We start from the raw sequence: 72,089 nt of genomic DNA, 5'->3' as shown, positions 1-72,089 counted from the left end.
GAGAGAGCGACCCTGAGTGAAGGAGGGGAAATCTCTCCTGAGGCTTTTAAGGAGGCACTTAGAAATGAGGAACACGCCACTTTCTTCTTACAGGAATCATCAACGGCAGGCAGCTGAAAGAGAGGGTGCACTGGCAGCCAGCTGAAAGAGAGGGTGCACTGGCAGCCAGCTGAAAGAGAGGGTGCACTGGCAGCCAGCTGAAAGAGAGGCTGCGACTGGCTTCCTTCTGGCCTTTTCCAGGAAGCATTACCCCAGCTCTTCCTCACATCAGCCAGCAGTCACTGCTGGGAGGGCCATCAGCCACGGAGGCCTGTGAGTGTGCCTGAGGTACAGGTCAGGTGACACCACAGGCCAGGACACAGTGGCAGCATCGCCAGGGGCACAGGCAACTGCATAGGGGCAGATCCCCTAGTGCAGTGGTTCTCAACCTTCCTAATGCCGTGACCCATTAATACAGCTCCTCATGTTGTGGTGACCCCCAACCATAAAATTATTTTCGTTGCTACTTCATAACTGTAATTTTGCTACTGTTGTGAATCGTCATGTAAATATCTTGTATGCAGGATGTATTTTCACTGTTACAAATTTAACATAATTAAAGCATAGTGATTAATCACAAAAACAATATGTAATTATATATGTGTTTTCCAATGGTCTTAGGCGACCCCTGTGAAAGGGTTGTTCGACCCCCAAAGGGGTCGCGACCCACAGGTTGAGAACCGCTGCCCTAGTGGAAAGCAAGAGGAAACAGTTTATAAAGAACAGGGTGGAACTGGTCCTTGGAACAGGAGGTTCCCTTGGCTAATGTCCATTGCGGGGAAGTGGAGGGCCATTATCAAATGCCTGTACCTGTCAGGCAGTACGTTCATCCTCGTCTTATTTCATCTCCCCACACCCAGTAAGAAGGGCCTTCTCTCTATTTTACAGGTGAGAAACCCGAGTCAGGGCTGTTGGCCTAAGGTACATGCTGCTCGAATTGGCACCTCGGTCTGTCTGGATGGATACATGGAGGCTTACTGTTTACATTGCCCCTTCCGTAAAGGATTTGCTGCCCCGCTGCTGAGAGTGTTGGTTCTAGTTGCCCCAGCAGTTCCCTCCTGCAGGGACCCATCGCTTTTGAGACACACTCGTGCTTTTCTCAGGGGTGGAGTCCAGGTACCTACCCCTTTTCTCCCAGCATGGAACTCCTCTAACAAGCAAGTTTGCCCCAGAGTGCTCCACTGGACTGGCGGAGGCCTTGTCAGGTCGGCGTGGCAGGCTGAGACCTCCTCCAGGCCAGTGCCACTCCCTCCCTTTCCTTTCACAGGTTTCCCTCCCCTTTTGTGCTCTGACCTCCATCTCCACCTCCATCTCCACATCTGGTTCCCAGAGAAGCCATCGGGGCTCCCAGCAGTCTCACTCCAAAACTCCTGCTCCTTCTGACACGTTATCCTCACTCTCATTCAACATTTCTGCAGCTCAGAGAATGGCTTCTCATTGGTAGCCGTGGCTTCTCTCCTTCCAGAGGAAAGCTACTACAGGTTTAAGGTTGGAGCACTCCCAAACAACTAATTATCCTTAACTACAGGCACTCAATCTCAAAGGCAGCGGCTAACATTCAACCACACGTTGAAGTCTAAAATCCAAGTACAGTCACCCTCACTTTCTCCTTTTCTCCACATCAATTTCAGCCCTTAAATTGCCATAATACGGATTTCAGATACTGAGTTTTATTATATATTGTGCCTAATGGAAATGCTTTATGATTCCTGCATTTAATTTAAAAAGCAGACGAGCACAAGCAATAAAAGAAATATATAATATATATTTCAATATATAAATCAAAATAAGAAATACGTAATATACAAATTGTACTTCATCAAAATTAAAAACTTTAAAACTGAGAGAATACTTCTGAATTCTTTCTGTGAGGCCAGCATTACCCTAATACCAAAACTAGACAAAGACATTGCAGAAAATAACTACAGAACAATAGCTCTATGAACACAGATGTAAAAATCCTCGATATAATATTAGCAAATTGAATCCAACAATATGTAAAAAGAATCATACACCATGAGGATTCATCCCAAGTGTGCAAAGTCAGTTCAACATTTGAACATCAATGTAATCCATCACATCGATGGCTAAAAGAAAAAAAAACAAACATGATCATATCAACAGATGCAGCAATCATTAAGGAAATACAAATCTGCCCTAACCGGTTTGGCTCAGTGGATAGAGCGTCGGCCTTGCGGACTGAAGGGTCCCAGGTTCGATCCCGGTCAAGGGCATGTACCTTGGTTGCAGGCACATCCCCAATAGGGGGTGTGCAGGAGGCAGCTGATCAATGTTTCTCTCTCATCAATGTTTCTAACTCTTTATCCCTCTCCCTTCCTCTTTGTAAAAAATCAATAAAATCTATTTTAAAATAAATAAAATAAAAAGAAAATACAAATCAAAACCATAATGACGTGCTACTTCACACACACTAGGGTGGCTAATTAAAAAAAAAAAAAAGGACAATAGCCAAGTGTTGGAGAGGATGTGGAGAAATTGAAACTTCATGCATTACCACAACAGTATAAAATAGTACAGCCACTTCAGAAAAGAGGTTGGCAAAATTAACATATGACCCAGCACTTCTACTCCTAGGCACATATCCAAGAGAATTGAAAACATATGTCCATACAAACACTCATACACAGATGTTCATAACAGCATTCTTCAAAATAGCCAAAAAGTGGAAATGATCCAAATGTCCACCAATTTATGAATGGATAAACCAGACGTAGTATATCCATACAATGGAATGGAATAGCATTCAGCCATAAAAAGGATTGAAATACTGACATATGCTACCAAATAGATAAACCTTGAAAACATTGTGCTAAGTGAAGTTGTCACATACAGAAGACCATATGTTGTATAATTTTGTTTATATTAAATGTCCATAGAAGGCAAATCCATAGAGACAGCAAGTACAGTAGTGATTGCCAAGGGATGGGAGGGAGGAGAAATGGGGTGTGACTGCATCATGGGCACAGGGTTTCTTTTTGAGATGATGAAAACATTCCAGAATTAGTGGTGATTGTTGCATAACTTTGTGATATATTTAAAAACCACTGAAATGTGTACTTTTAAAAGTAAGTTTTATGGTATGTAAATTATATCTCAATGGAAAAAAATAAAATTGCAAAACTTCTAGAAAAAAGTTTTGTGGACTTTGTTAGGCAAAGATTTCTTATGTAAGACATCAAAAGCACAGCCCATAAAAGACAAAAATTGATAAACTGGAGTTCATCAAAATTAAAATTTTGTTCTATGAGAACACTGCTAAAAGAATGAAATAATAAGCCATACACTTGGAGAAATTCTTGTAAAACACATATATGATGAAGCATTTGTGTCCAGAATATAAAACAAACTCTAAAAACTCAACAATAAGAAAGCAAACAACCAATGTTTTAAATGGGCTAAAGATTTTAACAGATACTTCAAAAGATAATAGACAAATAAAAAATAAGTACATGAAGAAATGCTCAACATAATTAGTCATTAGGGAAATGCAAATTTAAACTCATAATGAGGTACCTTTATATATCTATTGGAATAGCTAAAATTAAAAAAGATGGCCATGCAAGTGTTGGCAAGGATATGGAACAACTAAAACTTTCATGGTTCAACCATTTTGGAAAACTGGCAGGTTTTTTTTAAGTTAAACATATTCCTACCGTACTCCAAGATATTCACCCAAAAGAAAAGATAGCATGAGTCCATAAAAGACTTGTATAAAAATGTTCACAGCAACTTTATTTGTAATAGCCAAAAAATGAAAACAGTCCACATGGCTGTTATCAGCAGAATGGAGGAACAAAATTGGTATATCCATTCAATGAGTATTACTCAGCAATAATAAGGAATGAACTATTGATACACACATCAAAATGGGTGAACCTCAAAATAAAGATGCTAAGTGAAAGCCAGACAAAAAAGGTGTACATATAGTATAATTCCATTTATATACAATTTTAGAAAATGCAAACTAACCTACAGCAACAGAAAGGAGATCAGTGGTTGCCTGGGGCAAGGACAGGAGGAGATAAGGGAGGAGAAGAGGGAGAACAAAGGGGACACAAGGAAACTTCTTTGAGGGGGATGGATAGGTTCACTATCTTGACTGTGGCCATGGTTTCATGGGTATATTGAAAACTTACAAAATTATAAACTTTAAATATGTGCAGTTTATTGCAAGTCAATTAAACTTCAATAAAGCTGGAGAGAGAAAGAACACTTATGAGTGAAGATAGAACTTAGTATTACAATACCTTACAGAGTAGAACAAGTCCCACTTTGATTCCACCCCAAGATTTTTAGTGTTTTGGGATGAAATGATCCCAGAAGGCCCAGGAGGCTGACCCTTCCTCAGATCCTCGGCTCAAACTTGCCCTTTATTTGAACACCCTTCCCTCACCTTTGCACCTGGTGAATGCCATCGCATCCTCCTAGCTCAGCTCAGATCTAACCTATTCCTTTCGCTCTCCTTGTCTTCTCCAGGCAGAGTTAGTGGCTCAGCCTGAGCTTGCCCAGCACCTGGGACTCCAGTAGCTAACCCCTTGGCATTCTAGGGTGTCAGATTTGTGGTTTCAACGGTTCCCGAACGATCCTAAAGGTCCACAACTTGCACTGCCTTGTCATTTTCCTGAGGCGCAGATTTGATTCTAGCCGGCTGTGAAGTCTTACAGAGGAAGAGTGAGATCATGAGGGAGTCAAGCCCCCACCCTCCTCCAGGCCTTCATAGCACAACCCAGCCTGCCGGCCTCTACTTGATATAAAAACTGTCTTTTCCCTTTACGAAGAACAGACTGCCCAAATGGAAGCTATCAGCCTGTGATGGAAACGGTGAGTGAGTGAAACAGTCCAAGAAAGGGACGGTTCTTAGCCAGAAAATAGCTTTGTAAATTACTTTAATCTTTTATTAAGAATCTGGAAGTATCACTTAAAAGCCTTAGTTGTGCTTTATAGCACTTTATGGGAATAAGTTATATACTCTGGTGGCATTAACAGGGTTGCCAATTTGAAAAGGCTTTGGGCCTTGCCCCTCAATAATGTCAAAAACTCCCAGTAGCTCTAGTGAGTACCCATCTTGCTGCATTATAATTATGTGTGTAGCTGTCTCTCCTCCAGTCTGAGAAGTGCAGTTGTCTAGACTCCGGAGCTAGATTGTCTGGGTGCAAATCTCAACTCACTTCATAGCTGTGTGACCCTGAACAGGTTACTTACTCTCTGCGTGCCTCGACTGCCTCATCTTTAAAATGGCAAGTAAGCCCTGCCGGTGTGGCTCAGTGGTTGAGTGTTGACCTATGAACCAGGAGGTCACAGTTTGATTCCTGGTCAGGGCACATGCCTACGTTGTGGGCTGAATCCCCAGTAGGGGGAGTGCAGGAGGCAGCCGATCAATGATTCTCTCTCATCATTGATGTTTTTCTATCTCTCCCTTCCTCTCTGAAATCAATAAAAAGATATTTTTAAAAATAATAATAAATAAAAATAAAATGGCAAGTAAAATAGTACCTGCCTAATAGCGTTAATTTAAGCGATTAAATATGGCAATACATAAAAAGCACTTAAATCAGTGTCTAACCCATCAAAGGTGCTTGATAAATGTTAGTAATTAGTTTGAGAGATTTCTCTAGGGCAGAGTTCATGTATTAGGGACTTGATTAAAAATTTCCAGTTCTCCAGGGCTCACATGGTTCTTGGCCCATGGTATGTACTCAGCAAGAGTTCAAAGAATGAGTGAATAAGTTGGTGAGTAATGAGTTATGACTCTGCCACTTTGCTCCTAACATTAAAACTGCTTTATTTCCAGTAGCACGAGGGCATTTGGGCTTGGCTGATCTGGTATTCAGATACCACTAATGTGGCCAACGTCCCCACCACTATGACATCCACCACCGCAATCAATTTTACAACAATTGAGAATCACGCTGCCGTGGCTGGAAGGGAGCAGGAGACGCAGAGGCGATGATGGAGGGTCATAGCCTGGTCTGTGTTCCCCATCTGGCCATCACGGTGGAGACACGAAGGCTAGAATCAGAATTATCCAAGAGAGATGGAGAGCTGCCTTGGGATTCAGCTAGCACCCTTGACCCTTACAGTTATTCTCAACATAGCACCTATTAAAACCTGAAGTGAATCATGTCACTCCTCTGTATATAACCCTCCAATGGCATCTCATCTTACTTGGAACAAAACCCCAAATTCTCACAGTGCTTGCTCCACCCTGTGCTGCCTCTCCCATCTTACCTCCCACCTAGCTCCTCTCTGCACACCACTCCAGCCTTCTCGCTGGATACTGAGTCTTGCAGTTCCTCAAGCACACCCAAGAGGCCCCTGCTTGGAGTCTTTGCACTCGCTGTTCCCTCTGCCTGGTATGCTTTTCCCCAGCAATTCATGGTTCACTCTGTCACTTTACTGAGGTCTCTACTCAAATGCCACCTTATCAGCGAGGTCTTCTCCATCCACCTAATTAAAATTCCATGAAAGCAGAGACTTTGTCTGTCTTATGCATTGCTCCATCCCCAACACCTCGCCCAGTGCCTGGCACACGTTACTCAGGAATTAATTATTGACTGAGCAGATGAGTGAAACCCCAAGAATCCACCTGCTTTCTGCTTCTGTTTCCCTCCCAGGGCTGGGTCCTCTCCAGGTAGAGACTTCTTCCCAGTAGTCAATTGTCTGTGTCCAAACATGGCTCCCACAGAAGAAGGTGGATACAACTCTATCATTGGAGCTGCTATATGAACTCTGTTGGGGGAACTCAGGGGTCTCTGGCTTGACAAAATGAACTTGCATTTGCCAGTGTTTTCAAGAAAAGGTATAAGGTGTTTAGGAGACAGTGTACTGATTACTGTCACACCTTAAACAACTGAAGTAACAGAGGGGGCACGTGGAATGAAAAGAAAGGAAAACCCTACTGACAACATTCTCCCTGAGGGAGGGCTAAGAAGGGACATTTTAACAAGTTCCTTGAGTGATTCTTAAGCAACCAGTGTAAGACGGGTCCTTAGAAAGGCTCTGGAGATTGAATAAAGTATGAGGCCACACATTACAGTGGGAAAGGCATGGGCTATTACAGCCCAATGGGCCTGGGTTCAAATCCTGCCGTCACTACTTGTTATCTGTGTTACCTTCTATTACTTGACCTCTCCGACTCTAAGGTTCCAGCTCTACTGAGAGTAGGTAATTACATCTATCCCACTGGGCTATTGTGATGAGTAAATTAAGTGACACTTGTAATACCTGGAACATAGAAGATACTTAGTAGATGGCAATTTGCTGCTATTATTTTTATGGCCCTGTTTTCTAAGTGCTTACAACCTCCCTACAATGTTCTATGACAAACTGGTATTCTCACCTTTCTGCTCTGTGACCTCACAGAGGTGAAGACAGTCAAAGGGCCAGTCTGCAAATAGGAAAATCTTCAGCCCATTCCTCCCCAGAGCTCCTCTTCCCTCCTCTAGTATAGCTCAAGGAATACATTTTTGCACTTAACTACGCATTAATCATTAATAATAAGTCCTTGCATTTTTGGCATCTTTACTCTACCAAGGCTTTCACATATATTTCAGGACAAAGCTTGAGAAGGGAGAGGTCAAGCAGGAACCATCATCACTCAGAGAGGTCTGGCAGTGTGACCTGTGCGCGGCTAGAATGTGGGTGCACTGGCACTTAGCACCCACAAACCCTGGGCACTCTCCACCGGGCCACTTTCCCCATCATCCAGACCTCAGGACTCAGAGCTTGAGGGCAAAGAGGAAAAGGAGACTGGGAGGATCCATCTCCTCTTGCTTCCTGCCCCTCCTACGAGGCAACAGGGCTCTGGAGTGAAGATTGGGAAGTGAGAGGGCAGTGGGTCCCTAAGCTTGGCTGTGCTACTCCAAGGACCAGCTCATCCCTCAAAGAGCCCTTCCCATCCAAGCCGGAGGGTGGCAGCTGCACAGCGTCTCTGCCTCCCGTTGGACTCCGGATGCCAGCCTTCTGCAACTCCACATCGCCCCCTGCTGGAGGCCGCCTTGTGCAGAGCCTGACTATCCACAGCCCGCACAGGACTACTACTTTGTGAGTCCCCCACACCCCACTCTGGGGCTGCTTTGGGGGTCACAGCACAAGCTGGAATAGAGAGCAACACCCTTCTTTCTTTCTTTCTTTCTTTCTTTCTTTCTTTCTTCAACTTATTATAAATCTTAATCTATATCATATTGGATGATTTTTTTGCTCCCTCTGAACTTCAGTTTCTCCAAGTTGTAACCGGAAGATTCATGCCTGGCTTTCCCTGCCTGCCTCTGGTGAAATGGATGGAATAACAAGACACCCACTCTGCCACATGGAAAGAACGGGGGCTTTGCAGAGGAAACTGCTATAAATTCCAGAACCAGGGGATAAAAGCAGCAGCATTCCCAGTAAACAAACGGAGAAACTAAGTCCCAGAGAATCAAAGTAAGCAGCTGCAGGGAACAGACTTTATTTACTCATTTATGCTCTCAGTTCAGATATTTTGGTTAAGCACCTACTATGTGCCTGGTACTGTAGCACGTGTATGAAACTCAGTCCCTTTGCTAGACCACTTGTCATCTTTCTCCCCTCAACCTCCTCCTCACTGTTTTCCTCCTGAATATTTCCCCCGTGCGCTTACTAACCCTCATTACACTGAAAACAAATTCTACATCCACAACACGCTCTGGGAACTTTCACTCCATCCTCCTCCTCACTGTCACTAAAACCTGGCCTGACCCCAAGGACACTGGCTCCCTTGCGGCCCTCTGCATGGAGGAGGTTCCCCTCTCACGAGTTCATTTTCCAGCCAGTCAAGGTGCACCTGGGGGTCAGCAGTCTCCCAGCTTTTCACACTATGACTGTCCCACCCTCATTTAAAGCCCTCCTCACACTGCATGGCTCATTGCCCTGTACCTCTTGTTGCTGTCATTGACTTTGGCCCGTACCAGCCAACAATTTGTCCCCACTGACTGCTACACATTAACTTCCTCCATTGTCCTGATACAAATTGCTGAGGCCAAGCCATCTGACACTCCAACCTCTCCTTGTCAGGATTCCTTCAAGTCACCTTCACTCTACTTTCAGCTGCCCTGTGCAAGGCCACAACTGGCCCATTACCTGCATGGCTCCACCTCCCAAAAATTAAACTTCAACATCCCACCTGGACCACAAGTTTCCCAACTTTATCCTGTTCCTCCCACTTCACACTCCATGACCTGAGCTCCACCATTTAACCCTTTAATTGTCTCACAGTTTATTTTCCTTTCCCCCTCAAGTCCAGACCTCAGTCCTTTGAAACCTTAGCTAGATCTCTGGTCAGTAACTTGAATGATTTTGCACCAGCTCCACAATACCCTTTTCCTTTCACTCACAAGTCCTGAAAACCCTGACCCAGACTCGGTTCTCCAACTGCCTGCCCTGCTCTTAAGCCTGCACCTCTGAGTCCTGGTAAAGAGAACTGTCTACTCTGGCGCAAATTGGTATTTACCACAGTTCACCAAGGGCGAGTACACATCCGCCTCCCTCTCCCCAAGCCCTTAGCAGGTAGCCTCCTCCTACTTCAGGAGGAAATCAAAGCCAAGAACTCACTCAGCTTCTCATCATCCTTCTCTCATGACTATATCCAGATTCCACCGCATCGCTTTCCTCACGGTCTCCAGGCTCAAGGGATGTTCTCTCCCTGTGGGAGGACCAGCCTGTCCACCTGGGCCAAGATTCTTGTCTTCAAGGTCCTCCCGCGTCTCTGAAATTCCTATTCCCTTCTTTCATCAGTATATCAGTCAGAATCAATTTGGGGACAGAAAACACGCCCTAATTTGAATGTAAATAAACAATTATTTACAAAACAGGGAATTACTTTCTAAGGGGAAAGAAAGAACTCAATGAAATACACAAATGCCCCATATGAGGAGGAAAGAAATGGGGAAGAGACCCCACTCCCTAAGCCAATATCTAACCCGTGTTGGAAAGGGTGAAGCCTCTAGATAATGGAGAGGCTGACTGAGGTGCTGTGCTAAGCCACCCTCTGGGGTCCCTGGGAAAGCCAACTGCATGGGGGGTCTGTGCTGAGCCCACCACACACTGCCCAGACAGCCATCTGGGGTGTCTAGGGGCATCTCAGAGGAGGTCCTGCCCAGCAAAGTTTGCTGGGTAAACACCTGTAAGGATGGTCCACTGGGAAGCCACACTTTGGTATCCTGGGAGAAGGTGCCCACAGGGAGGGTCCTTGTGCTGCTGGCCAATGTATGTGGCTATTGCCACACGGTGGCTGGGGTGGCTGGCCACCGCGTGCTGCTGGTACTCGGCTTTGAGGGCTGGCCAGGAAGAGTGCGTGGGAACCAGGGGGTGGAAAGCTCTTTTCCTCCCAGTGTCCCCTTAGCACCCTCTACTGACAAAGCTTAACGTTGTTCCAGCTGGCAAAAGAAATGTTTACAGTCCCGCTCCATTACCACCAAGCACGCAACAAAGGGTATTTTTGGAGAAGAGAGGCAATAAATTGATAACTAGCTTAATTGGTACCTTCAACTTCCCTTTTTTTTAAACCAACTCCTTTTGCCCAGCAGATGAATGCAAGTATTACACACACACACACACACTTCCAAGCCCTATCTATGCTCCCCACTAGTTATAGCAATACCTTTATCATTTCCTTTTTATCCAAGCCTCAAACAATGTGGGCCTCACTTACTGTTTCCTCTCTTCCATTTCCCATGACCCCTTTTTTTCTACTTTAACTTGGCTCCAACTACTGCTAGCCACAGATATTTCTATAACCAAGCTCATCAATGAAATACAAAGGATAATTTTTATCTTTATCCTTTTTGTATCTGACATCGAAGCACTTTATACTGATAACAATTACTCTCTCTTTCCTTGGGTTCTGTTACATTCCTTTTAGTAGACTGTATTATTTGCTCAAAATTTTCTCCTCTTCCAGACCTGCCATGGTCCACTCTGAGCTGAGTATTTGTCCCTGTCCCCACTTACTTTGGGCGTGGCTATGGGACTTGCATTGATCAATGACATGTGAATTGAATTGAATTGACAATGTGGTCAGTTCCAAAAAGAGACTTTCACCCTAGCTGGTTTGGCTCAGGGGCTAGAGCAGGGGTGGGCAAACTTTTTGACTCGAGGGCCACAATGGGTTCTTAAACTGGACCGGAGGGCCGGAACAAAAGCATGGAGTGTTTGTGTGAACTAATATAAATTCAAAGTAAACATCATTACATAAAAGGGTACGGTCTTTTTTTTTTTTTTTAGTTTTATTCATTTCAAACGGGCCGGATCCGGCCCGCGGGCCGTAGTTTGCCCACGGCTGGTAGAGTGTCGGCCAGCAGACTGAAGGGTCCCCGGTTCGATTCTGGTCAAGGTCACATACCAGGGTTGAGGGCTCCATCCCCAGTAGGGGGCATGCAGGAGGCAGCCAATCAATGATTCTCTCTCATATTGATGTTTCTATCTCTCTCTCCCCCTCTTCCTTCTTCTCTGAAATCAATAAGAATATATATAAGAATATATATATGTGTATATATATATATATATATATGTATATATTTAATGTTTTTAAACAAAAAGAGACTTTTCTACTGGCCCTCTGGCACTCCTGCACTCTAGCCCTCAGTCATACGAAGCAAGTTCCCAAGGCAGCCTCTTGTCCATCAGCCAAGTCCCAGAATGAGAAACTCAGGGAGCCAACCTGAGCACGGTTCATAGCCTGGAACTGAGCTATGCCACTGAGCGTGTTAGAGAAAACATGGCTGATGCAAAAGGGCTCAAATCCAACTTCCAGGGATAAATATGAAAATGTCTGAGATGAGTAACAGAATATTAGACACTGAAAAACAAAAGATTAGTGAGCCTCAAGACATAACAATAGAAACTATACAAAATGAAACACAAAAAGAAAATGACCATGCCAAAACCGGTTTGGCTCAGTGGATAGAGCGTCGGCCTGCGAACTGAAAGGTCCCAGGTTCTATTCCGGTCAAGGGCATGTACCTTGGTTGCGGGCACATCCCCTGTAGGGAGTGTGCAGGAGGCAGCTGATTGATGTTTCTCTCTCATCGATGTCTCTAACTCTCTATCTCTCTCCCTTCCTGTCTGTAAAAAATCAATAAAATTTTAAAAAAAGAAAAGAAAATGACCAGAGCATTAGTGAGCTGTGAGACAACTAGGACTCTAAAGGAGAAAGGAGTGAGAGAGCTACAAAAATATTTGAAGAAATAATGACCAAAATTTTTCCAAATTTTAGAAAAATTGTAAGTCCACAGAACAAACCCTAAACACAAGAAATAAGAAAAATCAAGACACATTGCATCAAACCATAAAGTGCTTAGGAGTATATTTGACAACATTTATGTAAAATTTATACATAGAAAACTATTAGACATTGTTGAGAGGAATTAAAGAATACCTAAATAAATGGATGGGGAGACACAATATTGTTAAGCTGTCAACTCTTCCCAAAATGATTGATAGATTCAACATAATTCCAATAAAAACCCCAGCAGGCTTTATTTTGCAGAAATTGACAAGCTGATTTTAAAATATATGTGGAAGTTCAAAGGACCTAGAATAATCAAACAGTTTGGAAAAAGAATAACAAAGTGGGAGGACTTATATAACTTGAAGATTTATTATAAGTTTGATAATCAATACAATGTGATATTGCTATAGGATAGGCGCATATACACATGTAACTAAACAGACCAGAAATAGACTCAAAGACTGGCCAATAAGACATGACAACATATTCTATCATTAGTCATCAGATAAATGCAAATTAAATCCACAATTAGGTCCTACCACACATCTACCAGAATGACTAGAAATTAAAAATAGTAAAATGCCAAGTAAGGTGAGACTAGAGCATATGGAAGTCTCCTGTATGACAATGAGAGTATAAAATGGCATAAGCATTTTGGAAAGAAGTTAAGCAATTTCTCATAAACATGCACTTAACATTTGGCCAAGCAATTCCACTGCTAGGTATTTATCAATAAACATGAAAAAAATACATATACAAAAAGACTTGTACACAAGTTTTTATAGCTGCTTCATCCATTTGGTAACCCAAATGTCCATCAACAAATAAGTGGATAAACAACTGTGTTATAGTCATACAGTGAAATTTTACCCCAAAATAAAAAGGAACACGTTCGCCAGGCCAACATGGATCGGTGGTTGAGCGTCAACCTATGAACCAGGAGGTCACGGTATCGATTCCCAGTCAGGGCACGTGCCCAGGTTGCAGGCTTGATCCCCAGTGTGAGGCGTACAGGAGGCAGCCGATCAATGATTCTCTCTCATCATTGATGTTTTTCTAGCCCTCTTTCCCTCTCCCTCTCCCTCTCTGAAATCAATAAAAATATTTTTTAGAAGGAACACGTTACCAACCCATGCAATAACATTGATGAAGCAAGATGCTAGAGTATATACTGTGCGATTCCATTGATATGAAACTCCAGAATAAATGGAACTATTCTATGGTAATAAACATCAGATCAGCAGTTTCCTGGGGCAGGCAGGGCAGGGGAATATATCTCAGGGAAGGACACAATGGAAGTTTCAATATGATGGAAATGTCCCATTCCTTGACTGGAGTGGGGGTTCCATGAATGTATACACTTGTCAGAACTGCACCAGGACTGCCTGCTGGCAGCATCTGATGGTGGCATCTTCCTGGGGATTGTACACTCAAGATGGGCGCACTGGCTGTGTGTAAACTACACCTCAATAGGCTGATTTTTAGAAAGGACCTAGAAAAGCAATCTAACTCAATCTATCCCTGTCTCCTGATTCTCTGCCTACAACTCTGGACAAGCCTTCTCAATCTTCTTTAGAACTCTCCACTCTGTTTGCCCTTTGAAACATGGGCATTACCTGACGGCCCAGCCTCAGTGCTCTTCTCCCTCATACAACCTAGTGATTATGCCACTCATTGCTAATGGTATAACTACCATCTATTTGAAGAGCATTCTCCAGTCTGTACTTCTTGCACAGACATTTCCCCAGAGCTCCAGACAAGTATGTATATTCAAAGGCCTCATGAAAAACCTGTATCTCAAGCTCAGCATGTCTAATACTGAAATCAGTTGCTACATATAACCTCACACCTACCTTTTCTACTGGATCCTTTTTTTTAAATATGTTTTTATTGATTTCAAAGAGAGGAAGGGGGAGAGAGAGAGAGAGAGAAAGAGAAACATCAATGATAAGAGAGAATCATTGATCGGCTGCCTCCTGCACCCCTCTACTGGGGATCAAGCCCACAACCCAAGCATGTACCCTGACCGGGAATTGAACCATGACCTCCTGGTTCATGGGTCAATGCTCAACCACTGAGCCACACTAGCTGGGCTCTATGGTTTTCCTCATATAAATCAATATACTGTGCCTGACCATAGTAAATACTCTACATATATTTGTTGTTGTTGTTGAATAAATGAAAGATGGAATCCCTAACAGCCAAAAGCTTCAATTCTCCATCTCCCTCCTACATCAATTAAGCACATGACTAACATGTTTTGTCTAGCCCTGACAATCCCTCCCTTTTGGGAGGCCAGGAAGATATAACCTCCTTCTAGGCTGGCTGTGTGACCAGGAGCAAATTCTCACCCTCTCAGGGCCTCAGAAACAATGGGAAAAGGCATAGGGTTTGGTATCAGATAGGAGCAGATTCAAGTCCTGCCATATATATATATCCTATATAATAAAAGCCTAGGTGGCGGCACGCCCTCATGCGACGTTGTCACAAAATGGCCGCCACAAGATGGCCGGCAGGGGAGGGCAGTTGTGGGTGATCGGGCCAGCAGGGGAGCAGTTAGGCGTCAATGAGGCTGGCAGGGGCGATCAGGCTGGCAGGCAGAAGCAGTTAGGGGCAATCAGGCAGGCAGGCGAACAGTTAGGAGCCAGTGGTCCCGGATTGTGAGAGGGATATCCCAGATTGGAGAGGGTGCAGGTTGGGTTGAGGGACACCCCCCTGCCCCCCATGCGCCCCCCCCCTGCACGAATTTCATGCACTGGGCCTCTAGTGTGTGTGTGTGTGTGTGTGTGTGTGTGTGTGTGTGTGTGTACATCGTGTGCTTCTTACTCTGTGAACTCCACTTTCCCTATCTGTGAAGTCAAAAGACTAATATCTATATCGGAAGATTGTTCTGGGTATTGAAGGAAATGTGACACTGCCTGGCCCAGGGGAAGTGTCACTGAATGTTAGTTCATCCTCTTGTTCCTCCCACACCCTTCCCTTTCCTCCCTTTCTCCTCCCACCTCTACTCACAGCCCTAAGGAGAGGGAGTGGGAATGAGTTGGTACGCGTGCACCTTCTCAGAGGTCAGTCTTCAGTATTTCCAGATAAGGAAAGATGTCCACCCTCCCCCTGCCCTCAAGGTCCCCGCCAGAGCTGTCTGCGACTGGTATTCCGGCAGATGCAGCCAGCTGCAGAGGTGCTGTTATCTGCCGGGGCATCTGTCTGGGAAACCAGAAAAACTGCTGACAAAGTATATTTTTCCCTCCCCAGGTAAGCAGGAGAAATAATGGAATTCGAACCGGAATGACCATGAGATAAAACTCCTGCCTATGAGGTGTTTATCCCTGACTGTTTTAAGGTAATGAAAAAACACTCCCTGTTGGGGAAGCAAATAGAACCACATGTTTCTGAACCAGTGAAGGAGCAGACAGCAAATGCATGGGAGCAGGATCAGCACAGGCCGCCTAGCTCCCAGCGCCTCCCCACAGGCAAGGCTCCAGGACAACTGGGCCCCCAAGTCACGCCACCCACAGGAAAGCATGCAGCCTCTCACTGTCAAGCCCCCAGACTTCCAGGGGATGCAGGAGGGCTCCCTTTTTTTCCTATAACCACAGTCCACGAATTCAACTTGAATTCCATTTCTTTCATGCTGCCCTTATGACACTGTCTCCCCAGGTCTTCCTTCTCTGTTGTCCCTAAAATTAGGATGGTGGCGTGAACCGAGTGGCAGGAAATGTGGGAGAGGGGGTGCACTGGGGGGGCAGAAGTTCAGGATGCCGTAGAGATGTTCTATCGGAGGACGGAGCTCAGGAGAGAGGCCTGGGCAGGAGACATGGATTTATTTGGAAGTCATCCGAGTAGAGGTGGTAACCGAGCCATCAAATTATGTGGTTCACCCAAGAGTGTGTGTAAAGTGGGAAGAGAAAGGAAGGGCCACAAAGAAGAATGGGAAGGAGAGGCAGGAGACTGACCATGGTGTCCGCACAGCCACCAAGAGGAGGAGGAGGAAGCAGAGAACCGTGGCTAAGGCTGCAGGAGCACAAGTTAGGGCCCAGACTTATCCACATGGCTTTCCAACAAGATGGCCATTGGAAATCTTAGGAGAGCTGTTGCACAGAGCAGGCAGCAGGGAGACTACGAGTGGTCTTGCAGAGCTTGGGGAAGAGTGGGGGAGGAAGGGGGGTCAGCTTCTGGAACAGACCCCCGCTCCCTGCTTTCTTGCTGTGTCTCCCTTCCTACTCCTCCCCACCTGTTCTACCAGTAAATACTACAGGAGAGCAGATGGCAATAGTAGAAATAGTCAAGGAATCTCACCAAGTCCATGCTGCCATTCCCTGTTTTACATTACTAGGCCGGCAGCCATCAGGGCACGACTAGCACCTTCTGTTAGCATCCACGCAGGAGCCCATCTGTCTCAAGGGGATTATCTGTGTTCCCGGGAACCACCCAAATGGGTCACTGGCCCCTTTTGGACATTTCCTTATTTCCAAGATCATTTATTTGAATAACCACCAGGCCCAGGCACTGTTGTAGGCACTGAGGATTAAAAAGTGAGTAACAAGACCTTTAGGTGATTCCAATACACCCTCAAATCTGAGAACCTCTCATCTTTAAAACTGTTTAACACTGCCCATACCATCTCCACACACAACAGTCTTTTCCTTATAGAGCTTTGGGCAACAAAGGACAAAGAACAGCCACCTTAGAGTTTCTGACAATGACCAGCGCAAGGGAAGTCCAAGCCTTGGACTTTCTAGGCCGAGTTGAGGCAAGGTTAGAGAAGCATGTGAGCCGAACCCTCAAGTGTGTAATAAACACCAACGATTTGTTTCCCAAACATCCATCCCCACTTTTTCTGCTAATGAATGAATGAAATTTCATTTGCGGTTATAGCATTTCTCCACACGTAATCCATAGCGCTAGATAGAGCACATGACCGACACCGAGCCAATCAAAGCAACACATCTGGCCACAGCGACTGATTCAGGGGGGAGCACACGGTACAAGCAGAGCCCAGAAGACAGAGGGAGATTTTTCTCGGACTTCGGGGGAAGAGAGAGGTGCTCTTTGCTATTGACTATGACTGGATACAAAGCTGGAGCTACTATGCTCATGGTCAATTGAGGAAGAAAGTGTGTCTGCAAACAGAACCAACACAGAAGTAGAGTTGAGAGACACCGAGAGAGAAACCTGATCCCGGTGACATGTCTAAGAAGCCAGGTCCAGTCCCCTCTGAAGGCAGCCTACTCCTGGACTTTTTCGTGGCAGGAGCCAACAAAAACCCTTTTCACTTTGGCCAGTTTAGATGGAGTTTTCTGTCCCTTATACCTGGAGGAGTCCCAATTATGACATAAGAGAGTGGGTTGAATTATTTTCTTTGGAAAGTATGGACAACAAGTTACATAAGGCTACCTCCCCTCAAGAATGAGCTCCCTGAGGCTGGACGGTGTGTTATTTCTGGTGGTCGCAATGATAGGCACTCAGGGATTGTTTCAGAAATAAAGGGAGGACAGGAGGCAGGCAAGAAAGAAAAGGGGATGAGAAATAAGCAGACTCCTCCCAAGGAAGCGGGGAACCTGAGTCGCCTGGTCCCTCCCGTTCAGGGCAGATTAGACCCTGCAGGAGCCCGGCCGGAGCCCAGCAGGAGTCAAGGAGCAGGAAATGAGGGCACAGAGTTTCCAGCACCAGCCTACTCCAAAGGGACACTTACCAGAAAATTACCCAGGAATGGAGGTGCAGCCACAACCGGGTCATTACTACAAACATTTCCCCTTTGGTGAGCAACACGGGCCCGTCCAGCCAGCTGTGTGGTGCCTCTGCTGAAATAACAGGCCGGGGGGGATGTGTAATTGGCTTTCATCACACTGAAACCGGGCAGCACAGGGAGCCCGAGCTCTGTCTCCAGCTGTAGCACAGAAATTGTTTTCTGCTTAATGCCAGGCCACGTGTGGGAAAGAGAGGGGGGTGGAGAAGACAGAGAGAGAGGACCAGCCTCCGGTCAGCTTCAGCCCTTCTGACGAGGCTGCTGGGCTCAGAGCTTTGCCTGAATAGCCAGCAGGGATAGAAAGGGCATCTGCTTCCAGACTTTGGGGGAAGAAGGCACCTGGGGCAGAAGAGAAAAAGGAAGAGCGATAGAAAGGGGAAGGGTTAGAAGAAAGAGCAAGAGTTCACCTTTAATGAAGTAAGTCAACTTACATATTTAAAAAAACAGTAGCTGACTAATATCTTTTCCCACCTACTTGCCTATATAAACACTTAGAAAAACAACATAACATCAACCAGTTTATTAACTCATCATCTGGTATAGGTTTTTCCATTGTAATTTAATAATTTCAAAGATTAGAATGAAAAGGAACTTGAGACTCATCCAAAGGAACACAGAGTATTATGCCATGGACCTATGACTAATGTGCACTGGGGGGCGGTGGGGGCGGGGGAGTTTAAAATGACTCAAATCCTTGGGAACTTTCTGGGTGATTTGGAAACCACCGTTCATCTCATTACTTCCAGGAATTCTGTCTGGACTAGACTACACCCCACCTACCTTTCCTTTTTGCCCCTCTGTGAGCTTTGTGTTCCCCATCCTGGCCCACCAACTTCAGGGGAGCAAGCAAGTTCCGCACAGGATGAGGGAGACACAACTCAGGGTCCTCAGGGTGGTCTCCCCAAGGCCTCTAACAGCAATACTGTTGTGCACTCCTCAAGTGCTGCCTGGTTATGCATTTCTCCAAGCAGATTGTCCCCAAGATTCCGTGGACTTTGCCCTTGACTTACGCATTGCCATCCCATCTCGGGATCTTATCTTTGGACCTGGAGATCCAAAAAACCTCAGGGCCCTAGTTTGCTGGTCCTGGGGAAGTGCTGCCAGGCAGCCCCAGTCATGGAAAGAACAGTGAGTCACAGAGCCCTGGGTTCAGTCCCACCTCCCGCCCACCAGTGATGGAATGGAAACAGCGTGGGATCAGAGTTGGGAGAACCTAGCTGTCTCAGCTATCCCTTGATTAAACTACCTCAATCTCAGGGAGCTCATCTTGTCGTAGCCATCTTAAAGGTTTGCTGTGAGGATCACAAGAAATGATGTGCTTAGTGTGAAGTAAGCACTAAATAATTCGTTGATATTGCTATTGCTGTTGTTGTTACTGTTAGCTTTGGTAAGGCATTTAACCTCTCTGAACTTGTATGGAAAACTGGAAGTAATAAGGATGGTCACAAGGCTTATATATCTAAAGGACTATAAGGATTATATATGTCAAGATGACAAGGATTACACATGTAATATCCATAAAGCACCTGGCACTGTCCCTGATACATAGCAGGCACTGAATGTTAAATTTCTTTCCCTTTCCTTCCCAGGCGTCCCCACAATCCATGATAAGCATTTCCTGGCTCCCTCATGGCCAAGCTAGGCCCAACATTTAGCTAAAACGCAGAAGTATCTGTCCCTGGAAGTGTTTTTTTTTTTTCAAACGGCTGCTCCTTGGAGCTGGCCGCTTATGCTGTCTGCCCGGACCCATGAAAGAAAACCTGGTAAGAGGTAAGAGGCCTCCATGGAGATGGCTAGGAGGGAAGCTGACAGATGCAGGACTCCTCGATCAGCACTAGGGGGAGCAAGAAGCTTGGGAACACGATGAGGGCCACGCCCAGAAACCTCAACTCCTGGTGCCCTAAAGGCTCAGATTCAGCAGATGGGGCTGGAAGAGAACGCTTAAGGAACGCTCAGAAAGGCCTTTGTGGAAACAAATGATGGGAGGAGAGCCCACCTTCAGCATGGTCCCTGCCAAGAGACCTCTCAGGCTTCTAGACTGTGATCCCCTGCGGGAGGAGCCCAGTGGGAGCTCTAGGAGCTGGAAGTAGGGAAGACAGGCCAGGTCACTTTTCCCAGTCACTCTACGTCTACGTCTAGCTCACCCAGCATCTTATTAAATCTCAGTGAGTCACAGCCACAAGGAGCCTTAAAGAGCCCCGGTTTTCAACCTCATGTTTAGCTGGAGGGCTGGGACCCAAGCAGGAAAGGGAGCCTGAGCAAGATCTCCCAAGTAGTTTATAGTAATCCCTCCCAGAGTTCTCCAAATACTTTCATGTCCATCGTCTCACTTGTATAGTCACAACCACCTGGGGTTGTAAGCAGAGATTATTATTCCATTTCACAAATGAGGAAACTGAAGTTCAGGTAAGTACCCAGACTCTGCTCTTCCCTATTGTTTTCATTTCTACAAACTATTCCCTCCTCTCTTGCTTTCCCTTATTTTAAAGTGGGTCCAATCTACATACTTAACCCCAGGAAGATTGCTACTCAGCTCCAAGTATTCCATAAATCAAAATTTAAATATTTGTTGCAATCCCTATCTTCCTAACCACATCTAGCCTAGTGGAGAGATGATGGAGCACAGTAATTATGAAGGTGCATTTTGGAATCAGATCTGAGTAAATTTTTATTTATTTATTTATTTATTTTAGAGAGATTGGTTGATCTGTTGTTCCAATGCATTCATTGGTTGATTCTTGTATTGCTAAAGGCAAAAATAGAATATTGGGGACCAGCTATAATTGTAAGAAATATTAATCATGCTCTGTGTGGACGAAAGGGGCCACATGCTGACCTGACGAGCTCAGGAGAGGCCTGCATGGCAGTCTTGCAAACTCAGAGACCTAAAGTAACCACAAAGGATGGTCTGAAATTAAACCTTAACTAAAAGCAGTTATGGTGGGCAGTTACGACCTGGGCCAGTATCTTCACTGACAAGGTCAACCTTTACCTTAACTGAGCCTATCTGTCTTTTTGCATCTATGATAACATACCCTTGAAATGTCTGGGTAACTTGTGACTTCCTTTTATCTGGAGCCCCTGGGGCACAACCAGGTGTGCTGGGTCCCAGGACAGATACCACAAATTCCTTCATCATCATGTTAATTGTTCCTGTACCCACCTAAGTATGTGTCCATCATTTTACTTTTTATCCAATCCCAGGGGTTTCCCTGCTTTGCTTTATCCCTCCTCCTTAATCTATCACCAATGAATTTCATGTAACCCACCTATGTTCCTCCTTTGATTGGAATGTATAAATACAGATGTAACCCTGCCATTCTCCAGAGCACTATCTCAATTCGTTGAGGTTCTGCTTCCCAGCATATGTCGACAGTTTGGCTCAAATAAACTCACAAAAATTCTTTACAGGTTTCAATGGTTTTTTTTACGTTAACATCTGTTAACCATGAGTTTGTTTTGATTAAAGAAGGCACATTCTAACCTGGCTGGGAGTTGCACATGGGACCTGAGGGCTCACCTGGAAATGTGGCCCATGGCCCATACTCCCCATCTGGGAGCTGCCTATTATCATTGAAAGATTAACAACCTTGTTGCAGAAACCAGAGCTGCCAGCCCTTTGAAGACCTCCATCCCTTTGCAAATCTCCAGCCTGCATTACCTGTAAACTGCCCATTTGGCATACCCTCTTGCCTACTTCCCCATGTAATCTTTGTCCTTCTACCCAATATTATCGGTGTACCAGTTAATAATGTGGATTTTTTTCAATAGATGGAGTTACACATATGTTGCTATATATGCGATTTGATATGTATGCTACTTTATTGTATTGACAAGCTTCAAAACCTTATATGACAAATTTTCTGAAGGTGTTAACATCATAGATATTTTTACACTTAAAAATGTCGAATTTCGTGCCAAAAAAAGAGCATTTGCAGGAAGTTTTAATTCATTACTTTATTTTGAAGAAAAGTGCTGCTGAATACTTCAGGAAGCTTATGGTGAACATGCTCCATCTCAAGATACTTGTGAACGCTGGTTTAAATGCTTTAAAAGTGATGATTTCGATGGGAAAAAACAAAGAACATCCAGGTCAACCGAAAAAGTTTGAAGACCAACAATTACAAGCATTACTGGATGAAGATTCGTGTCAAACTCAAAAACAACTTGCAGAAAGATTAAATGTCGCTCAGCAAACAATTTCTGATCATTTACAAGCAATGGGAAAGATTTTAAAGGAAGGAAAATGGGTGCCACATCAACTGAACGAAAGACAAATGGAAAACCTAAAAGTCATCAGTAAAATGTTGCTTCAACGGCACGAAAGTCTTTTTTGCATCGAATTGTGACTGGCGATGAAAAGTGGATTTATTTTGAGAATCCCAAACGCACAAAACCATGGGTTGATCCAGGTCAACCATCAACATCGACTGCAAGGCCAAAATCGCTTAGGAAAGAAGACATTGCTCTGCGTTTGGTGGTATCAGGAAGGTGTGGTGTATTATGAGCTTCTAAAACCAGGTGAAACCATTAATACTGATCACTACCGACAAATAATCAATTTGAACCATGCTTTGATCGTAAAACCACCAGAATGGGCCAGAAGACACGGCAAAGTAATTTTGCTTCATGGTAACGCACCATTACACACTTCAAAACCAGTTAAAGACACGTTAAAAGATCTTGCCTAGGAAGTATTAACCCACCTGCCGTATTCACCAGACCTGCTCCTTCAGATTACCGATGGTACACGCACATTCTGAGCAGCACTTGAAAACGTACAAAGAAGTGGAAAATTGGGTCTCTAAATGGTTTGCCTCAAAACAATAAAAGTTCTATTGGGACAAGTATCCACAAATTACCTGAAAGATGGGGAAAATGTGTAGCTAGTGATGGACATTACTTTGAATAAAGCACTTTTGATGTTTCTCTTGAAATTATCGTGTTTTCTTTGACTACAAAATCCGTATTAACCAGTACAACTGGTAAGCAGCTGGCTTATGGTGGAGGCAGAGCAGATTTGTGTGGATGGCCTGCTGCTCCCCCACACTGCTGACAGTATTGGAATAAATGCTCATATATGATTCAACCCCGTCTGCTAATTGGCTCAAGTAGTGACAGGCAGCGCCGACCCATCGATTGCTTACAGTATGTGCCCTGACTGGGGATCAAACCCACAACCTTGGCATATTGGGATGATGCTCCAACCAAATGAGCTACTTGGCCAGGGTTTTAGTAAATGTTGTATGTTCATTGCTTAAGAGGACAATGGACCTCTTTGTGCCTCAATTTCCTTATCTGTGTAATGAGAATACTCACACCTATTTCCTGGGATTCAAGAGTTAAACCAGATGTACCATAAAGCAATTTTACGGTGACTGGCATATAGTAAAGGCTTGCTAAATGGCTTCTAGCATATATAATTATCATGTAATCATAGAACTGAAATTATCTTCTGGGATTGGCTCGTTATTTTCATGCTACTTACCAGTAAACTCAAATGGAGTGAAGTGGGGATGCTACTTTGACAAGGTTTCGTGGGGGTCTGAATGCTTCTCCTCCCAGAACGCAGGTCCACCTGCCATCTCAGAATGTTAACTTGTTTGGAAATAGTAACGAGTCTCAGGTGTAATGAGTTAGGATGAGGCCATACTAGATTAGTGTGAGCTCTAAATCCAATGACTGTTGTCCATGTAAGGAGAGGAGGCCATAAGGAGACATCGAGACCCAGAGGGAAGGAGGCCGCCCGAGGACAGCTAGAAGCCACGGGACGCCACGGGACCACACAGCTAGAAGCCACGGGACGCCACGCGACGCCACGGATCGCCGGGAACCACCGGAGCTGGGAGAGGGACACGGGTGGATCTTCCCGCAGAGCCCCCGGAAGGAACCAAGCTGTCAACACCTTGATTTCAGATTCTAATCTCCAGCCTGAGAGGGAATATCATTTCTGTCGTTCTAAGCCACCCGCTTGTGGTAATTTGCTAGGGCAGCCCTCGGAAACTAACAGAACTCCGGGTATTTTTAATGCTTTTCCAGTCACTCCATCGTTGGTTGCCTCCCCGAGCCAGCAATAAACACTTACGGAACACCTAGGAAGTTGACCTGTCCGGAGAAAAATTGGTACCATCTACATAATCTTCAGCATTCCCTACTAAGTTACTGCCTCACACACAGTAGGCCTTTCATAAATCTTTACTAACAGGTTGACAAAATAACAGACATAAAAATGGTATGCTGTTATACAAATTTAAGGTACTGTGAACCGACTTTTGACTTCTGTGTATGCCTTTGTACTCTAAATGTATTTATACATTTTGTGTACTGAAGAATCACAAAACCCGGAACTATCAGGGCTGCAGCCGGAGGTCCACAGCCTCCTCATGAACGACCTGCAGGGGTTTTGAATTAGGAGGAGAGTGTTGACACCGAGAAGGAATGTACCTGTCAAAAAGGACTCCTTGTGGTCAACGGGGTCCAAATTCATAACAGAGTCCGGCAGCCATTGTTCGCAGACGCTGTCCCGCTGTCCCGCACGAAGCCGCAGGCGGACGCCATGCCTTCCGGCTGCATGCCTTCCAGCTGCATTCCCGCCGTCTGCGCGGCCTCAGGAAGGAGTTCCCGGAATAGCATTTCAACCAATGGGCTGAGACGTCTCCGCCCAGTCAGATGTGCCGCTATGTCCTTATTTGTGTGCTTACCTGCCAATCAGAGAGGCTCCATAACAGCCAATCAAAACGTGCCATCTTGTCGTCAGGTGAAACTTCTTACTCCTTATTTGCATAAAAACGGACCAGTCAGAATCAGGCGGGCACTTTTCAAAAGGCAGCCTCACCTTTGTCTCAGACTGTAAATTGCGTGAGGGCAGGGCTTCGGCTCCCTCGCAGGTTATGACCCGCCCCACCCCCCAGGCTGCTTCTCCCTGAGAGGCTGCATTGCATTCCCCCTGCCTCTGCTGTTTGCAAACTACCTGAATAAAGACTCCCACCCCACCTCACCCACACCCCAAATTGGGGACTCCTGCTGGCATTGGGTTGGTGGCAGAGACCTGTTGTTGAAAAAAGCAATCTGAATACCCTCCGGATTCTGAATCCTACAAGGCAAAGGGGACCTCTTTCTTGCTGGGTCCTCCCACGCTCAGGAATGGTCAGGAGGGAGTCCTGGGAGTCAGGGCAGCTGCCGGTTGCTTTACAGGGAGTAAGCCACAGAGCACTAGGCCTGGGAGTAGGATGGGTGGTGGTGGGTTAATAGCCACAAAGGGAAGGAGGGGCTGATTCACTAGGACAACTGAGAGTGACTCAGAGGCTGTAGAAAATAGCCTGTTCTCCCACATCTACCTCATTGTCAGGCATGAGGCACTTCCTCATTGCACACCCATAGGCAGAGGGAAAGGGAGGAGGAAGAAATGGGATTTTTCTATTTCATGGGCCTATTCCAGTACCTGAACTCTGTGTTTGTAGCCGTTTCAGATATTTTGTTTCAAGTCAGGTCACTATTTATTGAGCACCTACTATGCCAGCCCTTCATCTTGCTTTTCAAATGTCAGTCTCCTGAACACAGGGAATGATGCCTGTCTGTACTTCCTCCTTCATTCCCTGAAAGGCACTTGGGCTGCTGCTGAGCTCCTCACTACAACTGCCCCGCTCAAGCCTGCAATCAATAAGGGGAGGCCGGGATCTTTTTTCCCAGCTCTAATGCCGATTTTACAGTCACGCAGGCCCATTCTCTGGAGCTGTCCTGGTGACAGCCACCGTGAGCGGAACAGAATGTGGCCCAAGTCTGGCGTTGTTGGAAGTTCTTTCTTTCCTACTTACTAGCTCTATTGAAGTATGGTAGCAGTCATCTCAGGTAGAAACTGTAGTTTAACTTTAACCCTGCTGTTTGGCTTCTGTACTTATTTGCTTTGTTTAACAATAGAAAAGTTACTTTGATATTCTGAATTGTATAAATCATCCCATTCGATTAAATGCCTTATGGATTGTAATGTGAATATCCCATGGGTTGTGGTCATACTGGTCTTAGAAAGCACATTTTCCTTTGCCTGGGAAGGACAGCACAGTTATCCCAAGGTCAGAGGGCTCCAGTTAACATATCCTTGTTGACTCAGTGTTCCAGAGACCCAAAACTGTAATTTAGATAACATGCCTAGGTTCCTCATTCCAGACCCAGGGCTCTAGATAATGTTTCTGTCAATTCAGTGACCCTGATACCCAAAACTATAATTAACATGCTGCTTCTGCTTCTGTAAACTGCTTTTTTGCAAACCAGGTTCCTCATTCCAAACCTTGAGATGTAATCAATACCTTTGTGATCTTTGCCTGTATACAGTGGGGCCTTGACTTACGAGTTTAATTTGTTCTGTGATGGAGCTCGTAACTCAAATTACTCGTATGTCAAATCATTAAAGCGAATGAGTGAGACACGTGATGCTGGGCTGATGTTGTGGCGTTCACTGTGACGTTCACTGCGCCAACTAGCAGTGGGGTATCTGAAGCTGGCTCATAACCCAAATTTTAGCTCACAACTCAAAGCAAAAAATCGGCCAAGAGATGGCTCGTATCTCGAAAAACTCGTTAGTCGGGACACTTGTAAGTCAAGGCCCCACTGTAAGTCTGGCTTTGCCACCATCTTATCACTATGAGATTTGGGAGAGCAAAATGGCCCCTCATAGTCCCGGATTGCAATAAATGTGACTCTTTAATTCGACTTCTTGAGGCGTCCTTCTGTGATTCGCGGGGTACATTACAACACTATGACTTTACTTGTTTTCTCTAAATCTCCAACTTCTCATCTGTAAAATGGGCACAAAGATATCTATCTTACAAGTTAGGAAATATGTTATATAGTAGTGAAGATTAAATAAGATGACATTATATAAAAGTACCTGGCACAGTGATAACATAAAAACTGGTTTACTTCCTCCCAACTTCCCCATGATTGAACAAACTGACCACACCCCTCCAGATTGTAAATTGCATAAGGGCAGGGCTTCATCTGCCTGGAGGACTGTCTGCCTAGGTGAGCACTAGGCTCTAATACTGTCCTGCTTAGTAATTAAAATTAGGAATAATGTATTAAAATTAGTACATTATTTATGCATTATATTCAATAGTATTATAAGTATCTAATGGGATGCATTTTAAAATAATGTGGTTAATCATTTAACTCGTTGAATGAATCTGTGAACTGTAAAAGGAATCCAGAAACCTTGACCTCACGTAGGGATGTTTCCTCTCCCCTCTCTGAGCTTTTTGGTCCTGGTAGGACTTGCTGCCACCAGCAAGATCTTCATTTCTGTGTTCACAAGAAGGGACAGACATTCTTTGCATCCTCTATATTGTCCTTTGTTCCAGCTTCACTGTAAACGCCATTGCCCATCGTATAAGGGAGCCAGGGACACACAAAGAGTCCCCGCACTTGGCAACCATAGCGTGAAAAACCTTGACACACAAATCTGTAATTATTCATTCGACTTCTACCTGGAAGGCAAGCTGGCCTGGGTTTATGCTCTCCTGGGTACCACCAGCGTCCTCACGCCAGGGGCTCCAGGGCTAGTATTATCTCTCAAATGTAATGTGAAAAGATAAAGGGGGAAGGTGTCGGGTTTTTTGGGTTTTCTTTTTATCTTTGCTCCCTTGCTTCGAGCACCACACCACAAGCTCGTCCAAGAAAAAAAAAGAGAGCACGAAAGACACGTTACCAGATTTTCAACAACTAATTCTGAAGCAGACACCAAAGCACACTTCCAACGTTAATGGGCCAATCAGGACACCCGCCATTCCTGAGCTTCCAGGACCAGGAGGGTAAAGCACGAAGCACTCGCCCGGGTCCTGCCCAGGAAACCGCACCGAAGGTGGAAAGTTGCAGGCGCCGGGCGGGAGAGGAGCGAGCCAGCCCGGAGCTCGGGCTGGAGCAGGGCAACGCTTCCTGCCGGAAGTGACGCGACCTCAATCCCAGTTCGTCTCTTCCCAAACAAAAGGGATCTTGGGGCCCCAGGAGGAGCCTCAATGACATTGGAGAAGCCCCACCTCCAGCGAGCGCGGATTGGTGCAGGGGCTGGAGAGGCGAGGTGGTGATTGGTCCTGGTGAATGCCAGTTCCCGCCTGGCGGCTGAGGGGCGGGGCCTCAGTGGGCTGTGGATGCGAGCCGGTGGCAGAGGCGGCGGCGGCTGGGAGTGGAGCCGAAGCGCCGGGAAAGAAAAGGTAGGAGCTGCTAGGGCTGGGGCTTGGCGGAGGTCAGGGGGCCGTGTTCCCGAGAGAAAAGCAAGGGTCGGACCTCCGGGATCCTCCCGCCAGCGTCCCAACTGCCACTCGCGCCCATCCCCGGAGGGGGCGGGGCCGTCTGTCCACCTCCCGGTATTCCCCGAGGAGGCGGCTCCTCATCCTTCGAGGGTCCTCGCAACTATTCATTGTCCCCGTCAATCCCAGCTCCGCAGAAGAGGCTCCCCTCCAGACACCCCTCATTTAAAGGCCCCCTTCGACCAGCGCCTCAACCCTGGGGGGCGGGCGCACAGGTTCCCATTCTCTAGGCTGCCGCCCCCACTCCCATTTTATCCCCCCGGGAGGCCAGACAGCCTTCCCTACACCTGTCCCGCTCGCTAAAGTGGCACCAGAGCTGGTTTCATCCATAAGGGGGGAAAAATCAGTGTTTTCCAAAAAAGAGGGATGGGTCGAAGCAAAAATCACAGACCCGACCCAGCAGCCAGCTCCATGGAGGAAGCGGCCTTCCCCTCGGTTCTTCCCATCCCCCACGCGCTGACCCCCAGCCTCCCTCCCGAAGCCCCCCGGACCCGCTGTTCTCCCGGGGGGTCCAGAGCTCACCCGCTGCGGGACTTTTTTAGACTCTGGAGGAAGGAGAAATAGTAACTCTGCACCCCCACATCCCCTTTGTACCTTCCTTCTTTCTTGAGGGAGAACCCAACTTCTAAGGGTTTTTTAGGTTTGAGTTGCGTTTCATTTTTGCTTTCCAGCCTGTTTCTTCCCTGAAAACTTGGGGGAAACCACCCTGTGTGTTTCAGTGAGACGGGTGGGCTGGATCGCTGCAGAGTTGGCCTCGCTGGGGAGGAGCCGGCGTGTATTGTCTGACTGTCAGTGAATAGGAGCCTGCTTTCCGAGGGAGCCGTTTTGATAAGGCATCAAGCGCGCTAGGTTAGGGAAGAGTATCTCCCCCGGTCTAGGGCGGGCTGGTGTGCCGCTCAGGGAGACTGCAGTTCACCTTGAAGGTATGGTTCTGTTGAAACAAAAGGCAGGAAGTGTTTGAAGAAATTCAGGTTCAGTCGCCTAGGTTTATGATTAATCTGGTCCCGTGGCCTTTGGTTACTCCTATAGCCCCTCTTTCACGGGGTTTTTTTCCCTCCAGGTGAAAAACTGATAAATGATGTTATTGATTGTTTTTACAAATCCAGTATCACCGACCCAAATTTAGGGGATGAAAAGAGCACGTTTTAAGTCTCAGAAATGAGGACACATGAAAACATAGTTAACTCCAGCTATTGTCTTGCGTGTGTAACCCCCACACAGTGTCTCTCTATAGTGTGCTCATAAAGGCTTTGTCAAGATGACCTTCATTTCAGCAGGTGCAAAATATTGAAGATTTTGGCCTAATGTGAACGCCATTGAATCCCCAGTAATCATCCATTGCTAGCACTTCCATATATTAAAATTTGCCATATTTTTAGGTTGTTTCTTCTGCTTTCAGCCCCCAGCCCATCTTACTACTGCTACCTAGAGCTGATGCTAACAGCAGTGAGATGCAAGGAGCTGGAATCGCAGAGGGTGATTAGAAAGGCTGTCTTTTACCTTCCTGATTAAACTTTCTAAAAGTAGACTTCCTGAAGGTAATTACTTTTGAATAGTTAGGTTCCAAGTTTTCAGAGCCACTCTCCGTGATTGTTTCCAGATCGCCAATAAAAAGGCACAAAGAAGAAACTGTGGAGGGTCTGTCTCTCCGGCAAACACAAAGTGTGCTGCGCTAGGAGGGCCCCCAGCAATAGCAGCAGGAAAAAAACTAAAGGCAGAACAGGAAATCCCAAAAAGATAGATCTTATTACATGAGCAGAGAACAGAAAATAAACTAAGGTAAGAGACTCAGGAAGCCAAAGTAGTGGCGATTGCCAGGGCCTTAATGAGCGGAGAGGAAAAAGCAAATCATGCAAGACCAGTTTGATACAGGTTTGGGTCTTGGAAATTTTCAACACTTATTTGGTCATAGTAGATGAAGAAAAGCATTGTATGTCTAATCTGTCTCATTAATTTATAAATTCTTGGAGCAGGTAGCAATGTGTGTGTGTGTGGTCTTCGTATCTCTCACAGTGCCTGGTATATAGTTTGACTTAATGAGTGTGAAACTTAGTTTGAAGCTATCAGCTTAGGGTAGTCTAGAAAGGTCATGTACTGATAAGATATGGCACATCTTGTTAGTATAAACAATCCACTTTTTGTCTTGATTGAACTTTATTTTCCTTATCTGATGTCTTATGAAACTCCAGTATCTTAACTCTCAAATACTGAATTTCCTATTAGAAACTAGCTGCTGGTTAGATATAATTTTGCTGTGATGAAATCTGAACCAGAAATATTAATGTCCTCAGTGCTAGTCCTTTTAGGATTTGATTTCCCTAAGAATCTGACCCCAAAGGAATGAAGGGAATGTAGGGGAACACACTAGGAACTGATGGCTGATTTATATTTAAGAATGGTTTCTGAGTATTTGGTTTCTACAACTTACTGACCTGACCTACTTTGGGATTTTTTTAATGGATTTTTAGTTGATCTTATGCTTTTCCGGACTGGCACTAAGTAAGGGAACAGGGACACAAACAATATCGGGGTCCCTGAATGGAGTCATCAGACGGATCATGGTGCCTAAAGCGCTCAGTCCTCAGAGGGTTTGTATTTTGGCAGACTGTTTGCAGAGCTACCAGGGAACTAGCAGAACAGGACTGGAATTCTTGCCTTGTCTGAGTGGAACAGAAAGGTGTTCCTAAGGGTTGCCATTGAATGGTGTTGGTGGCATGAGATAAGAAGCAGAGATTTCTTTCCATTGGAAATTGGTCCAGTCTGTTGCGTGACCCTAGGAATGGCTTGTTAGCCTATTTCTAAAGACCATTTTTTTTCTTTTCCTGAATGTTTGCTGCCAACAGCTTCTGTGAGATTTAAGGGCTTTTCAATGATAATTTTGATTAAAAGTGATTTTTGCCTTTTGAAGACAACTCCCCCGGGGCCCCCCAAAGTAAGAAGCAATCATTAGAACAACCAAAAAGTGTGAGAAGAAACCACATGGAGGAGATAGGAGTGGATGTGGGGGAGGAAACCAGGACTTCAAGGAGGCATGGATGTCAAGAATGCGGTAGATGGTTCCTCCCTGCCAAGTGTTTCCCAACTGCATTTCAGGTACAAAGCCAAAGCTTCCAATGTAAATGTGTCCTTTGCTGCTAAAGGAATCCTCTCTGGCTTCTGGAACCACTAAGAATGAAATCCTTAATTGTTACTATCGTTACTGAGTTTAAAGACTATAATCCTTAATTGTTATGGAGTTCAATAGAAACCAGAAAGACAGAGCACAGGATGAGGGGATTTACGACAAAAAAGACTCCTGACCTTGAACCTGAGCATCTGCTTAGACTGAGCCTTTGTGGAAAGCAGCTGGGGAAGGCCAGGTGTCTCTGGGCCTGCTCTCCTTAGGAGGTGAGAGCCAGGAGGAGGAGAAGAGGGGACAGGGGAAGAAATGGGGATGAATTTTCTTCTCAACAAGTTATAAGAACTATTGCTGAACCGGTTTGGCTCAGTGGATAGAGCATCGGCCTGCAGACTTGGGGGTCCCAGGTCCGATTCCGGTCAAAGGCATGTACCTTGGTTGCGGGCACATCCCCACTGGGGGGAATGCAGGAGGCAGCTGATCGATCTCATCGATGTTTCTGGCTCTCTGTCCCTCTCCCTTATTCTCTGTAAAAAATCAATAAAATATATATTTAAAAAAAAAAAGATGTAAGAACTATCTATATTAGCGGTCGCCAACCGGTGGTGCACGGACCACTGGTGGTCTGTGAAGTCCAAAAGATTGGTGACTGCTGATCTATATATATAAAAGACTAATATGCTAAGTGTCTGTCTGACTGGTAGCTATGACGTGCACTGACCACCAAGGGGGCAGGCGCTCAACACAGGAGCTGCCGAGCTGCAGTGACTTAGAGGAGGGAGCCCGATTCCTCGTGGAGCTGCGTGATTCCACCTTCGGCCGTGGGTTATGTTGCTGCTGGGGCACTGTCAGCCCGAATCTGGTTACTGCATGCTTGCATTTGCATTCCACACCCTGTGTGACAGCAGTTTTATAGAGTGCCCTATCGCACTCTGGGACCCCTCGGGGGATGTCAAAAAGCCTGTTTCTGCCCAGTGCCCTCAGGCCAGGCTGAGGGACACCCACCTGCTGGTGGGACCCCTGCTCACTCCGCAGACACCCTTCCAGCCAGGGCGCCACCCCAGGTGCAGCCAGCCGGGGAGGGACCAAAGGAGGTTGGCTCCAGGGCGTGTTCGGCCCGTCTTGCCCAGACCCGCCCCACTAGCCACCTTCTAATTAATTTCCTTGCACCATGTCACTAGTAAGTTATAAAGGAGAGAGAAAAGACAGTAGCTGACAAGTTAAGTTGCAGGGGAAAGAGAAGCACTAAGTGGTTTAGTGGTGGGAAGGGGGCCTTCTTGGTTTCTGCTTAGTCCTTTCTGTTGCAGCAGGTCATAGAGGAGTGAGAACAGAACCAGTCTGGTTCTTAACTGGTTTAATATTTGAGGGCACAAAAATGATCTGGTCTGTTTGGACATTGGCTTCTTCCTGTCCCTTCAGTTCCTAAGTGGAAAGCACAGACGTTTTCTGAAAAGGTTCTACCCCTAAAGACTTCTCCATTTCTAAACCTTACCCTTCACCACACTGACTCTTAACTTAACACATTCCTCTTGGGGTCTGCCTACTTCTCATTCAGCATGTCTCACACCACAGTCATCATTTCCCCGCTAAAACCAGTTCCTTTTCTAACATCCCTGTTCTTGCTAATGGCATCATCATTTAGTCACCCAGTCTTCAAACCTCAGCTGACCTGGGATCATTTCCCCTCTTGCCTCCTTAAATGGAGCCAGAATCCAGTTCCTGTAAATTCTTTATAAAGTCTCTTGCATCAGTCCTTACTGCCACCGTCTTAATGCTCTCATTTTTGCCTCAGATCTCTCCTGGGAAAGTTTTCTCCCAACTGCCCCTTCTGCTTCCAGTTTGCCTTCAATCCGCTGTGGGCTGCAAGCTTTAACGTTCCTAAAACTGCTTTCGTTGTGATAGTCACCTGGTTAAACATGTTGAGTCGAATCTCGTTTCCTAAAAGATAAAGTCCAATTTCGATGGCTGTCATCCAAGGTACCTTCCCGTACACTCCTTTCCAGCCCGCATTTTTTGAGTACCCCCTCGAACCAGAGGCTGCTCGGTGCTAAGTGTAATCAAGTTGAATGCGACAGTGTGTGTCACGTGAGACAGAAGGCAGATATGTAAACAGATGAGTTGATAGAATAGAATGTGACAACTGCTCCTGGGTTATGAATATACCTATTATGTATGTGAATATAGATATGGACCTAAGCATTTGACATAATGTAAAAAAATAGCAGTGATATTTTTAGAAAACCCATTTCTCGGCCATTACAAGTTAAAATTGTGACGATTAAAAGCCATAAAAATTCAGTGAAGCAAAGGCGTGCTTTGCACCTATCTGCCAAAGTCACAGAAAGCCAGTCTTTCTCAGCTGTGTGCAGATTCTGCCAGCGGAGCAGTGTTGTGTGTGTTCCCAAGCCTCCTTCCCAGGAACCGGCCAGGCCTTCTCTTTCCTGTAGCTGTTAAATCAGAAGGAGTCCATTTCTTTTTATTTCTAAATTCGACACATGAATGACAGTAAATGAGGACGCATTGGAAAAAGGAAAACCTCATTATCTTTGGAGATGAAGCCCAGTATATGCTCTCCAGGGATGAGAAATGAGAAGACTAACCAGTCACTAACTCATGTAAACCATTTAGTATCCTGTTAGAATATGAATTGTTATCCCCATTTTATAGACGAAGACCTTAGAGCTCAGAGGTTAAGTGGATCAAGGAACCACGAAGTGGCTGAGCAGGGATGCAAACCGACACCAAAGTCCATGCACTTTCCACCACGACACTGCCTCCCAGGAGAATTATTGTCCCCAAAGAACCTTGGAGCAAAAACAATCGCTAGGTCTGTTGTGGGTAATTTTCAACTGATACCAAATTGTTAACCTTTTTTTAAAATCAGTGACCTGGTTTAGAAGACAAAATTTAAAAAGCAAAACAGCATCATCAGTTATATTTCTGTTAGAGGCTTTTGTGAAGTTTTTTGGCAGTTCAGGGAGAGTCAGGTTAGGGCAGCCGTGGGCAAACTACGGCCCGTGGGCCGGATCTGGCCCGTTTAAAATGAATAAAAAAAAAAAAAAAAAAAAAAAAAAAAAGACCGTACCCTTTTATGTAATGATGTTTACTTTGAATTTATATTAGTTCACACAAACACTCCATCCATGCTTTTGTTCCGGCCCGCCTGTCCAGTTTAAGAACCCATTGTGGCCCTCGAGTCAAAAAGTTTGCCCACCCCTGGGTTAGGGGCACAGCCATAACACAGATACCTTGATTATCCGTGGTTTGCCCTCCATGCCATATAATCTGTTTCTTCCGATTTGGAATCCTGCTGGAGTCAATCACGTCATCCTGCAATAACTTTTGAAGGGTTTTTTATATTCCAGGCTGTCCCTTGAATTGTGGCCCATGAATCATTTTACTGGAAATAAAATTAATCTACATGTTATTGTTCTCTCCTTGTGGTACTTTACAAATCATCATGGCATTATATCAGAAAAGCAAAACTTTAGGGGTATGATGGACAAATAGATGACATAGACTGATATATTTCAATGAAATCACATTGTAATTTTATTTAAACTAAATGAAGCCAACTGACAAGTATACTTGAAATGGTTCATATTTCTGGTAATTTTCTGATGTTAAAAGACATATCTTTTTTTATTTTAATGAAAAAATGTATTAACATAAAAATTACTACTCACTTTCATTAACATACATTCCAGTAGCTTACCTAATGTAGTTCTTCTGGTTTGGTCTTGTCTCAGGTGAGAATACTTGAAAGGGTGTAAACAGATATCCAGGTAGACAGACCTGTTTTTAATAGCGTCGTGCTAAATGTCCTCATTTTGGGGCAAAGATGCTTGAATGTTTGTTTATGGGCATGAGGCCACTTCCTCCTTTTCTTCAATGTACATATAAATCCTGTTGGCAGCATAGGACAGTGAAAGAAGCAGATGCACACACATAGCAGGAGAGAGAGACGTCACACCCACACAGAGCTACTCCAGAGACGTGCGAGTCTTAAAACAGCTAAACAATCCAAACCCTGATCTCCATCACGGCGTCCCAGGAAGTGGGTTAGACTACATCTTAAAAAGACATGAATGTTAACCTAGTTTTACTATTTAACTGTAATCTCCAGGAGAGTAATTTAACTCTGGCCCCGGTTTTCACCTGTGAATAGACAGTGCTGAATTCAGTTCTTTCTGAGGCCCTTCCAGCTTTGTGAATCGAATGTGGGCCCAGGTTTTTCCTCCACGCCCTTCCTGAAGGCTGATAAAATGAGCAGATCAGATGTGAACAGTGGTTACCAAGTAGCAGGGGTTAGTAAGGAAGCCTCTGGAATCAAATTACCGAGGTTCCAATCCCGTTTCCATCCTTTACCAGATGTGAAATGCTAAGCAAGTTAGTTATCCTTCAGGCCTTAGGTTTCCCATCTGTAAAATGGGGGTGATGAAGAATTCCTTGGTGAGTTACAGCATCTCTCTCCTGAGGTGGTTGTGAGGATTGAGTTGATACATGTCAAGTACTTAGAACACTGCCTAGAATACGTTAACGTTTATTAGCTCAATAACTTTATATTTTTCATTATTACTATTACTGCTTAAATTCTTAGAAAACTGTGCTATAAAACTCTGAGGTGGTGGTGATTAATGTTGATAAGCTCAATTATATCATTAGTAATTCCTATGCTAAGTATAAATCCAGAAAAGCTGGTATCCTAGAATCTGCTTTGAGAGTACAGTACTGTGTATTTGAACAGACTACTGAGAGTATTTTCAATGTTAACCTTACAGAGTATTAGCCTCATCACAGAGCTGGTTTCTGGAGGCCTGCTTAACGCTATCTGTAGTGTGGGTGCAAAAAGCAGACTGAGAAGACAGAGTAAGGCATTCTGAAAGATCTGCTGTGGTACTCTCATGGCAGGAGGAAGGGTGGGACCGAGTTGCTCTAGTCGTCTTTAAAGTTGTAAATGATTAGCATGCTGTGTTATTAGTTTTCTAGGGCTGCCACAGCCCAGTACCACAGACGGGGTGGCTTAAACAACAGAACTTAATTATCTCACACCTGAGACTGGAAGTCCAGAGGCAACCTGTCAGCGCGATTGGTTGCTTCCGAGGTTTCTCTCTTTGGCTGTGGATAGATGTGTTCTTTCTGTCTTCACATGTTCTTTCCTTGTCTCATGTTTGTATCCAAATTTTCTCATAAAGACACCAGTCCTATTAGGCCCACCCTAATGACCTCATGTTAACCTAACCAACTCTTTGAAGACCCTGTCTCCCCATGCAGTCACATTCTGAGGTCCTGGGGTTAGGACTGCAACATAGGAATTTGGGGGAGAAGGACACAGTTCAGCCCATAACGTATGTTATAACATGTAGACACATAAAGACCCAAATAGTCCAGTAATATATTTTACTTTCTACTGAAAGATTAATTTGACACTTGTAGTAAAAGCTTGCATTGCTTAGTATTGTAGAATTCAGTAAAACGCGATTCGCTTTTTTACAGTGGTTTTAGAACCTTTGTAAATAATAATAGCAAAAACAGCTCCTTTAGTCAATGTACAGAAGACCTGCTTTCTTGATCAGAGAATTAATTTTTGATAGTACTTTGACACGTTTTTGTCCCCGGGCTCACCCTAAAATGCCAAAAGTGGAATGAGAGGTACAGTTTGGAATGTTGTCATTCTTTTACCCGCAAACACATAAATAACCCTTCTGAAAAACTGGAAAGCCAGAGGGTGGGGAAACTTACATCTTTTGAGATCGTCAAGAGAGCATGTCAACACCTTCTATCCCCAGATGGTATGTTGTTTTGGATTCATTCTTTAAAATAGCGGTGCATTTTTGTCCATTTTTAGATTCAGTATTTATAAATGTGACAGGTTTTATTTTTTAAAATTTCATATAGCCCTGGCCAGTGTGGCTCAGTTGATGGAGCATCATCCTGTGCACTGAAAGTTGCCAGTTAATTCCTGGTGAGAGCACATGCTCAGGTTGTAGGTTTGACCCTGGTTGGGGTGCGTGCAGGAGGTAACGGATCAATGTTTCTTTCTTTCCCTCTCTCCCTTCCTCTCTCCCTCTTCCTCTCTCAAATCAATAAAATGAAAAATTTTTAATTCATACATATATCCTGGATTTCTAAGGAAGCACAGTATCCAGTGGAAAGCTGTCAGAAACACCTGTTTTGTATGTTAGTGTTGGCTCTTTGAATTTTAAGAATTAAATGGCCTCCGACATTTTGGTTTTGTGTCTATGTGTATGAAAGAGTCTTTACTTTTAGTATCTTATCACTGATACTAAAAACTTATTGAATGGCTTGAATATCAGTCAGTTGTAGCTCAAGTATAAATTTCTTAAATTTGATGTCTCAGCATATTAATAAAGAAGTGATTTTTATCCAGTTTTGCATGAGTGATCTGGGTAAAACAACTGATTTGTTTTTATACTAGCCAAGTTGATTCTATTTTTTTTCTTAAGGTATTTCTAAGATTTATTGAAAAATACTATTTTTCCTCTTTCATGTCTCATGTTACCCTCCACTTAGAAATAAATAAAGCCTTTAGTAGTTCCACGTGAAAACATACACACACCCAGATACCAGATAGACAAACATCTTACTTGTACTCCACCCTGCCCTGCCCAGCCCACTGCTTGCATAGCTGTAGAAGCTGTTTGGGGTGTTTCTTTTTCTGCCACCCAATCTCTGTGTGGCAAAAAGGCAACAAAGCCTGCTGCCCCATCCAATTAATTCAGAGTTCCAGAGCAAAAGCTGGGCCTTCCTCAAGACAAAGGCACAACCAGAACCAGAATGAGTGGAGCCTTGGTGTCATCCAGAAAGGGGACAGGGTCAGAACCAAGTGAACAGAGCCCAAGCCACAGCATGCTTCCATGGCAAGGTTCCGAGGGCTTTGGGGGGCTTTCTCCATACCCTTACTCTGTGACTGTGGGCACATGAACGTTGGTATAGAAGAGACATGCTCTCGGTTGTTGGCCCTGACTTGGTGGGAAGTAAGCAGCATGTGAATAGACCAAATGTTTGAAATCACATATTGATAACAAAAATGCTTCATACTTAGCCCATAAATAGGCTAATTTTCCAGAGTATTAAAATAGATATAACTTTATCTTTTTTATTATATATTTACATATATTTTTAATTGGGAAAACTATGAAGCTTAATATAGCTACAGCTAGCTGTGTCCCAGTGTATAATAATGTATCCAGACAACTTGTCCACAAGTGGTCTTTATTTCATATTTATCGACTGGAGCATTCCTTAGACAGAAATATCTGTGGCTAAACTCGAAGGAAAGAGAAAGTTTGGTCTCGGATTCTAATGGAAGGAATGAACTGAGTGAGCATCTGGTTGAAATGATCTTGTCTTTCAAAGTTGCTTAATGGATGATGACAGTGACAAGTAACAGCTCATTTAGAAAAACGAGTACAGAATGAGTCTGTACACTGCAACACAGCATGCCAAAAATCTGGCTCGTATTTCTGATAATGACTGCAGAGTTAGAAATGGCCCTTTTCTGAAAATCCAGGGCCACATAATTTATATATTGGGCAGAAATTTGGGGTGGGGCTTATTTAGTGGTTTGCCTGTATGATGGCATACTCTTGTTACTGACTGCACAACAAACACACTTCTCTCCTAAATGGAGAGATCCATAATTAGGTTAACGGCTGATTCTTGGTTAAAGACACAAGCATTTATTGCTGCGTTATTCCTCTTTCAACATTGTCCCTATTTGACTCTTACGTTTTGGCAACTCAAATGGTCTTTCAGGCGTGGTGCCTAAAAGTACAAGACAGAAATTATGTTTTATCAAGTAAAATTTTAAACCTGTCGTTTTTTTTAAGTCTGCTGGGTCTAATTCACTGTTAGGACAGTAAAACACATTTTGTATATAATTTGACATTTAATATTTGAAAATAAATGGGGAAAAGTAGGAGCTTGGGATGAGTGATCAGCCTTACAAAGTCCAGATGGTGACAGGTTGGTTTATTTGTTTTTTGACTGGCAGGAGGTGAGGGGATGAGAATTCTCCTCTCACGGATTTGGCAATTTGAAAAATTCGGTTATATTTATTTTTCTTTGTCCATTGTGCCTAAGTCATGGTGACTCAAGCTTTTGTCCGTTCAGGGAAAGAAAGTCACTCTCTTCTAGAGACATGCATAAGTTAGTCCTTGACATGGCAATGGACACCTTAAAGTAGAAAAGGTTCTGAAAGCCCTCCCTTCCCTAATTATAATTGCGTAAGGGAAGTCGGACCCCTGCTGTATTACTCAGCTTCAACTTGAAGAGGCGGCTATTTTCCTCTTTGTTCGAATCAACCTACAGCTGTCAGGCCTCATCATCCTAATGACACAGTTGACATTCATGAGATTTAGACATTGTTTATAGTGTGGTCACATAGGCAATAAATTTCTTATTCTCTTGCAGCATTGGACACTTTTTCACCATGTTGACAGCATTTTAAATATATTTGTCAATTTTCCCAAATTTTAACTGAAGAAAACTTTCAGAGTTTCTACTTGAGGACTGAAGTGTGACTGCCAATTATCAGGTCAGTATCACCCCATCCTACCCCACCCCTACCCCATCCTCAGCAATATCCCTGCCATCGAAAACATAAGGCAGTTTTACTAGCTTCCGTTTATATGTCGTGCAAAAATGTATTGCAATATCTTGTGTATTGAGATTATGTTCAAATGAATAGAAAAGCAAAGAACTGCTCATTTTTAATATTTATAAAGAAAGGTTATGCCCTAGCTAGTTTGGCTCAGAGAATAGAGCGTTGGCCTACGGACTGAAGGGTCCGGGTTGGATTCCAGTCAAGGGCACATGCCCAGGTTGTGGGCTCGATCCCCAGTGGGGGGCATGCAGGAGGCAGCCAATCAATGATTCTCTCTCATCATTGATGTCTCTCTCTCTCTCTCTCTCTCTCTCTCTCTCTTACTCTCTCTCTCTTCCTTCCTCTCTGAAATCAATAAAAAATATATTTTAAAAAAAGAAAGGTTATTGGAATATACAAAAACAGATCTGTGGGTATTTGAATTATTATACAGCTGTGGCCCATTTTTTCCTTCTGTGTCATATTTGTATTGTATCCACTTCATGCAGACACTAAGCTAAATGGGTCGGTACACATCAGCAAGATGTTCCAGATATTAACGTTTGTGGGCAGGAGTGATTTACACACATAGAGATAACAAGCCAGGTGACTCAGCTGGCAGCTTCGTCCTCGCCATTCTTCACTCAGGATGCTGGCGCCTTTTTACAAAGGGCCGCAGAAGGTATTTCTGAGGTCATTGGTCTTGGCTGCCCCTAACTGTGGTAATACTGTTCTCTGAATTGCTTTGGAAAATGAGAGAGGATAGTAGTTATTAATAATTAAACCGTTCTTCTGTTTGTATCAGGAACTTGGCATTGCATTCTACTTTTATTAACACAATCTCCACAGTAACGCTATGAGTTAGATATCATCATCCCCCTTTCACAGATAAGAAAGGTGATCATCTGAAAACTTGCCCAAAGTTACACAACCAGGAAGATGCAGGCTTGGCATCTATCTGATTGCAAAGCCACGTGTTCTTGCCAACATTCCATCGATATTAAGTTTAGCTTTATTAGGTTTATTGCTGTTTTTTAGTTCTTATTTTTAAAATAACTGCTGTGAGCCCTGGCCGGTATGGCTCAATTGGCTGGACACCATCCCATGTACTGAAAGGTTCCCGGATCGATTCCTGGTCAGGGAATATGCCTGGGTTGAGGACTTGATTCTCAATAGGGTGTGTGCAGGAGGCAGCCCATCGATGTTATGCTCTCACATCCATGCTTCTCTTTCTCCCTCTCCCTTCTTCCTATTTCTCTCAAAATCAGTAAACTAGTCTTTAAAAAAATAACTGCTTTGAGATCTCTCTCTAACACTGATGTGAGAATTACTTACTAGTCGCTAAAACTCCCTCATTAGAAAGTTGGTCCTTTAAAGATGAAGCTACATTGAACATATTTTACCATGTGGCGAAAAGATTTGCACAGCATGTCCCAAAACATAGTCTAACAACACAGTGAAGTAAGAGTTTTCTCCATGTTTTCCTTCACCTGAAGGCATAGCTCTGGAGGGAATCAATGAGTCTTTTGTGTGCCTCCTAAAGTTTAATGTTCTTTTAAGAGCTGGGAATTACTGGAGGGTGTGTGAACCAGTCATGCCATGATTCACTCTACAGAAAACTATAGGAAAGTAGTATTTGCTCTACTTTAGAAGTTATAAAGTGTATTTTACCATAAATGCTGGTCAAAAGACCCTAAAACAACCATCTAATTTCTATGTGTGGTTTGTGAGAAATTAATCTTGTGGAAAAGATAGAATTTGTGCCATGAGATTTCCCATTTAACATATTTCAAAAGATACAATTCCTTGTAGAAATGTAAACTTAAGTGAAATACATTCAGTAGTCTGGCCAATGAAGATGTTTAAAACAATATATATACTTTTTTTTCCAAAACCGGTTTGGCTCAGTGGATGGAGTGTCGGCCTGCGGACTGAGGGGTCCCAGGTTTGATTCCAGTCAAGGGCATGTGCCTGGGTTGCGGGCACATCCCCGGTGGGAGATGTGCAGGAGGCAGCTGATCGATGTTTTGCTCTCATCGATGTTTCTAACTTTCTATCTCTCTCCCTTCCTCTCTGTAAAAAAATCAATAAAATATATATTTTTAAGAAGCCATTTAAAATTACTTTTGCATATTGGTTGCATTTAAGTCTTATTTTGCTATATGAAATATAAATATTGTGATATTCTCTCTGAAAGTAGATAATTTAAAAGAAAAATCTCTCCCATACCCCCAGCGAACATTATCTTTGCTCAAATTTCATTTCAGCCAATTTCAGAGGGATGCCAGCATGTTTCATTTGTGGGTTTTGAATCTGGTTATCTAAAGATGGGAAATCTTTTTATGGTATAACAATTTTTGGTGAAATACTATTAATTGTAACACAATTTTACCTGAATTTCTAGTGAACAAAATTAGTGACTAACTCATTCTGAGACCTTCTAGGATGCTTGCAAATATGCTTAGAGGAAAAATGATAAAATGTATTTTTGTGAGTAGTGATGAAATCAATAAAGTGAATTTTATTTTCTCAAAGCTTTTTATACTATAATAGTTATACTTCTTGTCTGTCTCAATTTATTTTTCTTTGATCATATCAAGTTAACTCTGTCTTCAGAGATTGTCTGATTGTGTCTCTGTTTTAGGCCTTCAGGATGAATCTGGAAAAACTCAGCAAGCCTGAACTCCTAACATTGTTCAGTATTCTTGAAGGAGAGCTTGAAGCCAGGGACCTTGTTATAGAAGCTTTAAAGGTATGTTAATAAGGGAAAAAGGAGATGTCATCATATGTTTTTCGAAAGTTGTTTCACTGGTTGTAATTTACTTAAGCAGGGTATTTCTATAGCCCTGTTGAAGTCAGAGGCCTGGGTATACTTACTGACACTTGGAGTGGCAGCCACCTGTGTGGTGTTGTTTTAGGGACACCAGTGAAGCCTTTCTGACCCCAAAATAGTTCCTTTCATCTCTCTACCTGATGTCTGGACCTTGAACTTCATTCTTTAGCTCAGTGGTCTTAGCTGTGTTTGAATGCCATCCCCTTGATAACCTGCTGAGACCTGCTTCCTTAAAAAAAAATGTATATACAGCTGTGGCCGGGTGGTTTCTCTCTCTCTCTCTCTCTCTCTCTCTCTCTCTCTCTCTCTCTCTCTCTCCTCACTTTCTAAAATCAATTTTAAAAACATACCCTTGGACTTGGGTGAGGTTTTTTTTTTTAAAAAAAGTATATGCACCCCCCCCAAAAAAAATGTATATACACCCATATACCACAATTCAGAATATAATATCTATGAAATCAAGGACCCATGAAGACCATCCATGGATTCTCTAGACCCCAGATTAAAAATTCCTAGTTTTGTTTCAGTATTTGATACCCATTAAAATGAAAAGGGGAAGGGGTGTTAACTGTACTTTCTACCCAGTTTTGTTGTAAATCTAAAACTGCTCTAAAATATATAGTCTAATATTTTTAATTCTTTTTATTTTTACTGATTTCAGAGAGCAGGGAGAAGGAGAGAGAGATAGAAACATCAGTGATGCGAGAGCATCATTGATCAGCTGCCTCCTGCATGCCCCCCACTGGGGATCAAGCCTGCAACTTGGCATGTGCCCTTGACCAGAATTGAATCTGGGACCCTTCAGTCCGCAGGCTGATGCTCTATCCACTGACCAAAACCCGCTAGGGCTATAATCTAATTTTTTAAAAAAATAGAAGGGGTGGGAAATAACTCCTTTTAAGTGTCATAAATTTTTACACCTTAGTAAGGATGTTTTCCAATCTGTCTTTTTAAAATATATATATTTTTATTGATTTCAGAGAGGAAGGGAGAAGAAGAGAGAGAGAGAGATATCATTGATGATGATCATGCGCCTCCTGTGCACCCCTCACTGGGGACCAAGCCTGCAATCCGGGCATGTGCTCTGACTAGAAATCAACCCTGACCCACTGAGCCACACAGGGCAGGCCCCAATCTGCCTTGAGATAATATTTGGGGAAGGGGAGACCAGATCTTAGGGTGTCTGTGTGAGTAGTAGGACAATGACACTCCAGAAGGAGGTGGAAACAGCCAAAGAGGAGACTTGAGCGTGCTGAAGAGAGCATAGTCCCTGCCAAGTGTAACTGAGTGTCTAAATATCTAGGAAGATTTTTATAGTTAAAAATTATAGTTAGAGGTTATATTGATGTACATCCTAAAGTTCATTAGGTTTATGAAGTGCTTTACTACATTTTTTTCAAAATATCCTCGCTCTTTATATGAAATATTTTGTTAATATATCATGTGAGTTCAAATGAAATGCCTTTGTTGAAGATTTCCTTACAGCAACAAAGATCATGTTTTCTTTGCCTTTCTAGGGGACTTAGAGAATCAGTGACTTCCTAAGTAACCCACTCATTAGGGTTCATACCAAAGGCTGCATCTTTTCTGTTCCTGAGCTTGTCTTTCCTCCCTCCCTGCACTGAAATAGCAAATGTGTTCCTTTACTCGATCTGGGTAGTCTTTTCTGGTATCACTCTGAAATTATAATTGTGATAAAAATGAAATCTAAACCTGTTATTTCTACATGCTGTTAAGTTTCGAGTGACATTAATTTATGTTATTTAAGGCGACTGAAAAAGACTGACATTTCTATTTAATTAAATACGCTTCAGGGCATTTTTCACTGAAAACTGTTGCTTGTGTGTCTTCCCTGGAGCTTTACAATGTGTGATAAGTCACTGTCAGGGTTTCATTTCTCCAGTGTGCACGAGGCACTTCCCCTACGATGTGGGGGATGGAGTCTGCCTTACTTTCCGTCCCTGCTTGCTTCAGTCTTGCATGACTTCCCTGCGATTTCTAAATAAAAATCATATGTTTATGCCTTTGACACATGCCCGGTCACATATGTTAAAGTTCCTTGCCTGAGTCTGCCTGTCATGCCAGAGCATAAATGTGTGACCTCGGTCCAGTCATTCCATCTGTCTGGAGCGAAGCTTCCTTGTCTGCAATAAGAGGTCACGGTTCGATTCCCGATTGGGGCACATGCCCGAGGTGCAGGTTCCCATCCCCAGTGGGGGGCATGCAGGAGGTAGCCCATCGATGTTTCTCTTGCTCTCTCTCTCCCCTCTTCCTCTCTCAAAAATCAATAAAAACATTAAAAATAAAACAAATGATTAGTAACTAATATTGATATGTAACACTACAATTTCCATGGCATTGCAACAGTGTAGGGTTCTTTTTTCCCTTTCGTTATAGTCTGTCAGCACATATCATGTTCCGTATCCAAGAAACAGCCAGTGGTTGCTAATCTTTGGATTGGATGTCTCTGGATGCCCTCAACAATGCCCAATTTTTTAATGATGCCTCTGCCAACATATACTACATGTATCATTATTCACGCATTTCTGTCACATTCACAGACCTTCTCCTTTGACACTGTTGGTGGTTCTCTTCCTTTCCCTGAACACTGTATTCTATTTCCCTTAACCCCGTCCCACTAATACCAGCAGTCCTAACCTGCTTAAACCCAGGACACCTTCCCCTTTCTTACCCCATGTTTATCTGATCAATGAGGAGAAAAGGGAAAGGAGGACTGGGGGAAATCTGAGCTGGTTCCTAACCCTCACTCCCAATGCCTGTTGTTTCTCCCATTTCCTTCCCCTGGTTCTCTGAGACCCCCTATTCTCCTCACCATAGGAGTCATCCACTTAGAACTGGCAGTGTCCCTCACTGCCTCGGCCGAGCCAGGAAGAACTTTGTTCATGGTGACCCCCTTTAGAACTCGGAAAACATTTCCAGGCGCAGCGATAGTATAAATAGCAATCAGAGTTTATGGAACTGCACAGTGTAGCAGGGCATTAAGTAGAATCTCTGGAGGACCTACTGCTATTCATCCTGGGCCTCCAGGAAGCAGTTGCCCATAAATACCACAGTTGACCTACACGAACACTTGTGGGCCTCAGCCCCCTCATAACTGGGGTAGGGGTTTGGGGGTGACTGCCTCTAATGCAGTGGTTCTCAACCTTCTGGCCCTTTAAATACAGTTCCTCATGTTGTGGTGACCCCCAACCATAAAATTATTTTCGTTGCTACTTCATAACTGTCATGTTGCTACTGTTATGAATCGTCATATAAATATCTGATATGCAGGATGGTCTTAGGCGACCCCTGTGAAAGGGTCGTTCGACCGCCAAAGGGGTCGCGACCCACAGGTTGAGAACCGCTGCTCTAATGGAAAAACAAAATCAAAGGACGACCTTATTTTCTCTTTGCTTTTCAGCCTTAGAAACCATACAAACCTATGGAGCTTTATATGTCTGTTTTGCTAATCTTTGTGTCCTCAGCACCCAGCATAGTGGCTAGTACATAGATGCTCAATAAATGTCTGTTGAACAGAGGGGCTGATTGTGCCATTGTGGTATGTTGCTTTAAAAGATTGCCATAATATTTCAAAGTGAATGTTGTGAATTACTAAATTTTACAGCCTGTTCCTATGTATGCTTTAACATACTTGCCGCCTTCTGGTTTTAATGTTAACAGATGCGTAGGTGCTTGGTGCACATGTTTCCCTAAAATATATTTTTTCTGCAGGGATCCAATTTCAGTTAGTTTAGGCAGCTTCTGACTAAGCTGCCTAAAGCTTGAGAAGCTAGAGCTATAATTAAGGGAGCATTTTGATATGAAATACCATTCAGAGTCAGGCACAAGTGTTGAATCTAGTCAGTGCACACGGCTCAGGGTAATAAAGTTATCTTCTGGGGCTTAAGCTGTACGCGTGCAGCCTCCCCAGGAGTCATGCATCTTTAACAGTCTGTGGTTAGATAAAGTAAGTAGCAGCTGGGCTCCAAATGGTTTCAGTCCTTTGGGAAAAAAGCAACTGCCACAACAGATTCCTAAAAGTTAAAATGAAACCTCATTTTATTTGTGGGATATGTTTGTTTGTTTGTTTGTTTGTTTGTTTGTTTGTTTGTTTTGATTGTGTATTACATCAGGATTTACTGCATTATTTCAGTAGTTCTTGCTAAACAGCACACACTTGTTAAACTTCTTGACTAATATGGCAGCTTACTCATTTTATTCCTTTTAGTACATTTTCACCCAAGGATATGTTTTTTGTGGGGTTTTGTTTTTGTTTTTTTGTTTTTAATTGATTGAGAGAGAGAAAAACATCGATGTGAGAGAGAAACATCCATCGGTTACCTCCCGTACACCCCCAACCAGGGATCGAACCTGCAACCTATGTATGTATGCTGACTACTAGGAATCAAACCTGCAACTTTTGGTCTACGGGACAACACTCCAACCAGCTGAGCCACCTGGCCAGGGATAGTATTTTTTCTAAACTCTTGTGTAGTGAGTTGAAAAGGTTTTGGTCTGTATCTAAATAGCTATTATGGCTTTTCCTTTTTGTTTAAGTAAAATATCTTATCTTTTTTTTTTCTTCTTACCTTCAAAATAGATTTTTTTCCTGGACATAAAATCTCATGTCTAACCTTGCATCTCTGAATAAAACCTTATGGTTCACTGTAGCTGCTAAATAAATAGTAGGTCACATTGACAAAGGTTAGGTTTATACAGGAATATGTTATCAAGTTCCCAGAGTGTGAAAGTAGATCCTACCTATAGAGTTGTAATTATTTTTTAACTTTTTAAAATATCGCTATTTTTTAATATATATATATATATATATATATATATATATATATATATATATTAGTAATATATATATTATTGATTTCAGAGAGGAGGGGAGAGGGAAATAGGGATAGAAACATTAATGATGACAGAATTGTTGATCAGCTGCCTCCTACATACCCTCTACTGGGGATCGAGTCCACAACCTGGGCATGAGCCCTTGACTGGAATCAAACCAGGGACCCTTCAGTCCACAGGCCCACGCTCTATCCATTGAGCCAAACCAGCTAGGGCTACAGTTGTAATTATAAGAGCTTTATTCATTTTCCAAATTTTCTGCAAAGCGCCAGGTTGCAACTATACCCTTCTAGAGCCCCCATAGTTATGTTCCTTTTTCTCCCCCAAATACAAAAGCCTCTTCATTCTTCTGTTGCAGCCAAGGCACGTTTGGCATAGAACCAGGGAGGCCAATAGAAAATAATGTAATATTCAGCCTCTTCTGTATTTGAAGTATAATTGTTATACAGAGACCATTTATACTGTATTTGGACCTAATTGGACTTTATATAAAGTGATTTTCTGTTTTAGAAGTGATTACATCACAGGAAAACATTCTTTATGAAAGTCTTTCCCTCTGACCACTTTCTTTCCATGAATGAAAACACTATAGAAATCCCCTCCACAGTGAAAGCAAATCACATTGCTGATGAACTGCCTGTCCTGGGGAAGCTGGGCTGGATCACACAGTTTAGCAAGAGTGCTCAGCTCATTAATTCCAGGCAAATCTAGGAAATGGCTTCCAAGCTGGTCTGACTCCTCCAGAAGACGAGGGAACCTTGATCAATAGCCATTTAGAAACTTAGAAAGTAGATTTGACTGCTAATAAAAGTTAAATCAAGCCCTAGCCGGTTTGGCTCAGTGGATAGAGCGTCAGCCTGCGGACTCCAGGGTCCCAGGTTCGATTCTGGTCAAGGGCATATACCTTGGTTGTGGGCACATCCCCAGTGGGGAGTGTGCAGGAGGCAGCTGATCGATGTTTCTCTCTCATGGATGTTTCTGGCTCTCTATCCCTCTCCCTTCCTCTCTGTAAAAAATCAATACAATATATATTTTTTAAAAAAGTTAAATCAAATAGTTCATTTATGAATCTTCCATATTGGGTATCTGCACATCTTAGATCGGATGCAAAGCCACACTTAACTACGACTAAGTAGAATCTCCCCCATATTTACTAGTATCATGTTATGTTAAAGCATTATTTAAATTGCTTATACAGTAATAAATGTTAAAGTATTACAACTTCCATGTAGAATTAACTTGAGGAGTCTTGAATTCCTTTCCCCTGATGTCTCCATCATAAAACAGGTAGAACTTTTAAAGCTTGGAGTAGAGCTTTGTTGTTTTTGGCCAACGGCCATTGCAGAATTCCCCGAGCAAGAAGATTTATAGACAAAAACATGGTAGACAGGACAAAGTTAGAAATATATTTAGAGTATGAGACTGTAATATGTCACTCTGGTTTAACTGTTTTGAGTTTTTTAAGCAGCCAGGGGTTAAAAATTAAAAATCCAAATGTTATATATAGGTCTGTGTTGAAACAACAAATGATTTACAGTCATGTCTTGTTTTATTGTGCTTCGCTTTAGTATTGTGCTTTGCAGATACTAGTAATGCATTTTTTACAAATTGAAGGTTTGGGGCAACTGACGGCTGAGATGATGGTTAGCATTGTTAGCAATAAAGTATTTTTAATTAAGGTATGTACCTAGTTTTTTAGATATAATGCTATTGCACAGTGTAAACATAACTTTTAAAAAATTTAATATGGTTTTATTGATTTTAGAGAGAAAGGAAGGTTGAGGGAGAGAGAGAGAAACTTGGATCGGCTGCCTCCTGGGAGCTGAGCCTGCAACCCAAGCACATGGAATCAAACCAGCAACCTCTCAGTGCATGGGACAATGCTCAACCACCTGAGCTACACCAGCCAGGGCTGAGCATAACTTTGATATGCCCTGGGCAACCAAAAAATTCATGTGACTCGCTTTATTGCGATACTCACTTTACTGCAGTGGTCAGGAACTGAACCTGCAATATTTCTGAGGTATGCCTGTACTTTTGCTGAAAGTATTCTTAAAATAATAATATATAATAATAAAAGCATAATATGTTAATTAGACTGGATGTGCTTTCGGACGTCCTTCTTTCCAGACAAAGCCACAGCGGGGGCCACGGTGGGCAGGGGCCAGGGCCAAGGCCCCTGCATGAATTTCATGCATCGGGCCTCTAGTAATAATTATAAAGCGGCAAAGATATAGAACAAAACAAAAAGTATTAGGTAAGGTCTATAGCTCAACACCACAAACACAGGTTCACTGTAAGCAGAGCTGACATCTGCTGTTGGTCATGGTTTTGTGCCTATTATGGAAACAGATTATTATAAAGGCTGGGCTGAGAGGAAGAAGGTAAAATTGAATTTAGCAAGCAGCATACACTGTCCTATATTAGTAAGCCTGTCAAGAGTGTTTGCATTGCCCTGACCCATTTGGCTCAGTGGATGGAGCGTCGGCCTGCGGACTGAAGGGTCCTAGGTTCGATTCCGGTTGGGGGCATGTACCTTGGTTGCGGGCACATCCTCAGTGGGGAGCGTGCAGGAGGCAGCTGATCGATGTTTCTCTCTCATCGATGTTTCTAGCTCTCTATCCCTCTCCTTTCCTCTCTGTAAAAATTCAATAAAAATATATTTTTAAAAAAAAGAGTGTTTGCATTAAAGAAAATATCAGAATATACTGTGAATGTACTTGAATGGACTCAAAGTGGATGCATTCTTCAGCATTGATAAGCCTGGATCTAACATTATTCTTTGGCCAAAATGATCTCATTTTGATAGTTGATTTTCAGAAGAGCTTTAAGATTGGGGTAGGTAATTTAGACCTTTGATAAAAATCACATGAATGTAAAAGCTGAAACCGAGAGAAGTTCAGTTTCTGCTTAGATAAAAGAATTGGAGAATTAGGAAGCAAACAATTTTATTTAGGAAATTGAATTATAAGACTTTAGATTTCTATTCATAACCTTTACAATGAAATATGGTTTAGAAAGGAATTAATCAGTGGCCATGTTGGGCCATATTTTAATGTGTTTTTTTATAGTTGGAATGGCTGATTTTTTTTTTTTAATCCTGTTCTCCCTAAGTCCATACATGAAATCCTAGCTTTTCAAAAAAAGAGACATAAAATTAATTACGATGTACTCTCCAAAACCATCAGCTAGAACATTCATTTAAGTGTAGCTGTTGGGAGCATGAGCTTTCAAATCAGGCAGACCTCAGTCTGAGCTCTGCCATTAGTAGCTGTGTGTGAGCTTAGGCCAGTTTCTTACCCTGTAAGCAGCGCCTGTACATTTGTACGGTCAGTGTGAGGATGAAATGAGAGCAAATGTTCATCAAGGTGCTCAGAGCTCGTCCACTGTGAGTTATTATTAGAATATAGGTTTTAAAGTCCATCCACTTAGGAACAAGGCACATTCCATAAAGCACACTGTCTTCCCTAATACTGTAATATGCTGTCCTTTGTAAGAAAGATGAAGCTTTCAATCTTTGTTAATCGACGGGGCTTGCACGTTAGCTTGTTTTCTTACAGGAATTGATGGCTTTGGGTTGATCCATCCCCACCCCCACAACCAAAAGCATGTCTTTAGAGACAGCTGGCAGGGTGAAGGGTGCACTCTGGGGCATGAAACAGATGTTATGTTATATTCCCCTGTTTCTCTCTTTATAATGAAAACAGGAAATACAGGGACAGTGTGGAAGCTTTTTAGAATGGCTTTTTCCCATTGATTTATTTCTCTGTTTGATTTGGCATATTGTTATATTTTGTTTTTTTAAACAGCTTTATTGAGGTATAACTGATATACAATAAGCTGCATATATTTAATGTGTACAGATTGATGTTTTGATATATGTATTCCCCATGAATCTGTTACTATAATCAAGATGATGAACAAATCCGTCACTCAGCGTAATCATTCTGACATCCATCCTCGTTGTTGTATTAATACTGTAGTTCATTCCGTTCATTGCTGAGTAGTAGTCCAGTATATGTATGTATCACAGTGTGTTTTATCTGTTTATCTATCGATGAACATTTTTATTGCTTCAGTTTGAGACTATTAAATATACAGCTGCTAGGGACATTCATATACCAGGCTCTGTATGGACATGTGTTTCATTTCTTATGGATAAAGACCTAGGAGTGAAATGGCTCTACTGTATGGTAGGTGCATGTTTAACTTTTTAAGAAACTGCAAACTGTTTTCCAAAGTGGATATACCCTTTCACATTCCCACTAACATGTACTAGTACAGTGGTTCTCAAACTTCTGGCCCTTTAAATACAGTTCCTCATGTTGTGACCCATTCATAAAATTATTTTCATTGCTACTTCATAACTGTAATGTTGCTACTGTTATGAATCGTAATGAAAATATCTGATATGCAGGCTGGTCTTAGGCGACCCCTGTGAAAGGGTCGTTCGACCGCCAAAGGGGTTGCGACCCACAGGTTGAGAATCGCTGTACTAGTATAAGAGTTCCAGTTGCTCCACATCTTCACCAACACTGGGTATAGCCAGTCTTTTCATTTTAGCCTCTCTAATCCTATCTAATAAAAGTCTAAGCGACCGTTACAGTAAAATGATCAGAACAACCAGTCGCAGTGATGTGCACTGACCACTAGGGGGCAGATGCTCAACGCAGGAGCTACCCCCTGGTGGTCAGTGTGCTCCCACAGAGGGAACACCACTCAGCCAGAAGCCGGATTCACAGCTGGCGAGTGCAGCAGCGGTGGCGGGAGCCTTTCCCGCCTCTGTGGCAGCACTAAGGAGCAGCAAGCCCAACAGTCAGGAGCAGCGAGCAGGTGGGTGGTAAGAAGCAAGTGGTCCCAGACTATGAGAGGGATGTCCACCTGCTGGCTGAGGGGACCCCCCCCCCCCCGCCCAGTGCAGGAATTTCATGCCCCAGGCCTCTAGTCTATATATATAAAAGCCTAAACAACTATTTGACTGGTAGCTATAATGCGCACTGACTACCAGGGGGCAGATGCTCCGACTGGTAGCTTAGCTTGCTGCTGGGGTCCAGCCGATCGGGACTGGGCAAGATGGGCCAGACACGCCCTGGAGTCCTCCTGCGGACCCTCCCCGGCCCCAATCATGCACTGGTACAAGGGACCCCACTGGTGCATGAACTTGTGCACCAGGCCTCTAGTAGTTATATAATATTTCATTGCAGTTTTAATTTGCAGTTCCCTACTAATGATGTTGAGCATCTTTTCATGTACTTCTTTGCCATCTGTGTTGTCCTTTTTGCTGAAGTATTTGTTCAAATCTTTTGCCCATTTTTTAAATTGATTTACGTGTTTTCTCATTAAGTTTTAAGCATGTCTTCTATCTCTGAATGCACGTTCTTCATTAGATATATGCCTTTCCTCCCAGTCTGTGGCTTGTCCTTTCATTCTCAACTGTATCTTTTTGAAAAGCATAAGGTTTTCCCTTTAATGAAGTCCAATTTATCAATATTTCTTTCATGGATTTTGCTTTTAGTATCAGGTGTAAGAAATCTTTACCTAAACCAAGGTCAGAAAGGTTTTCTCCTGTTATCTTCTATAATTTTATAGCTTTTACTTTTATACTTCAGTCTATAATCAACTTCCATGAATTTTGTTACATGGTACATGTGGATTAAAATCCTCTTATTTATTTATTTATTTTTTGCATATGGATTGTTCTAGCACCATTTATTGAAAAGACTGTCTCCCTCTATGGAACAGCCTTGGCACCCTTGGCACAATCAGTGTCTCATGTTTGTGGGTTTATTTTTGGAATCACTGTTCTGTTCCATTGATCTATTTGTCTACCGCAATATCCTAATTACTGTGGCCTTATAGTAAGTCTTAATCAGGTAGTGTTAAGCCTCCAACTTGTGTTGTTTTAAATGTATCGATTTGAGAGAAACATTGATTTGTCGTTCTGCTTATTTATGCATTGATTGGTTGGTTCTTGTGCGTGCCCTGACGGGATCAGGACAGCCTGGCCTTGGTGTTTGGGGACAAGCCTCTAATAAACTGAGCTGGCCAGGGCAAGTCGTGTTGTTTTTAAAGTTGTTTTGGTTGTCCGTGGTCCTTGGTGTTTCCATATAAATTTTAGAATCAGCTTGCCAATTGCACGTTGTCTCCCTTTTTGTGTGTTTTTTCTAGGGGCAACTAGAAATAACTTCTGATTAATCCCACATCACAAGGCTAGCACATGCAAGAGAGACACAATAGGAGGAAGTCAAAGGAACAGGAATAAGCTGTTTCCCTTTTCTGTTTGTTTGAGTTTCGGGCTGAATGAATGCAGTGAAACCCCCACTGCTGTCATCTTGTGAACCTTCCCCAGCTGCAGAGAGCGTTGTGTGCTCTCAGTAGGTAGCACTTTACAAGCAGAACGCCTCCTTTCTTTCCTCAAAGGCATGTCCCTTACAGGAGAAATTTGCTTATTCTTCTGGCACCTTGAACCCCTAAATGTCACCATTTATAATGTGAAAGGTGAGGTGATAAAACGGTGTATAGCAAGTAACTGATATCAGACAGTTATTGATTTCAGAGAGAAGGAGAGAGAGAAGCATCAATGATGAGAACCATTGATCAGCTGCCTCCTGCACCCCCCACACTGGGGATCAAGTTAGAAACCCAGGCATTTGCCCTGACCAGGAATCAAACCGTGACCTTCTGATTCATGGGTCGATGCTCAACCACTGAGCCGCACCAGCTGAGCCACGTGGGTCCTCTTTATTCATTCGACCCCGTCTCCACATAGCCCTGCACCCTCCTCCACCCCACTAACTTCTTACTCCTGCTTACTTAATAAACTTCTCAATGTGAACACTTCTCCTCCTCAGCCAAGCTAGGGACCCGCTTCCCAGGATCTTACATTTGAGCAGCTGGTTTCCTGCCATGTGTCGTTGTAATAGCAGGCTGTGTTTGTAATGGAAGAATCTTGCTTGAAAGATGTTTGAGAGTTCAGACCCACCCCACAATTACACATCTCCTTCCTAGAATCCCCTGAAAGGGGAATGTGCTTTCCCATCTTATTTAGTGATCTCTTCTTCAATAGTTTAATCTTGGAGTTAGTTTCTGCAGTTACCACACAGTGAGCGGAAGAGCCTGCGCACATCATTCGTGAATGAGGTTTTTCAAGGTCACAGTTACTTCCAGTATCACACACAGTTAGTCTGCAGGCTGGGTCTCTATATATACTTCAGAGCCGGGTTTTGGTTGTGTGCCCTCTCAACCTCATGGTGTTTCCTGTTATTCATTAAATTGCTGATAGTCCCATTTATCTGCCAGAACCCGCCCACTTCCAGGGCTGGCCTTTTCCTTCCTTTTCCTTGTAAGTGTAAGGTCTGAGTCTTAGAAAGTTCTGACCAAACAAACTGTACTTGGTGTTCCTTTAAACATTAATGATATTGTTTAGAAAACATTTAACAAGCAAAGGCAACTTGTTTATTTCTGCTGTTAGGTCTTAAACTTGTCTGGCAAATTGTCAGCTCCTTAAAAGCAGAGGATGAAATCTTACTTTAGTCAAATCTGTGTCCCCAGATCATCGCCTACATCATTTAGCATATTTGGTCCCCGGCAGAGTAAGTGTTCAATGAAAGCATCCAAAGCACGTGCCCTGTGAAGCACCCAAGTCCAGAAAATTCCCCGACTTCAGCAGTGCTATCTAACCCTAATAACACTGATTTTTGTTTGTTTGTTGTGTTTTGTATATTTGATATTAGGCTGAACTTCTGGTTGGTAGACTTTTATCACATTAGTTAGTTTAAAATAAAATAATTATACTGATTCCTTGTTACTTTTAGTTTTTACATATTTATTATAGCTTAAATTAAACTGTTTAAACTCATAGATTCAGGAGTCAGACTTTTGGGTTCTTCATTCTATTTTAGTGTTTTTCAAACTTATTTGACAGGGACACCATGAAAAATAGACTTCATATTGTAACCCAAGGGACACACACACACACACACACACCAACACACACACACCCCTGTATTCTTATGCCAAAAGAAGTCCTTCTCGAAAGGTCTTTTTTCAGTGCTCTGCGATGTTTTCTATTTCGTTTTTAACCTACTGATTGAGACGAACTAAATTGAAGTTCATTCCTACAGAGTCCTGGGGGGAATACCTGTCTATGTATTGCTCATTCAGCTAACATATTCAGTACTTAACTATATACCATTTACTGTCCACTTAACTAACTGGCTTTGTAACCTTGGGAAAGCCACAAGTTAATGTTCAGTTTCTTCTATGACATGCAGATAGAGTGATGCCTACCTCCAGGGAATACTGTAGGTTAGGTTAGATTAGAGGCCTAACAATCAGGTACTCTGATTGACAGGCAATACGCGCTCCACTGTCAGTGCCTCCTGTGTTTCTGCTGTTCTTATCATGACTAAAATAACTTTGGTTTGAACTTCCCATGTTTCTGGAAAATAGCTTATATTACATATAACTTAATTTTCCCATTAGTGCTCACTATGTATTTTTATAGTTTTTAACTAGAGATATAATTTAGATACAGTGTAATGCAGCGGTCGCCAACCAGTGGTCCGTGAGGTCCAAAAGATTGGCGACCGCTAGTGTAATGTACAGATCTTAAGTGGTCAGTTTAATAAACTTTGACAAATGCATACATCCATTTGACCTACACCCCTATAAAGACAAACATTCTCATCATACCAAAAAGTAATCCTGTGCCCCTTCCTAGTCAGTTGTCTCCCTAGCCCCAGAGGCAACCACTATTCTGATTTTTTCACCATTGATTAGTTTTGCCTGTTAGGACACAATCACACAGAATGTATTCTTTTATATCTGGCTTTTTGGTTTTGTCTTGTTCGGTATAATAATTTTAAGGTTCATCATTATTGTTTTCAAGTTCATCAGTAACTCATTCCTTTTCATTGCTGAATAGTATTCTATTATATGAATGCATCACATTTGTTCTATTGATTGATATTTAATTGTTTCCATTGGAGCTAGTATGAGTAAAGCTGCTATGGATAATTGTGTAAAAGTCTTTTTATGAATATATGTTTTCATTTCTTTGGGATAAATACTTAGAGGTGGAATTTCAGAAAGGCATTTTTCTAACTTTATGAGAAACTTCCAGATTAATTTCCAACATAGTTATACCATTTATACTCCCACCAGCACTGTGTGAGTGTTCTAGTTGTTCCATATGCTCTCCAACATTTGATGTTGTCAACCTTTAGATTTTAGCTTTTCTCGTGTCTTATTATTGTTTTAATTTATACCTCCCTGTCACCAGTGAGATGTGCTTTTTTGGCCATTTCTATTTTATCCTTAGGTCTGTGATCCATCCCTGTTTTTTGTGTATGTTTCAAGGCAGGTGTCAACTCTCATTTTAAGAGATATATGATCTCCTGAACAAGAGGGATTAGGATCTAATGTGTCATTTAAAATTGTACTTAAAATTCTTGGTTTATGTTCAGAGCATTCATTTATTCAGGACTAGTTGAGTCCCTTCACACATTTTTTCCTCACCTAAAGAAGGTGTAGACTCAGACCAGAAAGTATATATAATTTGTTTTAACCACATGTATAGGAATAGCCCCCAAAAACCTTAACACATTTATTTCCATTTTACCAGAAACTTTCATAGGACTCTGGAATTTGAATGTTGACGCAGCTACATTATGCTGTTTACCCATGTTCTTTTTCTATCAACAAGCAGCTCACCGGCTAGAAGTACCCCCCCTGAGGCTATTTGTACTAAACTTCCAAAGAATTTAGTGCACTTGAGTCAAATACTAATAAATGATCATCCCTCCTTATGTAAATAATTGCTTTTATAAATATCTGTGGATGCCAACTGACTCCAGAAGTAATCTTTGAAGCGCATTCTATCCAGAGTCAGTTTGCTGAATGTATGAATTGCTGTTACCTTAAATGATTATACAAGTAAACCATAGATTTTACTAATAGCATCATAAAATATTGACCTCACAAAAAAGATGAGAGTAAGGAGAGGCTGAGACATCAGGAAAATGACCAAAAAGTAAATATCAACTAAGTGTCTCGGGCTTCAGACATAATACAGGAGGAAGAAAGAGGTGTGACAAGTGCTTTTCAGGTTGCTTACAATTTAGGCAGGAAGGAAAAAAGATAAATGGGAAATGTTCAATCAATGCAAGAGATAAATACTAATTGACCACATGGACCCAGTTGGTTCAAGTGTCATCCCAATACTCCAAGGTTGTAGGTTCGATCCCCGATCAGGGCATATGCAAGAATCAACCAATGAATGCATAAGTGGAACAGCATAAATAAGTGGAACAACAAATCTCTCTCTTTCTCTCTCTCTCTCTCAAAATCAATAAATAATTCTTTAAAATTTTTACTTTTAAAAAAAGTAAGAGGTTAATTTCCTATAATAGTATAGATAATATTGGGAAGGAGAGAGGAGGTGACTGCTTCATGTGTCTTTTTGAAGTTGGTCATAAAAGCTGAAGTTTTAGAGAGCAAGCATGACAGACGCTCTGGGTATTGTATGGCTTATGTTAAGCTCTCAGTAGTGGCGTTTCATTCAGCCTGGGACAGTAAAAAATAAATGAGTATAGATGACTAGTATGCTTTGTCTGCTGTAGTAATATCCTGTATAATTGAATCTGTCTAACCAGCCGATTATTTTCCTGTTGTCTGAAATTACAGAGCATTATGTTTTCTGACAATGTAGGAATTTCTGTGCAATTAAAGTGTATGTTATTGTTGAAATGAAAATAATGAAATTACAAGAAATTGATTGGTTTCAGCTGTATTACTGAATTCCTCCCCCCAAAAGGCAAATCAAGATCATTTATATATTTTTTATAAAATAGCTGAAATACCATTAAAGTATTAAACCTCAACCTTGACAGTTTTTCCTAAATTTTCACCTGAGATATAAATAGTGGTAGCATGGCCCAGCCAATGTGGCTCAGTGGAGGTCATGGTTCGATTCCCTGTTGGAGCACATGCCCAGGTTCGATTCCCTGATGGAGCACATGCTCTATCCCCAGTGTGAGGCGTGCAGGAGGAAGCCAATCAATGATTCTCTCTCATCATTGATGTTTCTATCTCCCTCTCCTTTCCTCTCTGAAATCGATAAAAATATATTTAGATGATAGATAGATAGATAGATAGATAGATAGATAGATAGATGCATATTGAGTCACTCACCTTGTGGCAGCCAGCCTCCAAGTTGGCCCCCAGTGACCCCACTTCCTAATAGTCCCACCTTTATATATGGGTCCTCTCACATTTACCAGGGTCGGTCTGAGTGACCAATGAATACATCAGAAGTGATGGAGTATCACTTTAAGATTGTTATAAAAGACACGGGGACTTCCATCTTGGTGTGTCTGTCTGTCGCATCACTTGCACTGTGGGAAGCAGCACATGCGAGGAACCAAGGCCTGTGCCTACAGCCATGTGAGTGAGCTTGGAAATGGACCCACCAGCCCCAGTCCACCTGATGAGGTAGTGCTGGCCAACAGCTTGACTGCAACCTCCTGAGACACAGCCAGAACCACCCAGCCCAGCCCCTCCCAGATTCCTGACCTTCAGAAACTATGAAATAAAAACAGTGTTTACTGTTTAAGCTAAGTTTTGGGGTCATTGTTATGCAGGAATAGACGACCAATACACACCTCCACTAAAGCTCCTCTTTCATTCTTCAAATCTTAACATCTATTTTTTATTATTGTCATTGTTATTACTTGTGCTATTACTAGTAAACCTGTCATCCATACAGTTCGCCTGATTGAGGCATTAAATTGATTGAAAAATACTATATTCTGTCTCCCATTTTCCAATCCAGTGTTTGGTATAATAAATATAGACCTCAAATTCACTGTTCCCATATGAGAATGTATTTAAATGAAGAGTTTTGTGACAAGGAGCCTTTTTAAAATTATTCCGCAGATTCTTTTCATTTATGTGCAAAGCCACCAATTTTGTACAACTTGTAATTACTATGCAAGTGATTACGGAATTACTGTGAAACTTCAAGAGAAAACAGACAGCTTAACAACTGTTCTCAGAAGTCTGAGGCTCACCAAACAGGCTCCTTGTCCATTACTCGTAGCTCAGTGGTGCTTATTAATTATACAGGATAATAACAGTGCGGGCTTTAAAAAGTCATATTTTTAAGGATTAGTTAACTACATACTCAAACCTGAGAGACGGCTTCTCAGCAGATCTAACGTCAAGGCCATGAGCTGTCCCCCGGCTCCTGCTCTCATCGCTCTTCTCCATGGTGTTCTGACAAGGAAAAGGTCACAAAACACGCAGGTTTACAAGGTTTCTTTGCGGGGAGGGGTTGCCCTATGAAACCAGTGTCAGTACCAGTAATCATTCCTTTGATTCCTTTGCCATCGCTAATCAGACAGAAATGGTAACCATGAATAAAAAGGGTGACGGAAAAGTGGAATTTCAACCTCTTAAAGAGTTTTTTCTCCTCTTACTTCCTTTGTCCAAGTATTTTTCTAACCATGGATTTGCCTTAGGACATGAATAGCTGTAAATCGATACTTTCCTTGAATCCTAGGTTATCAATCTCATCTTTTTATACTTGAAAATAAAGAAACAAGTGTTCTTGGTGGAAGGAAAGCACTGATGAGTCCCATGTTGTTTGACTGAAACCCTGGCCAATGTGGCTCAGTTAGTTGGAGTGTCGTCCCCTACACTGAAAGGTCGCAGGGCACATATTCAGGCTGTGGGTTCGATCCCCGTCAGGGACAGTGCAAGAAGCAACTGATAGATGTTTCTCTCTCTCATCAAAATTTCTCTCTCTCTCTCTCTCTCTCTCTCTCTCCTCCTTCCTCCCTAAAAGCAATTAAAAAATAAAACATTTTTTAAAAATGTGTGCCCTTAAAATGTTTTTAAACAAAATGTAACTGAAAATTAGCTTTTTTGTTTTACTCTCACCATAATTTTGAAGTATAATTATAAAATATAAATAGGCAGTTCAGGAATTGGTCTTGTCTCTCTCCATTCTGAATGGACTAGAGCTTATTTTGAAATTTTACCGAAAATTTCCTTTTTTATTTGGAACTGGAAAAAAAATCAGGTCCCTCCCCTGTTTAATTCACATACGCATACGCACGCGTGCACGCACACACACACACACAGCAGAGCAAAGAAGATGGCTATCAGGAACAAATGGAGTTCCCTTTTCCTACTTCCAGTACACAGATATTATCCAGAGACTCCAATAATGTCATCTTTTTGCCAAGACAGAAGTAAAACCCAGTGCTCCTAACTGCACTGAACACCTGCCACCTGATACCAACACAAATGAGTAGCATAGGCTGTGATTCCTGGGTCTTGAACTTGAACAGTTTAAGGGAAAAGGAAGCATCAGATTTTCAGCACTGAAACATACTTCTGTGTTAAAGACGCCCCATGCTTTATTTTATTTAGGGTTTGTTTTTTGTTTGTTTGTTGTAAGCATAGCCGTTGAATTGTGAATTCCTCTTTCAAATGGGTTCCTATTTGTGGATGGTGGTTATAAGAAAATATAGCCCATGATGAAATAATTTTTTAAATTGATACATGACAGTAATTTTCTTAACTAGATTTCATTTGAAAGCTTACATTATATGGTACTTTGCTGTGGTTTTTGAGAAAGTTTTCTCAGTGCTATATTAACACTTTTTGTAAAATGTCTTGGGAAACTTTTAATGTCTGGAGTACAGTAATTGCTAATGTCACTCTGTCTGCCGGCACATACTATATGCTGCTCCTACGCAGGACTTCAGTCCTTCCTAGCAGAGAGCAGAGAAGCGGAAGCCTGAGAATATCTTTCCACTCCCTTCCTGATCCTTAGACCCGACTGGACACCAGCCTGCATTCCCTGCTGACCTCTCATCCTCAGAGCTCACCACCCCCGAAGCGGGCGGATGGGGGTGGAAGGTAGCAGCTGAGCAGAGACTAGAAGAGGGGGTGGAATTTGGCAGCAGGTAGAAGGGATTTGTCTGCACCTCTGGTTGTAAGTGCCTCTGCCCTCTTGACCCACCAACTGAGTGAAGATCTGTATGTAAAAATCACAGATAGTCCTAGATTATAATTCAAGAACATTTTTAGCATGCTTTACCTATCTACAGCCACCTTGATAGGTCTCCAAATATGTAAACTCACAAAATTTCATGCTTAGCATATTTTAGAAATGCAAGTGCTATAACTCAGAAAGAAAAGACCAGATACGCCTGTGGGGAATATAAGCCTCACAAGCAGAAGCCGTGAGTGTGGTGGTTAAGGACACAAACTTTAGAGCCAGGTGTGGGGGTTAAATCCCAGTCTGACCACTTGCTAGATGAGTAACCTGGACCAGGTTACCTGACCTCTCCTAATAGTTTTCTCAGCTGCAAAGTGGAGATGATGTCACTACCTAAGAGGGTTGTAAAGCTTAAATAAGTTAATGTTAATATAAATGCTTAGAACACGTCTAATACGTAGTTTAGCTCTGTAAAAGTATTTGTTCTCGTTAATATCATACTGTGCCCCCATTCTGATGTCATTTCTACATGTAGATGGCTCCATCGGATCTGTAGCCAACAGGTTCTCTTCATACTAACCCGTCACCTTTCATGTATAACTCCTAGCAAATCCCTTTCCTCAGTAATTTTAAAAAGAAAAATGCAATGTTTTCTCTTCCCAGGCACAACACAGAGATACTTTCATTGAAGAACGCTATGGAAAATATAACATCAGCGATCCTTTAATGGCCCTACAGAGAGACTTTGAAACACTGAAGGAGAAAAACGATGGCGAAAAGCAGCCGGTCTGCACAAACCCACTGTCGATTCTCAAGGTGGTGATGAAGCAGTGCAAGAACATGCAGGAGCGGATGCTGTCCCAGCTGGCTGCCGCCGAGAGCAGGCACCGCAAGGTGGGCTCCCCGGGTGACGTGGGCTGCGTAAGCTCTTGGGGAGACTGTGTAAACAATGCCTGACACTGCGTGTCCGCTGCCAGTTCTCACAGTAATTCAACCGGAGGTTCCCCAGGTCTCAGAAAGCCCCTTAGCTCACCGTGGAGCCAGGACGTAGGAAGGAAAACCAGGCTGTTGCACATGTTAAGTTTAGGGAGTGTGCCAGACACATCCAAGACAGCATTCCTTCTTGCTAGGGCACTCCAAACACTTGGCATGTTTTTTCAGCTCTCGATCATTCAAACTTTGGCAACAAACTGGGGTGTAACCAAGCTTGTAGCTGAACGGAGCATTCTGTTTGCTTACTTATGTGATAAATAGAAAGATTAACAGGTATTTGGGGAATGAGCAAGCGAGAGAGAATTTACCTTACTATAAGCCATTAAATTATTTTCATTTATTTCTAGTGTTGAGTTTCATTGCATTTTATTTCTCATGAAACCATAAACAGTACCTAGGGTTGTTTACCTTAAAACTGTTCTACCCTAGTAAGAAAGTGTGTGTGCGTGTGCGTGTGTGTGTGTGAGGGTGTGAGTGTGAGTGTGTGTGTGTAGGCCTATAGCCCTAGTTTGGAAGGCAAACCTGTGCTTTCCTCATCTCATTGGAATTCGAGTGCTTATGATTCCCATTCTTGTCATTTACTGCTCAGATGTGGCCTGTAAAACATGCTTGGCTAGGATCTGCATTTTTTTAACCATTGGTTTAGATTTATACCAACAGGGAGGACATCAGCACAATTAATAGGAAGCAACTTATTCTGAAAAACTGGGTTAGCAGCTGAAGCTTGCTGGACCTTAGCTTACTTTCATGGTTACCTGCATTCAGGAGCCATCTGCTCAAAACACGTGACAAACTGCTTAGACTCAGGTCTCGCCCATGGGCTTTCTGCCCCTGCAGAGTCCAAATGAAAGGCCAGAGTGGGGGTTCTCAACAATGATGGGCCTCAGGTGGTTCATGGTCCCCCTAAAAATACACAGAATGCCCAAAGCTTATGCCTGCTCATAGAGAATGAAAACTTCCCCATATACTTCATGGAATTCTCAGTTGTCCAAGACCCGGGAAAGCTTAACCTCTGGTCTGCTGAAATCACCCGAAGACATTTATGCCCCAACTGAAAAGGTGTCGATGGGTCTGAGTTAGTTGCTCTAAAGCAGGGGTGGGGCACATTCGCCCGCATATAAGGCCCAAGAAATCATTTGGTCTGGCCCAGCCAAGGCAACCACAGGCAGGACTCGAAATTCAATAAATCTAGAAGCTTTTTTCATAGCAACATAAAGTTATATTAAGTGAATTATATTAAATCAGTGGTATTATAAATATCCAAATGGCCTTAGCAGGAAAAAGTTTGCCTACCTCTGCTTTAAAGTGTGTGTGTGTGTGTGTGTTGGGAGGGGTGTTTAATGATACATAATCCTCTAAGAAAACCTCACAGCATCCTTGTTTGGAAAGCAGGCCTTTTCCCACTTCGGACAGGAAGTAACTGACGCTGAATGCCTGGCTGGCTTTTGAGCCCACAGAAGGGGTACTCAGTATAGGGGTGACTTGTGGCTCTGGGTGATTAGGGAAAGGAAGAGGTTAGAAGTAATTCCAAATTCCTTAAGACTGTATTTCAGTGTAAGAGTCTTTGAATGTTATCTATTTTAAACCAATTGCCTATCTAATCTTAAGTGTTTTATCAGAGTAGAACACTGACTTTGTTGGACATCATGTAGTACCTAGAGCAGTGGTTCTCAACCTTCCTAATGCCGCGACCCTTTAATACAGTTCCTCGTGTTGTGGTGACCCCCAACCATACAATTATTTTTGTTGCTACTTCATAACTGTAGTTTTGCTACTGTTATGAATCGAAATGTAAATATCTGATATGCAGGATGTATTTTCATTGTTACAAATTGAACATAATTAAAGCATAGTGATTAATCACAAAAACAATATGTAATTATATATGTGTTTTCCAGTGGTCTTAAGTGACCCCTGTGAAAGGGTCGTTCGACCCCCAAAGGGGTCATGACCCACAGGTTGAGAGCCGCTGACCTAGAGGCTTCTGATGAGGTGCTTATAGTCCCAGTTTGCCCGAGGGAGTCCATTTTCTGCCCGTCACCTTGGCATGCCCCTTTGACTCTGAGAAGTGCTGTTTGAGCAGTGAATTACATGGTTACTCTGCTTATTATGAAATAGATTCCCTAGTCCACCTCTTCCCAGTCCTGCTCCTCAACATTCAGACTGCCACTTTTTCTAATAACCACTTATTTTGGTAGGTAACTTCCATATTTCTAAATAATATACAGCTCTTTGCTTTATCAGTTTTAGACACTTCCTTACTTCCTTTTATTATAGATGTGGAGTTCATTATCTTACACCCCACCTCCCTTTTCTCTCCACCCTTACTTACCACCTTCCCCAAACAAACATAACCCCCTTTCCTCACCCCATTCTCCGTCACATCTGCTCTTCCCGAGCCCTGAGCCTGTCCATTCTGTGTCTCAGAGGATAGACCCTGGCTCAGGCCTGGCAGCAGATGCCTGGCTGCCAACATTCTATGTCTCAGAATAAAGGTGAGGCACAAAAAACTGTTCTGGGAAATACAGACTCTGAGGCAGGCCCCTTGTTTTCTGCCCGACATCACCCCTCTCCTCTGCAGTCCCCGCCCCCTCCAGGCTCCTCAGGCAAAGCAGCTTCCTCCCATTCCAAAGCAGTTACCCTCCGCCCGCCCGCCTCTCTCTCTCCCACGTGTCATTCAAATTCCTTGTCTGCTGATGTCAGTGTGCTCCTCGGTCGCCCTGACTGGGGCTGTCTGTCTGACTCTGGACTGTCTTAGGTGCTTCACTGGATAGGCACTAGTATTCATTGTATTATAAGTGTGATCCCTTGATATTTAGAAATGACTTTTTTCAATTCTTTAAAGGTGATCTTAGACCTTGAGGAGGAAAGGCAAAGGCACGCCCAGGACACAGCAGAGGGAGATGACGTCACCTACATGCTGGAGAAGGAGAGGGAGAGGCTGACCCAACAGGTAATTCGGTGGAGGGCTTCGCGCAGCATCTGCCGGGAATAGCATTTCTCAGAGACGGTTCGGCCAGGTGTAAATTGGTGTTGCTCAAGAAAAAGGGCCTTGTAGACAAGTCCGGGAATGACTGGATTAAACAAAGTTAAGCAGGTTTCTAACATCAATTTCTCAGACCCTCTAGTATGCCAATGCACACTGAGTCTGCAGGAAAAAGACAGGGTGTTCTGTGTCGAGCAAATCTGTGTTTTCTCGATATAGAAATCATATCTTTTCTTGACATAGATCACTGACTATGAGGCTGTTGTTCCCTAGAATGCACTTTGGGGAACACTAATGTCAAACACTGACTTTTTCTGACTTAGGACTCCCGGTAGAAACACGTTTTATTTGTGATTTTTTTTTTTAATCCTTACCGGAGGATATTTTTTTCCCCATTGGTCTTTAGAGAGAGAGTGCAAGGAAGGGAGAAGGAGAAGAGAGAGAGAAATATCAATGTTAAAGAGACCCAGCGACTAGTTCCTCCCGCATGGGCCCCAACTGAGATCGAACCTGCAACCGAAGTACATGCCCTTGGCTGGGAATCAAACCCAAGATGCTTTGGTCCATGGGTTGACACTCTAACCATTGAGCAAACTGGCCAGGGCGAAACATTTTACATCACAGCCCAGTTATATACACACAGGCCTGAAACAAAAACATCATGAAATCATACATAATCCTTAAAATACACATGGATATTTTCTCTTCTATTTTATCTTTTAAAAGTTCTGGTTATGACTTACTCTATTGGTTTCCCCATCCATGAATGGGTCTCAACATTTGACATATACTGACTAAAAGGGTTCCTTAACCCTTCCCTTTAAGTGGGGTTGGGATAATGATTAAAACAGACTGCATTTGTATAAAAAGTATGATTTAAATGCAACTACTCGTATCTGCATTTAAGCCCAGAAAGAGTTACTGCTGAAGCGTTAGGTTTCTTCTCCAGCGGCTCTCATCACAGCGTCCTTCATGTGCTCTGTCCTCTGTCCTGATCCGCTGAACTCTCCGCACCTGAAACACGATGGTGGCTCAGATTCCCACCAATAACCCTGAGGCTTCCCAAGAACTAGAGGTGCCTCCTAAGTCATCAAAGAGATTAAATTGTGCCCTGACTTCAGAAATATCTGGTCTAAGCCAGCTGGTGTGGCTCAGTGGTTGAGTATCAAGTATGAACCAGGAGGTCATGGTTCGATTCTCGATCGGGGCACATGCCCGGGTTGTGGGCTTGATCCCCAGTGGCAGGGGGAGTGCAGGAGGCAGCCAATCAGTGATTTTCACCATTGATGTTTCTATCTCTCCTTCTCCCTCTCTGAAATCCATAAAAATATATTATAAAAAAAGAAATATCTGACCTAGGCACGTGACATACGTGTCATCCCGTGTGCAAGAAGAGCTAGCCCAGGCATTCTAGTTTACCTGTTCAGTGTATCTCTGTGTGTTTTTACTCTAATCAAGATGTGTGGTGATCTGTCTTCCTAGTTGGAATTTGAAAAGTCCCAAGTGAAGAAGTTTGAGAAGGAGCAGAAGAAGCTGTCGGGCCAGCTGGAGGAGGAGCGCGCCCGCCACAAGCAGCTCTCGTCCATGCTGGTGCTCGAGTGCAAGAAAGCCAGCAGCAAGGCGGCCGAGGAGGGCCAGCGGGCCGGGGAGCTGAGCCTGCAGCTGGAGAAGGAGAAGGGCCGGGTGGGTGCGCTGGAGGAAGCGCTGGCGGCCGAGCGGAGGCGGGGCCTGCAGACAGAGGCCCGGGTGGAGAAGCAGCTGTCCGAGTTCGACATCGAAAGAGAACAACTGAGAGCAAAGCTGAACCGAGAAGAGAACCGGACCAAAACTCTGAAAGAAGAGATGGAAAGTTTGAAGAAGATCGTAAAGGATCTAGAAGCTTCTCACCAGCATAGTAGCTCTAATGAGCAATCAAAGAAGCCAGTGACCACGTCTAAAGGCACAGTGACCGAGCCTCCCAAGCTAGTGTCTGTATTCTGCCAGACGGAGGGTTTTCAGACAGAAAGAATCCATGGGAGCAGCGTAGCCAAGACAACCACCACTGGGCTGCCCGGTCCCACCGCTCCCAGTTACTGTTATGCAAAAGCCAATGGCCATTTTGAGCCAGAGATGCAAATGACCAAGGAGTCCGTTACAGGCAGCAGTGTGGAAAACCAGACGCCTCCACGAGAGAAGTCTGTGGGCTCGGCCCATGAGAAAGCTGTGGAGAATGGTGGGTGTGCCGGGGGAATCGAGAGCCCGGTCCCGGTGCCGAGTCAGCTGCCGTCCAGCAGTAGCTCACTGTCTCCCAGCAGCACTGCGTCCTCCTCCCTCACGTCCTCGCCTTGCTCATCACCAGTGCTAACTAAGCGCCTGTTGGGGTCCTCAGCCAGCAGCCCCGGCTACCAGTCATCCTACCAAGTAGGGATCAACCAGCGGTTCCATGCAGCTCGGCACAAATTCCAGTCCCAAGCAGATCAGGACCAGCAAGCCAGTGGTCTGCAGAGCCCTCCGTCCAGGGACCTGTCCCCCACCCTCATAGACAACTCCGCCGCCAAGCAGCTGGCCCGAAACACGGTCACTCAGGTGCTCTCCAGATTCACCAGCCAACAGGGGCCCATCAAGCCCGTCTCGCCCAACAGCTCTCCCTTCGGCACAGACTACCGAAACCTGGCCAGTGCTGCCACTCCAAGGGGTGACACCAGCCACTCACCTACTCCAGGCAAAGTGTCCAGCCCTCTGAGTCCCCTGTCTCCAGGGATCAAGTCCCCCACCATCCCCAGAGCTGAGAGAGGAAACCCTCCACCCATCCCACCCAAAAAACCTGGCCTCACGCCTTCTCCCTCCGCTACCGCGCCCCTGACCAAAACTCATTCCCAGGTGTGCTCTGGGACCACCGCGGAGGACCTGGCGAGCAGCTGCTCTTCCAGTGCTGCCATGGCCAACGGCAAGGACGTTGAGATACTTCTGCCTCCCAGCAGCTAGTCCCTGAGGGGTCTGCACCGTTGACATTCCATCAGATCTTGTCCAAGAGCTTGGAGTCAGACCGTTGAGTCAGATCATGTTATTTATTTTGATAGTAGCTGAAACCATCTGTATAATACATTTAGTGTATTTCACTTTTTTGTATTTTTTTAAGTAGAAACTGAGTAGTTTGGGTTTTTATGATGCACCTCTTTGTACTATAAAGCTAGAAGGGCACCTCAAAGACATCCCAAGCACAGCAGTCACCGTGGTGGTGTGATGGAGGGCGCTGAGTGAGTAGCAGGTGGTGACTTGCTACCTATTTTAGGACTAGAATCACTCGACGCTCATTTTGAATTATGCAGAAGTGGTTCATGCAGATTTTTATTCCAGATGAACATGTTTTAAAAGTGCCTGAAATAAGACTGCCATATGAATGTGATTCTGCAGCAAAAACACGAAACGGCTCGTTTAATTGCAGAAAATTAGATCCTCTGTGAATCCTGAATGTTAAAAACAAGCACTGCTTTTAATCCTCTTTTACTGTTTTTGATACTACAAGCTGCATAAGTAGAATGGGGGTCCTAAGGTGGGTGTGAACTCACCACCAACCAGAGCTTTCTGGAGCCCCGAGAAGCCCTCCTGCATTAAGTAGTTGGGGTGCTGATTTTCTTGTACTCTGGAAAAATTAAGTCACTCCCAGTGTCCAGCATACATTCTTGAATAGAATGAAATCACATCTCCATTCAAAAAAATGTCTTCAGGCATCTACTGTTGGTAAGGAACTTCTGATTCCGATTGCTGTTACTTGAATAGGAACTGGTCACTCATTCTGTATAAAAGTTTTGCCACAGAATGAGATCTTTATTCTGTAATCAAAAAGCAATAATTTAAAATTCGCTCTTTGTAATATAAATCAAAATCATATAGGTTTTACCAAGCTGTTACTCTTATTCTCCACGCTGCCAGCACTTGGTGTCTGTCTGTGGAACCGATTACCTTTTGCCTAAATGGAAGTATCGCATATCTGTATAGACATCCCTTCATGCGTTTGACACATAAATATTGGTGTGATTATATCTTTGGAGTTTGCAATATCGCATAAAGGATGAGTAGAAATGCATGTTAAGATTACCTACCAAAGCAACTAGATGGGTCTGGAACCCAGTCAATCAAAGGAGCAATGGTGTCCATAGGAGGTGGGGAAATTCCACATGAAGTCAGGTCTTCAGATTCATAAAAAGGCAGAGCCAGACCTAGCTGGTTTGGCTCAGTGGATAGAGTGTCCACCTGTGGACTGAAGTGTCGCAGGTTCCATTCCAGTCAAGGGCACATGCCCGGTTGTAGGCTCAATGCCCAGTCAGGGTTGTGTAGGAGGCAGCCCATCAATGATTCTCTCCATCATTGATGTTTCTAACTCTCCTTCTCTCTTCCTCTCTGAAATCAATAAAAATATTTTTTTAAAAGATAGAGCCAAACTAACCCTAGTGGCACAAAACTGAACGAGCCGTGTAAATGAGTGCAGTGGGTCACTGGGCCCGTGGCGGAAGAGCGGAGCAGTAGGAGCCGCAGCACGCTGGATGCCCCAGCCCCATTGAAAGGTCCCCTCCTGGTCCGTCCAGCAGCTTGTTGCCATGCAAGATGCTGGCCCAGGGTTACCAGCTCCTCAAATTTTATAAAATCCAAATTTTCATGAGAAACATCCTCATTTTAAAATATCAAGAACTGATTCAAAAACCGTTTAAACACCTCTGCAGCTGGGTTTAGCCCACAGCTTCCGAGTTGCAATCCCCCTTCTTTCTAGAAACTTAAATTATTTCCATCGTGGCAGGTATGTGAGGACAAAGCCTCCAGACTTTCCAACCTGTACGCCAGTACAGGAAACAAAGTCCATAGAGTATAATGAACATCTCCCTCTTCCAAACAAGACTGCCCGCACCCAGCTCCGACGTGGTTATCTGATTGTGTGTCCACAGGGATGGGCGTCACAGGACATGGTGTCCTCATACATTCTCGCCGACATCTGCCCAGCAGCCCCTGACCTGTCATTTAAGTCTGTGTCCTCTTAATCCAGTATGAGTTGATGGGCAGGTGATGGAAATTAATGTGTAACTCGCAGAGGAGCACATCGGTGTCTCCACAGCTTCTGGTTTGATGAGGCCAATACTTAACAATTAAAAACGATTAATGCCCCAGAGAGTCTACCAATGATGAAGGGAGTGTCTTAAACTTCCCAGAGCGGTCATGCACTGAGCTTCATTCCCCGCATAGCCAGATGATGGTGTTGATGATAAAATAGCTGAACTTTTTAAATTGAGGGGCGAGAGTCCCAGAGTATTATTACCTCTCTTGCTTTAAATGGTAATCTTAAAGGTTGCATTGTGCTCTTCCTTTATTTTGGCATAGATATATAGAGAGAGATATTATGGGGAAGTTTATTTCTTAGGAAGTGCACTGAATAATGTATTTCTTTTACAGTGTAATATGGGGGTGGGGGAAATGAAAAAGAAACGTGTATTTTTGCTAGTTGCCTATCTTCTGAGAGAAAAAGCACAATACTGCAATGGATCCAATAATCCAGTTAGGTATTATAGATTAGTATTTAAGTTTGCCGTAGATGGTGTGTGCTAAGTAAAAGTTCCATGATTCACAGTTTTGGTATTTAACCCATGTTGCAAAAGCTGTGTTACTGGTCAACAGATGATAATGATGTGCAACCCATAACACAGGCATTAACTAGTCACTAACATTTGTAAAGCAAATGCACCATGCAGAAATCTTCATCCATTTTTATAGCAGACTACATTAAAACAAGTGAAATCATACTGTCTGGGGGAAAATAGTCTTGTTTGTACAAAGTGAAGAATGTTGCCCAACAAGGGCCTGTTTTGTTCCGGGAAGAAGCAAGTGGTGTAGAGAGAGCATTCGTTCACGGCTTTAAAAAGCCAAATGAAGTCAGTGACCCATCCAGTTAGACCCCAAAAGGAGCTGGAGCATTGGTTTTCTTTAGAACTAGAGTTGGAGGAAGCCTTCCCAGTATCCAGACTGTAATTGTTAAACCATTAGGAGACTCTGAACCTTTTGAGAATCTAAGAAAAGCTAGACTCTATCCCCAGAAAAAATGGATATATACAAATTTGGTTGATGATTTCACAGGATCCAGACCCTGAAACCATCCATGATTCGTGCCCTAACTTCAAAACACTGATCTTGTCCTGCCTCTTCTCACTTTACCAATGACTGATGCACCCCTTGTCTCCCAGTCCAGCGCTGCTGCTGCTACTTTGTTAGGAAATGCGAGTTGTAGCCAGACAAAAGCACTTGAAAGTCCCTTGATGTACAAAAGATGTTCAAACAGTGTGGATGTTTACATATCTTAAGTCTCCAGCATTTAA

The 72,089-nt window shown here is 43.3% G+C and overlaps 1 protein-coding gene and 1 long non-coding RNA gene across 5 annotated transcripts; one reads left to right on the top strand and one right to left on the bottom strand.

Annotated features, from left to right (window-relative positions):
- The first annotated feature begins 28,138 nt into the window (after positions 1-28,138).
- CTTNBP2NL (CTTNBP2 N-terminal like) lies at positions 28,139-71,519 on the top strand. Of its 3 annotated transcripts, none has more exons than XM_059674909.1 (6): positions 28,140-28,252; positions 39,903-40,026; positions 42,719-42,826; positions 62,436-62,666; positions 65,611-65,718; positions 67,234-71,519. In XM_059674909.1, the coding sequence occupies exons 3-6, from the start codon at positions 42,728-42,730 to the stop codon at positions 68,713-68,715; spliced, it is 1,920 nt and encodes a 639-aa protein (XP_059530892.1). In that variant the 5' UTR covers positions 28,140-28,252; positions 39,903-40,026; positions 42,719-42,727; the 3' UTR covers positions 68,716-71,519. The 3 variants fall into 3 exon arrangements, with proteins under 3 accessions (XP_059530895.1, XP_059530892.1, XP_059530894.1); XM_059674911.1 differs by lacking the exon at positions 28,140-28,252 and adding an exon at positions 29,136-29,271; XM_059674912.1 differs by lacking the exon at positions 42,719-42,826 and having other exon boundaries at positions 28,139-28,252.
- On the bottom strand, positions 29,163-64,069 carry LOC132221018 (uncharacterized). Of its 2 annotated transcripts, XR_009449903.1 has the most exons (5): positions 63,521-64,069; positions 59,946-60,037; positions 35,182-35,372; positions 34,715-34,866; positions 29,163-29,279 (listed from the first exon to the last, which is right to left on the bottom strand). It is a non-coding gene; the product is annotated as an uncharacterized LOC132221018 (long non-coding RNA). The 2 variants fall into 2 exon arrangements; XR_009449902.1 differs by lacking the exon at positions 29,163-29,279 and having other exon boundaries at positions 34,518-34,866.
- Positions 71,520-72,089: the final 570 nt, after the last annotated feature.

Source organism: Myotis daubentonii, chromosome 18 (assembly GCF_963259705.1).
Source record: "Myotis daubentonii chromosome 18, mMyoDau2.1, whole genome shotgun sequence".
NCBI lineage: Eukaryota > Metazoa > Chordata > Mammalia > Chiroptera > Vespertilionidae > Myotis > Myotis daubentonii.
This window is presented reverse-complemented; position numbering and strand designations above follow the sequence as displayed.

Excerpts from the sequence above, each read along its gene's own strand:
- CTTNBP2NL (XM_059674909.1), top strand. The coding sequence starts at position 42,728 with ATGAATCTGGAAAAACTCAGCAAGCCTGAACTCCTAACATTGTTCAGT. Across the intron at positions 42,827-62,435 it reads TTGTTATAGAAGCTTTAAAG|GCACAACACAGAGATACTTT; the intron begins GTATGTTAATAA and ends TTCTCTTCCCAG. Across the intron at positions 65,719-67,233 it reads GGGAGAGGCTGACCCAACAG|TTGGAATTTGAAAAGTCCCA; the intron begins GTAATTCGGTGG and ends CTGTCTTCCTAG.